A 72,089-nucleotide genomic window follows, 5' to 3' on the forward strand; every position below is an offset into this window, starting at 1 on the left:
AATCAAATTGATTGTCCTCTTGTGACCTAGTGTAATGTATAGACAGGTAGTTGCAGAATTCAATCATTCCTATTTGTGTTGGACACATTTAATTCAGTATGTTTGCAACAAAAAGAGAAAAAAAAGATCAGTTAAGGATGTACAAGCATTATATGGGTGTAATTTATCCTTTCCCATAGGTTTACATTGCAAATCTCTGGAAAAGCAGTTTCTATTGCCATTTTCATGAAAATTTGCACATTGCTAGTCAAAAGAAACATATAATAGTGATAAAATGATATTGAATGGTCACCATGCTTAAATATAATGTGGAGATAAATGGCATTGGAAGATTTCACCCATAGAAAAGGCATTGGTGAAAAAATGCTGACTTTGCAAGTTTTTCTCATAAATGAAATTTAAATGTTAAAATTCATGGTCTTGTATCTCACAAATGAGCGCAGTGACCCCCATATTTTATTACACATTTTGATATACAGTGAAGAATCCAAAAATCAACAATTTAGGGAAATGACAATACTATCAATTTTATCGCTTGTACATCCTTAATATGTCCTGTGTATGTACATCAAATTTTCATTATGCCATGTGACAAGGACTCGCTCAAAATTGTTTTATGAACAAAAAAGGATATCGTCGTGAACCATCAAATCTTCTTCGTATCCTTTGCACTTGTGGGAAGGTAGACATTATGCACCTGCCCAACTGATCTTTTGTGATGTTATGATTACTGCTGCAGCAGTAGACGTTGTATACCTCTGACACTGTGACCATTTGACCTGACAGGGATACTACTGCAAATGTTTGGTAAAATCTGAGATGAAAATAAAGTCAATACATGTAATTTGATATGGCAATATTTTGTTGTCTCAATAAACACTCACACCAACATATGGAAGCTATATTAAAAATTTCCATTTGGGAAAAATATCCTGTTCCTCAGATCCGCCCCTTCTCCCCTCTTATCTGATATAGAATTTTACAGTACATTTTCTTGGAATTAATGAGACAAAGATGCTCATTTCCAAGTTTTAGTTGAATTTTAAATATTGCTCTTCTTGTTCAGAACAATGAAATGGGCTCAATCACTGGTTGTCACTGCTCAACCCTGTACATTGAAATAATGCATGATTTCTTCCATCATTTATTTTTGATATCTAACAAAAATGTATTATAGAAGAAGAATTCATGTGTTATAACAATGTACAGGGTGTGAGTTTACTTGTATCATCTGGTGATTGGGCATCTTTCAGTCAAAGAATTGAAGAAATGATGTTTCAAGAGAAACTAAACTAAAATAATGTCAAAAATGAGTGACTTTGTCCCTTTAAAACTGGATATTGTTAAACTATTCTTCAGGTTTTCCTTCAAACTAAATATTTAAACTATTACTTAGTTTGCTTCAATGGTGGTTCAGTGGTTTTGCAATACCAAATTTATAAAGGCCTCAAAATATTGTGCTTGCCTATAGCTTGTTTTAAGAATTTTTATTCCTTTATAATAAAATTATTTTGGTATTCCAAGTATGTTGGAAGGAAAAAAATCAGTCCTCTTTGATTTCACAGCAAAAAAAAATCGGGATCAGTTACAATTTTTTTTTTGATAATTAAAAATTACTCTACATCAGCAGAACTTTATGCATGAACTGCTAGTGTTCCACATTTTTTTAGTCTAACAATGCACAAGGTGTATCCTAACTGTATTATAAACAAGACAATAAAAAACTAAAGGTGAATCATGTTTAGTAGTCTTGTTCTTGTGATGACATAAATGCAAATGAGTGTGCAATCGGATTTTTCATCTTTTCAATTTTTTCCTTGTTTGAGCTTACAGTGTTCAAAACATTGGTTAAATTAAAAAAATGGAGTTTTACTACCCTTTTGGTGACAATGACTGCCGTGGAAAAAAGTGTCCCCCCTGTCCCCCCTTTTTGGTAACGCACGTCCTGAGAACTCATATGAGCGGTTGCATACCCATCCTAATACATACAGTGTACAAACGCATCTTGGCCCTAGTAACAAGAGATTGTCTGCTGGTTCGCCGCGTGCCCGTCGCGTGCGGCGGCGTTGTATGGGTTCACTTGTGGTTAAAATTACGTAATTTCAGCTCGGGTGTAGTCGATCGACCCCGCCATGACGTACGTGGGCAATGCATGCTTGTGCGGATGTACACAAGCATGGATCGTGTTTACATACTGACTAAAGAAGAGATTATTATGCTAACTTTATTTTGGGTTTCTTTAGGAAAGGCGTCTGCACTAAGTTGATGTTCCGGAATCTTCCTTCTTGACGGGAGGTCAGAGTTCACGGCATAAAACAAATGTATAACGCAAATGTGGTCGGTGAGGGCGTACTGCTAAATTCGCTTCATTGTGCCATGAAGCCGATGATCCAAGGAGAGACAGGCTGTTTTAGTAATGGACTGGGTTAAGGCCATACTGGCGCAGTCTTGTCTTCCAAAAGATGTCGAACACATCTGCCAGGAGGAGGACTTCTGCGCTCTTGTAAATGTCATGGTAGTTCCCAGAGGTGTGGCAGCCAAAAGTCTCCCAGATTTCTTTTGTATGGGCGTAGTCGCTCTCTTCGATGCCTGAGTCAGAGAGCTTGCTGTGGAAGGCCTCATTTGGCGGGAGCTGGGGTCGCTTTGATGTATCTAAGTCGTCCATGTACTCGTAGGGGTAGATGCCTTTGTGACTTAAGGGGAGCTATCGCTCTTTGCAGGGCTCGAAATGCAGAAGGCCTCTGGTGAGTTTGCCACCACAAGCTTGTCTAAGAAGGTCGACAGAAACTGGGTACTGTCGACGGGAAGGAGATATAGTGGCGGAGTCCAGTTACTTTTGTATCCGCTAAGTGCCAACCACTTCAAGAAATAACCACCCTCAGTTGCTTTAGTTTAGAGTAGATTTATTCAAGAAGCGGTGAAAATTGGGTAAATAAAGAGATTAAAATACAAGGTCATTCATTGTATACATCGGAGAGTCGAGGTAAATCAAGTTCAAAGTAAACGGAATAAAAGAACTAAATTCTACTATAAATATCTAAGCACTGCATTCAAAATGGTCCTCTAAAAATTGGAAAGTCATAAAAGGAATCAACTTACATCGGTGCACCTACAGTTCTACTTTTGGCGAGTGAGATGCACGTGGCATGTCTACTTGCTTTTAAGACAGTGGAAGAAAAACGTGTCTGCATGGGTGTAATTTAATCTTTAGCCTTTTAATTGTTTTACCAAGATGTTTCTTGACCATTGTGTCAGAGGGCCTTTAAAAGAAAGATAGAGGGCGATCTTAAGAAAATCTAGTAGGGTCATGAAGGGTCTATTCACACACTCCCCCGTCTAAAAATGCGTGGTAAGCTGAATTTTTACTAATCATAAATTTCAATCAGAATAAATGCCTACTTAAAATTTAGGTCTAAATAAATTCTAAAAGCTGAGAGTGTATACGTAAGGGTTCATACTAATAAAGTCTGTATATAGTGTTCATTGAATTCAATCACAGAGTTCAATTTGTACTTTCAATCAAAACTAATTCACTATAGGTCTGAGGTAGGTTCGATGTTCGCCATCTTTGTAGATCATGACGTCTACTTTGCGTACTTCGTTGTCATTGCTGGGGTAGACCTTCACTATGCGAGCGAGGGGCCAGCTGTTTCTTGCGCATTCTTTCTCTCTCCACGTCTCCTTCTTTGACGTTGATTGTAGATTTGTTCCATTTTGGTCGTGGCTGACAGTTTGTAGATATTCTTTTCTCCATCGTATCCAGAATTGATCAGCTAGATACTGTACGCGTCGCCAAAGTTTTCTACTGTAGATGTCCTGTTGGACGAATGAGCCTGATGGTGGGGTCGGTGATTGAGTCTTCATGGTGAGTAGCATGTTAGGGGTGAGAGCTTGGGGATCGTTTGCATCTGATGATACCATTGTTATAGGTCTGGAGTTGACGATGGCGCTGGCTTCTGCAATGAGAATTGTCAGGAAGTCATGTGTGTATTGTTGCTTGCCTAGTTGATAGTGCATGGAGTCAAGAACGCGTCTGATGGTACCAATTTGTCGTTCCCATATACCGCCGAAGTGTGATGCATGAGGTGGGTTGAAATCCACTCGCAGTCTCTTGTTGTAAGGAATTTCTTGATGTGGTCTTGATCCAGTTCTTTGGCTGCTTCTTGAAGTTCGTTCTTTGCACCAATGAAGTTGGTGCCCTGGTCACGTCTGAGATTCTTGATGTTGCCGCGTATAGCTATGAAGCAATGTAGGGCGTTGATGAAGGCTGAAGTGTCCATGGAGTCTATTACTTCTATGTGTACTGCTGTAGTGTAGAGACAGACGAAGATAACTGCCCATCTCTTTGCTTCAGACGTACTGGCTCGGGTTTTGTGGAAAGCTATAGCCCAGGGGCCGAATACGTCCATTCGGACGTTGGTGAATAGTGGGTTTTCTCTGTTCTGTCCGACGGTCGGCCATTAGTTGAGTGAGTGGTTTTGCTCTCAGTCTTCTACATATCGCACATTTGTGTAGTATACTTCTTACCATGTCATGTACACCCATGACCCAATAGCATTAGCTCTGACGTTGACAGGGTGAGTTGTCTGCCTTGATGTTGTACTTATCGATGTACATGATCGATGATAAGTCGTGAAATGTGGTTGTCCTGTGGGAGGATGATGGAGTGTCGGCCATAGAGGTCGAGGTCCGACTGGCGAAGTCTTCCTCCAACGCGGATGAGTCCTTTTTCATCGATTAATGGGTTCATCCGGCTGATGGGATTTCGTTTCTGTAGTTTGTTGTTGTCAGTGCTTGCTGACTTTGTTGCAGATAATTCTCATATTCTTTATGAAACACACTTTTCTGTACTGAGCGTAAGATGATGGTTTCTGCTTGTGCCATCATCTCAATTTTCAGTTCTTCTGGAGACTTCTCTTACTCTTTTTCGTCTGCCTTTTCTGGTGATTTTCTTTGCCTGATTTTGCCTATTAACCCCTTGACTACCAAGGCCAATGTATTCTAAATACCAAGCCCCTTATGTAAATATTGATAAAATCCGGGGTGTGGTCATTGCATGAACACTGCTTAGAGTAAAAATTAAGTAAGTACCAATAAACCATATATTTTCTGAATCAGCATGAAATTTCCCACTTTTTCATACATAAATTTTGTATTTCAAGGTCACGTGACTGATCACATGACACGTCATGTGACCAGAGTTGGCAAAGAATATGAATATTTAAAGCATCAGGACTTGTTTTGAATCCATAAAATGATGCAAATTTGAATACAGTTGCAATTTTCATGGCATTGTCTTTACATATATGTATTAATAACTACCCTTTACTTTATTTATAGATGTACCTATTTAAGATTTTTCTCACAAAAGGCGGAGTAAATGAACCATAAACATCAGCATCTGACATGATTCTGTATTTGAAAATCAACACATTTTATATTTGTAAACACCTGCTTTAAGTCTTCCTTGCAGAAACATGCATCTAAAATGATTATGATTTATCAAAAAATATTTCACAATATTTAAAAATACATTTTAGGGAACAACATATCACATGACCAAACACATGGCCAGTCATGTGACCAGTCATATTAATAGTATGGCTGCTATAAAAATTTCACTGGCTTATACTAAACACTGTATTTCCTCTTGTTTCATTCACGAATATTGCTGTTAATAGAACATATTTACATATAAATCATTTGTTTTTAATAAATAAACGTTTCATTTCCATTAAAAAAACACCATAAACATCTTCGCGATCGTCCGTACTTCTGAAAACTGTAAACAATCAGCGCGACGCTTCAGTGATCAGCCTGACCTTTCAGGGTCGAGGTCATGGGTCACGACATTTGCTTCCGGATTTTGGCCATATTCGGACGTAGGGGGCGCAATCACATTCAGGCCAGATCGGAATACATCAATCTTAGTTGCGCTGCATGCAGGCGCCGAAATTACGGGATTTTTAGCGACAAAAACGAAGCAAATACGCCTATTTAACTGTGCCGGATATTTCCGGCACTCAAGGTATATGGTAATTCAATATGGCGCCGGAAATATCCGGCGCCATAGGTAGTCAAGGGTTAAGTTGGTGATGCTTCTCTTCAAGGATCTCCATGATGAGAAATCGTTGAAATCGGTGAGGCAGCTAAGTCATCTTGTTCTACTTCCTTCATTGATGTGTTGAGGACAGCAAGTTGTTTACGGACCTCCAGGTCTTCGTCACTTACTGTGTATTCATGTTTTGTTTCTTCATGGTTGTCTTTGTCTTGCTCGTCTCGCCACAGGAATGCTGGCCTAATAGCCGAATAGTTGAGTCGAGTTTGGGGCTGGACGCTGCGTGATGCGATGTCAGCTGGATTTTCGTGTGTAGACACATGTCGCCACTGGTGTGGTGATGAAAAGCTGTGTATCTTTTCTACCCTGTTTGCTACGTATACGTGGAAACGTTTTGAGCTGTCGTTTATATATCCAAGGACGATTTTCACTGTCTGTGTGATATATGACGTTGCCGATGTTCAGGCCGATTTTTGATACGATCTTCTGTGCGAGTTCTGTCGCTAGGACGGCTGCACACAGTTCTAGGCGAGGTATGGAGACTGTATGAGTCGGGTTTACCTTTGATTTGCCAAGTATGAATGATACGTTGACGTTGTCTTCATGGTTGATCAACCGCAAACGCTACAGCACCTATGGTTTCGTTGCTGGCGTCAGAGAAAATGTGACACTCAGTTTTCTTTATGGGTCCGAAGGTGGGTGGAGTGTAGCATCGCTGTAGCTGTATCTTTGTGATGTAGTTGCCCTTATCAAACCTGCAGATCTGCATTTAGCTGCTCCAGCTCTGATTTCATTCTGCACAGCTCTGTGCAGCTCAACTGCAGATCTGTTTTGGTTGTCTTGAGCTGTAGTTTGTTGCAGCAGACAAAACTGATAATTTGAGCTGTCTACTAAGTCAATGCAGACAACCGTCAGCTCTGTGCAGACCAAATTCAGCTCTCCCTAAGAACTTTGTTTACATTTGTATAAATGGATCATTCTGAAGACTGCTTGCAGCTCAAAGAAGGATGCCATGTCAAATTGTAATGTATATCACTGTTGGCCAACAATACATGCATAGCAGTCACGACCAATGTGATGTGCATGCCATCACAATGTTTTGGTGTGATACGGTGCTTGCTGATCTGATTCATATGCACTGTACAGTTCTACTAATGAAAATTCAACAGAAAACCATATATGCAGATATCCGAGATTCAATTTTAGACATTTACTTTCTGTTTGACATATCTGTACATAATTGAGACACGCTCAAGTATCATGGAGTATCTACAAATTTATTCAGATTTGGAAAGTGACGTACAAAACACTGACCTTGAACATGTGAAAACTGCATACCGGTACAAATGCACTTTCCTGCACTCAAAATTTAGTCTCTTTTTTGAGATTTGGAAAGTGATCTACAAAACACTGACCTTGAACATGTAAAACTGCCTACAAATGCACTTTCCAGCACTACATGTACGTCAAAAATTTGATCTCTGTCTTTCAGATTAGGAAAGTGACCTACATGACACTGACCTTGAACATCAAAAATGCATACAAATGCACTTTCCGGCACTTGAAAATTTAGTCTCTCTCTTTCAAATTTGGAAAGTGACCTACATAACACTGACCTTGAACATCTGAAAACTGCATACAAATGCACTTTGCAGCAATGCTACGTACACTTATGCAATCTACTTCATCAGAAATACTAACAACTGACACATGGAAACCAGATGCACTTGTGACATCATCTTTGACGAGTGATACCTCTTTGTTCACTGGCAATTTGTTCACAATTGCCAAATTTTGGACACAACAGTTACAAGTTGCAGCATTTACACAAAACAGTATGGTTTCAATTGGAAATAAAACTCAATCCAGCCATACTCAAAATGACCGTTATTATTGTAAATAACTGTATAAGAGTTACGTTTATATGATCTTTTGTATGCTACAGAGTGATAAATGGTTGAACCGATTTTAAGTCGTTGATATTTGTTTACTCTCCTACTGTCTGGAGCATGAGGTAATATTTTAAGCAGAGCACTGAATTATTTTCATCAAGATTATGTACTTCAGATGAACCCAAGGAGTATATTCTCCTTCCAAATGAACTGCATTGGCAGTTTTTTCAGCTTTTAACAATGTTTTGTAAAATTTCAAAGCTGACTGACTGCATTCTAAATGTTCTACTAAACTTGGCAGGCTCTGAATGAAAGAAACCGCACTGACAACCTGCAACGGAACATTCTGGGTTCCATGAATTAACTTCAGTAGAAACCATTTGTGTCTTCGTAGTGAAAGCAGCTGTGGGTCCATACGGGACCTAAGAGTTTTACACCATCCGTTAAATGCAAAAGGGAGTGCACATTATGTGTCATGTATCTTTCGCCATAAAGGCTTGCAAAAGAAGGCAGAAGTGTTGCAATAGATTGTCTGCCAGTTCCAGATGCTCAATGCTAATTGACTCCTGAAGGAGAATGAAGATGGCTTCTGACAGAAGAGCAAAATGCTGATAGTACACATCAGGTAAAATGCCGTGCATAAGTGGCAGTCCATAGTACAGTAGAAATGATCGTAATTCTGACGCTTTCCAGTATTTCCTGTGAGCTTCCAGTGACCTTGGACAGCGAGATATTTCACTCGGTGGGCGAATTTCCTCCAACCGTTAATCTATGAGATGCACCTTCTGTGAAACACTGAAGTCTTCAGAAGAATTTGTAGTATCAAACCACAATGAAAACAAGGTCTCCATAACTCCTTGTAAGATGCAATGCATGTAATCTATAGCCGTTCCTTTGACAAGATCATAGTACAGCAATCCCCCAAACCAACAAGGTCCCTTAATGCCATTTACCATTTTACCTGAAAAAGAAAATTAAATACCATTTAAATGACAATTGAATGATGATTATGACAGGTTCCTTGACCAATACCGCGCTATGACAAACTGCAATTGATTATCAGATTAGAATGGCTGCATATTCGCATAGGCGACCAAATTTTACCCAGTTGCTCCTAACTAATTTGGATCCCTCGCATTTTGCGAGCAAACTTGTTGCTAGAGGGATTCGTCATTTGTTTATCATACTATGAGAAGATATTGCCAAACTCCCTGTTTTCTGTCGACATCAGTTTTACTTCAGCTGTCAATAATTACAGATTCATCGGTCAACTGACAGTAACACAGAGCAGTATCAAATTCAAAGATTTCAATAATATTTATTCAAAGGTAAATGAATAGAAATTATATGCTGTGATTTGAGGTAATACATTTATTACTAGTTTTACTAGTAAAATGCCCCCAATTGTTTTCATTTTGCCCCTAATTTTTTTACATAGAGGCAAAATGCTACCAACCAAAAGAATTAACTTTGAGCCCTGTAGTATCAAGTCAGTTAAAAAATTACTTCCTGTGTGATTACCATAGTGTATAACAGTAATGCTTTGTAATATCTAAAGCAGAAATGTTGAAATGACAATGATGTATGCACATATTCTAAAATGCTATTAATTAAACCACAGAAATTACATTATTTAATAGCATTTAGATGCATAATGTAGGGACCTACCTTTGACACAGGCAGAGTATGCATCTTGACAATACTTTCATGATTCCTTGCTGGCCCTGTAGGATTGCCTTGTCAAACAGGAAAGCATGAACATGGCCTTTCTTAGTTTTGACAGTTGAACCTGGTTGCAAACATTTTAAGCACCCATAAAAACCATTGATTGAATTGAGTTGCACACCATACTCCTTGCTGGCAGATCACATGTGCCACTCATCAGTATTATTTTAGATGTAAATGTGTCCCCGGTGCAAGTTTCAACGTGAATCCCTTCATTTTCCAGTGAGCTGAAAGATTGGTGGAATGGTTTCAAGAATGTAAGCATTTCTGGTTTTGAATCTCCAAACCATAACCCAGCAAATATCATATTTTCCCTTTTACTCGCTCATGGAAGGGAAGTTCATTCACTGTCAAATACAATGGCCATAGGGAAAATGATGATGATTTAAAAACAGGCACACCATCTGTATTCCACATCAGTGAGATGTTGTGACTGTCTGAAAGGACACCGCCGTCTTGAAATAGGGTTTTATACAGTTCCCCATCATATATATCTTCTATGCTTGAAGGATGTTCTTTTTTACGCCTGAAACGGTGTCCAATGTTATGGCAAAAATCTTCCTTCAGAAACAATTTCTTAATTTGTTCATTGATTGGTACTTCTATAAAAAAATGTTTTGCCCCTCTCTTTGTGAAGTCAGCATTACAGATAACATTTGGACTTCTGTCCAAATGATCACCAAGTCCAAGATAAAATAAACATCGTGCACAGTAATAATGATATACTAGTGGATTATGAATGTTCTTAAAGTAGTTCTTGAAGGTGTGTAGAGATTGTAAACCTGGATGCTTCTCAGCACAATGCAGTCCTATTAGTGTCAAGAGATCTGACAGAGCTTCACCAGACAGATGATATGTCATTGCATACGTTATAATCAGAAGCATACTCATTCCCACTGTTATATCAGAGTTGGTAAAGATTGGTTTGTTATTATACATCTCACTCTTGGCTTCAGCAGTTGATGTGGCAAAGTTTTTCAAAATCTGATGGTGTTGGTCCACAAGCCTGTACTGGATCTTCTATCAACAGTGCAGAGCCTTCATTATTTTCATTCTCAACATCAAGAATGTATAGTAAATTGATGCATGTTCTGTCAAGATGTTTTCATAAGTTTCATGAGTACTTTTCAAATTCAGACTGCAACTATGTGTGATACTGATGTGCTGTCAATGTCTGGACATTCACTTTGATCAGCTCTGGGCTTGTCAGTTTCTGTTTCCAAACAGTTTCCATCACTACTGGTATCACTATCACCGATACACTCAGACACTGGACTAGGTGGTCCCTGCTCTCTGCCTGTTACTTGTTCACATCCAGGGTCTACTGTAGTCACTTGAGTTTCTTCCTGTTTGTCTTTGTTTGATAGATGCTCTAAAATTGCCCTGTTTTGTGAAGCAGGAACACCATGTCTTTGCGATCTGTTATTGAATTGTAAAGTCATGCCGTCAATTAAATTTGTGGGTCATAATATTGTAAACATAATTTAATTAATGGGGACATAAATGAAGAAGGAAAAAATAAGAACCTATAAATAATAATAAATGAATATCATACATGGCAAATAATACTCCAAACAGTGAGGTACATTGGCTTTGCAGCTCTATAGAGTTATCAGCAGAATAACTTTTTTGAAGATTTATGTGTTGCCCTCTTGTAGATATACATGTAGCTCCAATGAGGTTGCATACGGCAGATAAGGAGACAGAGGTTGAATTGTCAGAGCTACACGTGGTAAAAACTATGTTCAAAACACATGGTAATTTGGTTGGGAAGGTCTGTAACTTTCAAGGAATTTTTACATGACCATAATTGTAGTAAGCTTATTATGAACAACTTTTGCCCATACACAGACCAAGCAAACTGAAGAGAATAAGTTGGCTCGCTCTAAAATGCTCTAAATAAACATAGACCCTCGAGAAATACAAAGGAGTTGTGTTGGAATGCACTGGCCGTGTATGAAATCGCGAATAAATACATGTAGGAAAAATCCACGTCCGTAACACAAGGTAAATCCTGACAGAGGCAAATGGCAGTAGAATTTTCATAGCTGGAGACAGTCTAGAAGTTGTAATTCAAATTGTCTTAAAAGTGGGATGATGGCAGACCATAGGCACTCCTGGTGAATTCGAGTTTTGATCAGCTGGGCGTGCAGCGAAAATGGTGTACCGTCAAAATCAAATTCGAAGGAAGGTCGCGCATTGAACCAGGCAGAAGGGCATTATTAAAATACCTTTTTACCGATACGAATTTACGGATGTTTTTACCCACCTAAAAGATCCCTAACGGTAGTTCTTCTTCTTTTGGTACCATCTTCCTGACAGGAGTCGTTTCTTTTTGCCATTGTGGAGATCGGACACGTACGCGTACACTGAAATCACGCACAGCGCTGTTGTTTTTTTTTTCATTCAGTTCCGGTTCATGGTTACGGCACATGCACAAAGACATTATAGTGTCATGTGACACTTACTATCCAATAGCGCGTCTCCAAAAAGCGTGGTTACTAATGTTTATTCTTTTTAGTAACCGCCACGCCCCATTCATTCAGTCACGATTTCTTTGTTATTTATTTCGCAAATTTTGACCTTTATTCACATATTCATAGTTTACGGGCGATTATGGGTGAATGGGCATTAGTGTATTTTGCGGACGAGGATGCATATGCATCCGTACCCTGCGCAGACATAATCAACACAGTTTATAGAGAAAAGGACGTCATAAACGTGAAATGGAAGCATTTCGATGCCGTGGAAAATGAAACAATCGAGAAGGTATACGAAGCAACAGTGTAAAATTTGGTAAGTTTTTTTACCTCTTATTTATAGGCAACTCTGATCGGATTGGCGTGTAACTGTTCTCCTCAAAGCCCTGTTTAGCAATAGCCGTGATGACTGATCATTGCATATCGGCAATGTCGACTATAAACTCAGACGTTTACAATACATTTTGGGGAGGTCGTCAAGTGTCCGATTGAAAGAGAAGCCTGTCAAACGTTGCTGAAGGAGTCGCACGAGGGATATACGGCCCCAAGTCAGTTCGGATATACAAATCATGGCTCAGTAGTCCCGAATTCCACTGATATGATAATCCTTTACGGCACTTCAGGTAAGCTTACAATAATGACAGAGTTTAGTGGCTACAGCTCTTTTTCTTAAAGCTAGTCCGAAGTTGACGAAAAACAAGAAAACAAGTTTTGATTTTCTACTCGTACAGCGTGAACTCGCCACGCACCTGACACAAGATACAGCAGTTTGTAGCTCTGCGTGGCAGGGCTATGCCTCCAACCACACACATAGCCGTTAACAACACAGCCCTGCCATGCAGAGCTAACCATAGACAGTAAAGCTATGAGCTAACATGGCTAAGCAGTTTGCAACACTTCACGAACTTCCTGATAATGATCATCACGATAATGAGAACACAATACAATTAAATGCCTATGTCCAATTTGCAGTTGGCCGTCTGACGTTTGTTGTATGACTGAATTTGGCATGGTCATCAATTACAGCACTGTTGTCAATAATGTGTAAATATAACTTAAATAATGGCTTTGTATTTTCAAAGTTCAAATTTTTAATGGCTGCTCGTGTTTCAGTAAACATATAAGGTTCATAATTTTGTTTATTTAGGTAGATTGGATTGATAATATGCCTTACTTCTGACATGGTATATTAGGTTTATGAAAAAAAATCTTGATCTGTAGAGAATGCCCCCCGACAAATGCCTCATATATTATTATACAGAATTCTTGGCTGTGGGTTGAATAAGTGTCCAACTTGGCTCAAGTATTTTTTTCCACATCTATTTATCTTTAAGACTACAAAATGGAGTGCTGAATTGTTTATTTTTAGTGTCAGATGACTAAAGGAATACTGTGGGTGCACATGTAGATTACGTATTTCATCCATATTTGCTTGTATTTCCTGAACTTACATGTACATTATATTAATTATCTTACAGGAACCAAGAAGGTGGTGAATAAGGCAGAATTGGAATTTCCTGCTAAATTAAAAGAAGCCAGACAAAATGAAAAACTGAAAGGGCCAAGAGAAAGAAAAGCCACAGCACGAAAGCTGGCCTATGATGAATCTGAAGCAGCAAAATCCCCTGTAAAAGCAGCATCGAAGCACAGTCCAAATAGGAAAGGTGTGATAAAGGAGAGAAGTCAAACGAGGACAGAGTAAGTAAAAAGAACAGTCCTGCTAAAAGAAAGAGTCCGAATACACCAGACAGTTCCACAGAAAAAACCCAAAGAACAGTCATGAAGAATCTGAGGAAACACTTGCTGTAAAATCTGGTAATTCGAAAAAAAAGTAACTTCATCTAACAGTTCCCAGAAGAACAAAAACAACAAAAGCATTCAGGAAGAATCTCAGGAAGTACATAAGGAAAAATCAGCAAAGTCAAAGAAGGAAAAACAGCAAATAAAGGAAGCAAGAATCAAGACAGAAAAAGCTCACAAATACACAAATCGAAGTTACCTGCTAATGACAATGAAAGCAAGTCAATCCAACAGATTTCCACTCTGTGTGTATCACCAGTTCCAGCTACTCCTGTTTTTACTCCAGTAAACCGTCCATTGCTGCTCTCAAGGCAACTCAGGAAATACAAGTACATACTGAACATGTTTACACCAGTCACTGCTGCTGCTGCTACCTCCACTCCAGTATATGGTTCAGGAAATCCAAGGCAATTCACATCAGATCAGATTCAGCACACAGCTCATGTACCAAAAGCAATGATGATGAATCATCTGAACTTGAAACTGATTTTACACTACCTGAAACACCTGTGTCATTTAGGGAATTACTGTCCTCGGATATTGATGACAAAACATCAGCAGTGTACGGAATGGCTATGTCAGCTATAAATGATATTGATGGTAACTATGGAACTGAAATGCCTTGTTATGGTACTGTAAGTCCACAAAATACGCCAAGTTCTGCAACAACGTGTAAATCCCCTTACCCACAAGGGAAAACTACACAGATTATTGTTCCTGAACAGTCTACCTGCCCCAAAAAGATGTTGATGTGGCTGATGCCTTCAGACCAAATTTCATGATGATACCAGGTAAAAAAAAAAACAGTTTCTAGCAAACGCACTGTCTATATAATCCCCTGGAAGTATGGGGACAGTCTTGTAATTGTAAATCCTTGGGAATATCTTCACCTTGAGAATTTCTGCTGTATTTTCAGGAAAATAATGCCAATATCCACTGCATAAAAACGCTATAATACTTACTGTATTAGCATGAATTATTGCCTGTATTTTAGCTGAATAGTGCATATACAGGTGAATACAGTTAATAATCCATTGCTTGTATTCAGAAAGCCTGTATTCATGTGGATTCATGTGAATTCACATGTATTATTCTATAATACAGGCAACTCATTAATATGAATTTATCTGTATATTGCGTTTTCATGCAGTGATCGTCAATACTTACCATAGCACACCAAGAAGTTTATTGGACTTCCAAGAATGCAAGGAAATATTGATTTTATCCTTTTCACCGATGTAGGTTTTAGGAAAAGTATTTTATGTCTTGATTCATGTTTAATTTGGCATTATAGCTGACTGTCTGTTACAGAACTCCATGGTTGAAACATCAACCTAAACAGAAATTACATTCGTTGCCACCATTTTTTGATTGCGTTCATCAAGCTGTTCATTTAATTGGAAAGAGCTGATTGATTGTTAGGAACAGTTTTATTATTTAGATAATCAAGTTAACAAATTATCTATACAGGTATTACTATTTCTTTCAGTTCCTCCTCCATAATGTATGCTGTACTTGAGGAAACTGCTGTCAGTTCTTGTGGGTTTAAAAACAGAAGTGAGTCTTTTCTGTAATATACAAGTGTCTTTGAAAGTCACATACCACTTTTTTCAGACATGACATCTTCACCAATTTTTAATAACTTAAGATTAAGTAGCAAAGGGCCTATGTGGTATCACTGCATATATTAAACACCAGCACATTGTAGTTTCATCATGCTATGTGACTATATGAAGGGACTGTAGCTGTAACTGTTGATTTACGGTTCATGATTTTAACTTTTTTTAACTCACTCTGTTCTCAAAATATGTTTAAATTCCAGTTTTAAGCTCATCAGCACAGCCTGTATGTCTTAAGTACCATGGTACTGTGTATACGTGAATTTAGTAAAATCAGACTGAAATTCACTTGTAAACAGGAGCAGTGCTGACTACATGTATATGTACAAGATATGTTCACAAGATAGGCAATCATAATTTGACATGTCTTTAAAGGGACATAACAGTAGCTGTAACTTTTTGACTATTTTTTTATTATTTTTGTTCTGTGTACCAACTAGTTTCCTATCCTAATGTAGATACCGTAGCGAAGATTGTCCAGAGTTATGCTTGTCAACGCGGCTTGTACATGTGGAACAACTATTTGTTATTATTTACAAATAAATTCTAGTCTGGATTTGAATACAAATTTTCAACAGTAACAGTGCAGATTATACAGGTTTTGTTGATAACCTAAATACCTGGCATTTCATCATTTTTCAGGGGTTCAAACCAGAAACTGTAGTTGATACGTAGAACAAACAAAATAAGAAAATGATCAAAAGTTACAGCTAATGGATCTTTAATAGGCAATATAACAAGACGCTTCAGTTTATTGGCAAAATCGTCAAAATTAACGGTCACTGTCCCTTTACCAAATCAGAGTTCAAACATAACCTATGTTTTATTTTTTTCTTAGGAAAAAGCAGATAGTGATACACCATCATCTTCAAAGATGACACCAGCTTCAAGTGTTTCCACAGCAGTAAGTCATACCTGTCATAGTTTGGTTCACACACATACAATGAGTATTTCCATATACTTTCATGAATGCAGGTGTTAGTATGGTGATATTAAGATTATGTGAATAATGTGCTCTGCATTGATTTTGTAATTGTTGAAAAAAATGTTGATCTGAAGCAGTCTCGCAAGGCTGTTAGTGATTGGTCAATTGCATTACCAACCCACAATTGAAACAGGTGCACGCCAGGTGCATGAATGATGTATCCTATGAGAATAAATCTACTGAGGCGCTGCAAACCACCCCTGAAAAGATGGACGTGTACTGATATGACTATCATACTGGTGGAGAGTCTTCATGTAGACCTAGCTTTGTATCGTTTTGCAGATAAATTTATAAACAAAGCAAGGTCTACATGTATCATTCTCTCAATTGCCAAGTTGAATTATTTGAATATTTCATATCAATGATATTTTTTCAGGGAATGACAGAATTGGTGCCAGGAAGAGGTGTTTATATACCATGTACTTTTGAGCAGCCTTTTGTCTGAATGTCATCGTGATCCGAAGAAGCTGTTCCACAAGTTAATTGACCGTTTCTTTTCAATGGACGTCCTAGCAGTATCGACAGCATGTGATATAAGGAAGTCTGGACTTGGGAAGCAACCACTTGACCAAACCATTGTTAGTGCTATTAAAAGTAAGTAAATTGTTCAGATTAAAGAAACACTTTTCATTACAAAAAGTCAGTAATTAAATGAAAGCATAAAGTGATACTGACGAGAGAAAGAAGGAAATTCTACACCATGCCTTGTGCCAAAACAAGCATGAAGGTAGGGATATTGGCATACTCATCCCTGTGTGGCTTGGTGTGGTCAAATGTTTATTAAAATACAAATGTACATGTTGAGCATGCTGGCTTTCACAGTCATGATCTTGACTATTGTCTTTACATATTTACAAAATATCAGTGACAGAAATGAGTATGCGGCAACTACACTGTAGGTAAAATTTGGTTGTGTTCCACAGCACCACTTGAAAAGTATTTCTGACATGCTTTCATGCTGCATGTACATCCATTGAATGCAGTTTCAATAAAATACGTGATATTTCAGTCGTATAGGGCAATGTTGAATTTTTGCTATCTTGAAAATCGCATAGTGTTATGGGGCGACTGGAGGAGTAAACCCGGAAGCATGCTACTTGAGCCATAGCATTCTAGTGTAGATTTGGTGTCCAGAAACTCTGCCATTTCCAATCTTTCTTCTACAAAATTATAATTAAAATTTCAGAGTAAAGTTCTTTTAGTTGTTTTCTGTGGTGAAAATTATTACTATTATCATTGCGCTGTTTTAGATGATTTTTGAGTTGAGTATGCCAACATCATAGTGTGCCTGTAGTGTTGTTTATGTGTTTTGACTGTGTTTCAGCCGAATTTTTCAAAAAAAGAACGGTCTGCAAAAGACTAGACTGTTTGCACATGGTGCAGATCATTGCAATCATTTTGTAGTCTGGTTTGTTGGATTTTTGTAAGAGTTTGAAAAACAAACTTGTCAGAAGCACATGAACAACAAGTGGTAGCATTGGAGCAACACAAAAATGTCATGTGGGTCCTCATAAAACTAAAACAGCTCAATGATAATAATACTTTTCATGATAGAAAACAGTTGCATGTAAAAGAAATTTAATCTGAACTTTGAATGATAGTTCAGTAGAAGAGAACAGAAATAGCTAAGTGTCTTGATATGATGTCTACATTAGATGCTATGGCTTGAGTGGCATACTTCCGTGTTTAAACACACCCCCCCCCCTCTTCCAATAGTCCAGTAATGCTGTGCAATTTCCAAGATGGGCAAAACTGATCAAACCTTTCCGTCATGGAGATAGGTAGACGACACAATCCATTGCTTTTTTGGATTCAAAATTACCAACCCCGTTTATAATAAAGAGTGTCAAACTTATTGCTTGCATTTCAGCGTACGTGATGGCATCAGCAAGAAAGCTGGACATAGTATTAAATGATAAAGAGCTTACAAGAATACTGACTAATAGATGTTCTGGTGCCAGAAGAGCTGTCACTAAAAAGCTAGCACCAAGCACATTGACCAAGCCCATTGAGAATTGAGGAATCAAAGGTAAGTTTAAGAGGTTTAAAAAGATTGAAGCTCCATTTGCTGTTAAACTGCTGCTATTTTGTCAGTGCCTTTGTTCTGAATTTCAACAACAATTCCTAATTTGAATCTCTGAACCGTGGCGAAATACATGTACCCTGAATCATGATGAAATGCCTAGTTTTGACCAGCCTATCAACACACTCTCATGTGTCATCCAGACTGTTATTGCTGAAAGTTGTATACAAGTCTGTACCAGTGTATGTCAACAATTACTGGTCATTTCGCATAAATAGGCTATGTTGACAAGCACAATACAGGTCATGGCAGCATGAATAAAGAATTAGAATAAGAAACTAGTTTATGCACAGAGTCAGAATGACCTAAAAAGCCAAAAAACCACAGCTAATGTCTCTTAAAAACACCGTTGGCTGTGGCTTTTTCCTCAAGAGGCTTTTGTTGTGCACTGAGTGTTTCCTATTCTATCAACAAAGCCTAATGTGAAGAGTCAGTGTACTATCGAAAGTGAATTTCAGTCCGACCAGAATTCATTTCTCATCAATGATAGCTGCCAATATATAATAGAGGCTGTGTCAAAAACAATGGAACCAAATCGGTTGTGAATATCTTTGCAGGTTCCGCTGACCAAAAATTATGTTGTCCAAGTCAGTGCATAACTGATATTTTCATGTGTATCTTTCAACATAGGTGTCAACAAAGGAAAAAGAGATGCACAACAAGCTTTAGTCACAGAAGGATGAAAAGGTCTTTATAAGCCATGTTTTTATGCTGTAAGGTAACCAGGCAATTCAGCTTTTCCTGTGTTTACCCATGTTAGTCTTTACTATGCACATGTGGTCAAGGATTGTGAAGCCTGCATGCAGAATGTTACGACAGTTAAATCCTGCATGTTTCTTTTGTCAGTGGGTAGGTCTTTGACCACATCTCTATATGACAAATTAACATGACAAGTCTTTGAATACCTTTATGTGTTGGCTCACATAATGTAATGCAGTAATTGCTACACATAACCACTTTGTGAAAAGTATAACTTACAATTTGGTGCTGATGTACAGAACATCCTCTTGAGCCTTCAAGACACATAAATTTGACATGGGGATTGGCTTATAAAATCTATGTAGGCTGGAAGGTGCATGTGTAAGGATAGGAGCTATTGTCATATCAATTTTATTCCGTTCAGTTTCTCTAATCAGTACTTTTAAGCACATATCACTACCAACTTTGAAGGGGCATGACTGGCTTAAAAGCACATACATGTATTTGTTGACGATAGAACGTTGATATTTCTTATTCTATACATAGAATCAATAGACTTTTTATGAATTAAAAACATTGGAGGAGGACAAAAGTCATCTGTACATGCAACTTTTCTCCCTCAAAACTTGAACACTAAATATTTCCAAATTATTTTTAAGGTTTAGTTTTCTACTATAGTCAAATTTATAAACAAAAAAAAAAAAACTAAAACAAAATGGCAGAACTAATTATTCATAACAATGAGTCAGTGAAATGAATGCTGAATTATATAAAATCTTATTGAGAAAGAATTTTAATACATATTGCATTGTATCATGGCTTCACAGTGAACGGGCCACTTGCATGACCCCGTTATGACCTTTGTGTCACCATGAGAATGTGCAATAGTCAAGCTTTTGGTTGACTTAATGCTTGTTCAGAAACCAAGTCATTCAAAACAAAGCTTCAGAACAATAATTGCTATGGCCAATTTCATATCATTCAGCAATTCAAAAAAAAGAAATTTTGTTATGTACATCTGCATGAATATTGAGATAGATGCTTCCTTACTTCACTATAATAATTTTTGTCAAAAATTTTCCTGCAGTATAGCACCTCATGTAATTTTTCAATAGAAATTTTAATTCAGAGACGATGATTAAGTATACTGATAATTATTAACTAAACTTTAGATTTTTGCTCAGAACTATTGCAGTAGACTTTATTGTCCTTTAGGGAAACATGTTTTGATGTTTTGATATTAAATATAGTTTGTGTTCAAATGTGTTTAATCCCGTAGTAGCTTGTTGCTGAAAATATGCTAATTTTCTATAGATGAAATTTATACTGATTTTTCTACTTTTCAGTGATTTTCATACATGATAGGATTCATATAGTGAAAGGCATAGAAATTCAGTTCTCACCTTTGTGAGATTTATAGTTAAGATGCAACTGATTTGCATGCACCTACTTTGATATCGTTTAAAGGGGAAGGTTACCCAGCGATTATGTATTCAGCAATATAAAAAATCTATAACAAACTGGTGCGATATCTGTTTTTGTTATTAATTTTCACTTACTGATAGCACGATGGCATCCATTTGAAAACCTTTAGTTATAGGTGGAAGTGACGTAAGAGCCTACGACTGCACTGACACTTGTGGGGCTTCCTCGGCTGAATACTACTTCTACCTCTAACCTATGGTTTTCAAATGGGTGCCATCGCGCCATTGGTAAGTGAAAGTTGATAACAAAGACAGGTGTCGCACCATTTTTTCATAGATTTTTTATTGCTGAACATACAATGGCTTGGTAACGTTCACATAAGATAATAATAGTAAAGATGGTTACTGTTAGGATAATTAGTGTAACGTGTTATATAGACTTCAAAGTTACAAAGTTGCTTAAAAGGTCCACAGATTGTGTCTATTGCAAAGCCATTGGATGTTCTGATCACACCATAATTACACCCCTGTCGAAATTTGGTACTTCAATTTTAATATTTTTGAGGACATGGTCATGTTAAGAAAGAAGAAATGGTAATATTGAGTACACTCTAATGGATTACCACATCTTTCTGTCATAAAGTCTAAGTTACAAACCACATTACATTTTTTTGCAACATGGTACTTGACGAAATATTTACATTTTTCACCAGAGGAATTTCAACTACTGTCTTTCATTCATGTCAACAAAATCAAGAGATACATTGCATTATTTATGACATTTTCAACATTTTACCCAACTGTACCGTTTTCCTATTTATTATGCTAACTTGTTCTTTCAATTCTGCCATTCATATTGTCCACAGTACAGCATCATTAAATATTAATTGCTTTTAGGTACATTTAAGAAGGACTTCTCAGTTGAAAAATATATTTTTAAAATTATTTTATTCTTTAATCATAATGTAGTACTTGCATTTAATAATTTTGTACTGTAAAAGTTAATAGTAGTAACATATTTTTGTATTGAAATATTTCAAATGACGGTAATATTTTCCTTTCATGACTTTGCTACTATTGTTGTTCAGTTTGTCAACTGCACTTTCTTGCTCAGCTCCCTGAATTTTGTTGAAATATCCACTTGTCAGCCTATCAGCATGATCTGTATATTTAGCATATAGATCCAGACTTCATACAATGCATCTGTCAACTAGTACAATTTTGACTATAAAGGTAATAGACTGTTAACATGATAATAGTAGACATTTCAACTTGCTTTTGGCAATAGAACAAGAAAATGTAGTTAATACAAAGAACAGAAATAGGGCAGAAACCAGTTGTTACAGCTACTTTTAAAGTACATATCCTTATTTTACCAGAAGTAATTGGCCTTTAATGCAATATTTTTCATAAGTCAACTTGGCTCAGTTATCTCAGAAAGATACATTTTATGTAAACACTTTTTTTAAAAATATATGCTATTTTATTATTATATATATATACAAACTTTGTTTAAAATTTATATAGCTCTCAACTTGTTTTATTTGTGTATGAAGGTGTTGTCTGCTGATTTTACCACTCTTGTATTGCTTCTTTCTCCTCTGTAGAGGTCCAACTGTACCAGAGAGAATATGGACTTTGATCAAATCACTGGATAAAAAAGTTAAGGTACATTTTATCAAAGGCTGAATGCACTGGATTATTTTTTGTATGCTGAATCTTAAAAGTACAAATATGAAATCCATTGCATCAGCTTTATCAGTAAAGAAAATGGTCCACTAAAATTGCATTTCCCCATGCACCATTTTTGGAGCCTCTTTGTAGGGCATTATACATATGCCACCACACAAAGCCAACAAATTGTTGTTGGCTGCAGTGGGTGTACACTGATTTGCTGTATAGCTGTATAGCCATGTTTAATCCCATCTAGCTCACTGCTTGTGACCTCATTGTCATGAGCTTCCTTGACCTTTGATGTCTACCCTCTTCCCCCAAACTGCAGGTTGTCTGTGAGAGGTCTGTCTCAGAGCTGCAAGATGTCTGTAAGAGGTCTGTCTCGACAAGATGTCTGCAAGAGTCTGTCCCAGAGCTGTGGGTTGTCTGCAAGAGGTTTGTCCCAAAGCTGTGGTGATGTGCAGTGGTCTGTCTCAGAGCTGCAATAACTAATTATATATTCACAGAATCAGCTTACTGCAGCTCTGTCCAGAAAGCTGCAGTGAGTCTGTTTGTGCAGATCTGCCTCAGCTATTCATCAGCTCTTTGCAGATCTGCAGGATTGGTAAGGGTGAGGTTGATGCACCAGCGGGTCCATCTGGGCAAGTATTTCTCTGGTAGTGTTTATTCCCCTTCAAGGTTTCATGAGTTGCGTCCTTTAGTTTCTGTCATGTGGCCTTGTAGTATTAGTTTTCCTTCTATGGAAACTGGTGCGAGTATACCAAATGGATCGTATATTGAGTTGACGATCGCCAGTACTCCCACCGTGAGAATGGCTTCTCCTTCAAGTCTACTTCGAATGTAAATGCGTCCGCCTCTAGAGACCACTTGACCCCTAATGATCTCTGTGTCGATAAGGTGTCTTGGTTGAAATCCAAACTCTGTAGATCTTTGGCTCGTACTTCGTTTGGAAGTGCTATCATGACTTCTTCGTCATTAGAAACGATCTTGCGGAAGTTAACGTTTCTGGTCGCTAGTAAGTCTCTTGTTCTACTGATGAGACTGATAGCTATCTGTGCATCTGATGCTGAGTATAGTCCGTCGTCGACGTAAAAGTTCTTGTTGTTGAACTCTTTCACATCTTCTCCATACGTAGATACGCCGTCTTCAGCAATCTTTCTCAGTCTGAAGGTAGCAATGGCTGGTGAGGAGACATTGCCGAACAGGTGTACATTCATTCTGTACTGAATTTCTTGTTTCATTGGGTCGTTGTCTTTTAACCGAAAGAAGAGTAGATAGTCTCTGTGTTCTTTGTTGACGTGGAAGCTGTGAAACACTTGTTCTACGTCGCCCATTACTGCTGTCTGCTCGCATCGGAATCGTAGCAGGATACCGAGGGGGCTGTTCATTTGGTCAGGTCCATGAAGCAATGCGTCATTAAGGGAGACTCCGTTGTACTTTGCACTGGAGTCGAATACTATTCTGATCTGCTGTTTCTTGAGATGATAGACACCGAAGTGTGGTAGATACCATGCATTGTGGGCATCTATTTTGTCTTCTGGAATGGGACTTGTGTGGTCACGTTCCATTATTTTCTTCATAAACTGAAAGTATTCTTCCATCATTTGTGGTTTACGCTGAAACTGATTCTGTAGATTGTAGAATCAGTTCAGAGCTGACTCTCGGTTGTTCGGTAATTTCTTTAGGTCTTGCCTGAAGGGGAGAGAAAGTTCTAGATTACCTTCCTCATTTACATGGACTTCTCGTTACATGATGTCCAGGAATTGCCTGTCTTCAATGGAGGGTGCCTTTTGTTCGTCGTATGGTGTCCGCTTGAAGATGGTGTTGCCGATGTTGACAGGGTTTCAGGCTTATTATGTCTTTGATGTGGATGTGATGATTACATTCGAGTGCTGATTCGTCGTAGCCGTTGAGGTTGCAGCCGTACAGTGTACTGAAGTGCAGATTACACCTCTCGCTGTCTCTAGGCACAGTTCACCTGAAATTGTCCACCCTAGGTCGGTGGGTAGAGCCCAAGGTGAGTTTACAGGTCCGTTTCTTGTTTCTCTGACTTTCAGTGATTCTGGGTAGTTTCTGCCGATGAGGAGGTGAATTCCGACGTTCTTTTTTGGTTCTGGAATGTAATCGATGATGGGCTCCAGATGTTTGAAGGCCTTGCAGATGTCTGGTGTGGGTATTCGTTCTTGTCGCTCGGTATGTTGTCGTTTTCTAGCAGGACGGGAAGAGGAAATTTCTTCTTTCCATCAAATGATTCTATGATGACGTGGTTGCTACGTCGTCCCTTTCTGAGTTCTCCTTTGCCGCTGCATGTTGACAGTTCGTATTCAAGGTCTGGGCCGTGTATCTTCAGTGCATCGAAGAGGTGACTGTCATCAATACAGGCATTGGACTGGTCGTCTAGGACTACGTTTAGTTTTTACACTGCCCCCCATAGGCCCACAAGGCCCCCCATTTTGTTTCATATTAGCGTGTCACTTTTTCGCAGCACCTACGTCATGTACGTGTACAGTGAGTCAAATCACCTTTGACGCTATGTATTAAATTTCGCCAAATTTCCACGCTGCACAGCTTAATATTGATGGAAGAGTTGCAGATTCAATTTCCTCATATGTTGCCCTTTTCATTATGATGTTTTGGCAATAATTTCACGGGGGAATTCCGAAAATACCCAAGCGATAATAGTCATATTCAAAAATGGGTGAAAACACAGCAAACAGCCAAACGATCGTTAACTCGTCATTTCATAAAAATAAGAGGAAAAATTTGAAAAATAAAACGATAGAGATTTAGTTAACCTACATGAGATTTCTAATCTCAAATATTGTAAGAAATACCAGTGAAATGAAACAGTTAAACCGATGGGTTTTTCAGATATATTTTCATTTTACGACGCGGCGAATAAGCTTGATTTCCCGTAGAAAACAATGGCGGGTAATATACCGAACAGATTGCACACTTCTCGTCGGTTCAAATTCCTCAATTTTGAACGAATAATGATGAAAATTGACATGGTGATCCTTTGATTAATATACAAAATTCCTATCGTTTTAGATTTTTGAATTTCTTCACGAAAGTTGTTTTATTTGAATTTTATTTATTCCGATCACTGAAATATACTGTTGCCGTCAATGATTTGGCGAGCTGACGCCGTGTACATAGCAGAACACGGGCCTTAAATTGATGCATTTTTATCAGTATGCGTCTCGTAAGATGTACAGACCAACTGCATGTCATGTTGTTATAATTTATACCAAATTTGGCAAAAATGAACGATGAAAATTCCAGTAAATTTGAAAAATAACACAGAACGGAGGCGAACGGGCGCAGACTCTCCACTGTAATCGTGCAGTGAACGTTATCGATCGATATTCTTTTATCGGAAATTGATACATTGTTGTCGTGCTCACTCGCAGGTCATATTCAGCTCACAATAGCGCCAAACTTGCAAAGAGCGCCAAAATGTGAACGCATCGCCAAAACTGTAGAAAAGTGTCGACGATTCAATCTAAGTACAAGAAACCAACAGATACGTTGATTTTATGCTATGTAAGTCAATATATATAGGTTATGTGGACATATTCATGATTTGACCTCGACACATGAGCCCGTACGCCAGCAGATTTCGATCGATATTCTATTGAAAATATATTGATACAATGTTCAAATTGTTAGCTGTCGTCACTAGCAACCGGCCGAGAGCGCTGTCAGGTAGAATATATGCTTCGCGGAATACGAAACATTCAGGCATAGGTTCGTCCCGCAGTGTTATGTAGTCTGCTGGTCCGTCTTGTGTATACACCTTTGCGAGGACTATCTTCCACAAGAACGTCCAGCTGGGCATTTCGTGAGTCTGGTGCATTTTGTTGTAGCTTCTTGGGTTTCCTGTTCTTTATCTTCTGGTTTGGCTTCGATTGTTTTCTGCTAAGACCTGTCACCGGGTGTAAAGTGGAGACAGGTGATGTGTTTCTTGCTCTTGCATATGGCACATTCGATGGTCGAGGTGCAGTCCTTGGCGAGATGTTTCTTAGTGCATTTAAAGCACAAGCCTTTCTTCTTACACAGTTCAACTCTGTCAGCAACTGGTTGCTTTGCAAATGCTTTGCAATCTTTCAGGTCATTTCCTGTAGCGTCGTGAAAGAGACATTTTTTTTCTTCATTTGATGATTTCGTTGCGTATACACGCGCTCTAGTCTTCGTTGTTGACTGGATTTTGACTTACTTGTTCCAGGGGTTGTGTCGTCTGGTCTTGGAATATCAGGATCGCATGCTGCTTTCGCTGTGTCTTTCAGGAAGTCTGTGAAGAACTTGAATGGAGGAAATGTTCTGTGGCGTCGTTTGTATGATGCCACGTTATCTCTCCACTTTTTGAGGACGAATCTTGGTAACTTCTCCATGACGGGCTTGAGTCCCTGTGGTGTATAGAGGGACAAAAGGTCAGGAAATTTTCTCATGGTGTGCCTCTGTGTCAGAGCATAAGTCTGATCGTTCGAGTAGCCTTTTGCTTTCGTATGGTTTAATTTTCGGGAAGGACTTCAGTCTTTCCAGGATTACTGCGGTGATGACTGCAGGGTTGCCGAATCTGTCTTCTAGTTCAATCCAAGCCTCGCTATATGACTCGTCTGGGTCGTCTACATATCGCTGTAGATGGTCTTCGACGATTTTCTGCGGATCTCCCTGCGTGTATTTATGCAGGAAATCTAGTTTCTCAGATGTCTGTATGCAGGCCGTTGTTACAGTGGCCCCGAATGATCTTTTTCATGACATGTACTTGGTTGGGTCGCCTCCAAATGTTGTTGGTTGTTTTAGTGGTAAACGTTGACGGGCCATCATTTGGGCTATCTCTGTCAGAGGTTGCAAGTTGTTGTTGTTCTGGCTTGTTGTAGGTGTCTGTTGATTTGAACTAGGTGTAACTGTCTCACCTGATTCTGTTGGTGTTCCCTGTCCTGGTTGTATCAGTAGAGGGATGATTCTAAGTCTTTGTTTTGTGCTTTGGGTGCGAACTCGGTAAAGTTCAGTACTGGTAATGGATCTCGCTCCATTACTCTTTTCATTGCAATGTAACTTGATACATGGTCGTTTGAGGACTGGTCTGGTGTAGTAAGTGTCTATACTGCCGTGAACCTTTCTTCTGCTACTTTCTGGAGGGTTTCTGCATCTATCCGTGCCTTTTCTGCTTTCATTTCAGCTACGATAACTTTGATTTTCGCTTGATGGTGAGCTATCAGGGTGCTCTGGAGTGTTTCACTTTTGTCAAAATTTCATCTTGTAGACACATATCTAAATTTACTAAATTCACAAAGCTTAAGGTTTGGTACATATTTGCTTGAAAAGTTGTGAACCTAACTTTCTCAATATTTCCATGGCAGTTCTTTTTTGTGTTGACACACCGTCACGGACACTACTAAATATTATGAGTTGATGGAGAAATAACATAGTCGACTATACAACATTTGTACAAATATTCTTTTGAAAGTTTAACCAAAAAATATATACATCTGTTGTAGAAAACAAGGTGAATGTATAAGGATTTACCCAGCTTTGCATGATTTCCTGCAAAATGATTTGTTACGGAAAAAAAAGAATTTTTCATTTATTTTCCCCATGAGCTTATGATTCCTCTAGTTAACAGATTTGCCCTTTAGTACATTTAAGTTATTTTTACTGCAATTGTTGAAGTCTTTAGAAAACATTAATAGTATCTGCACCAAAATTTTGCTTATTTTTGTTAGTTTTCTAGTCATTTTTGTAGTATGGTAAAAGCGTCACGGACACTAGACATTCAGGAATATGTGTGTGAAACAAACTATTGTTTATTATAACAAGTAAACCTGTAAAATAGTAAAATTATGACAAGAATCGATTAAAAACAAATCTAACATATATTATTAAGGACGTTTGACATAAATGAATATTTGTAGTACTGGTATTTTTCAATAACCAGAAAATTTTATCAGAAATACAACACTGAATGCGAAAATTCTTTAGATAACTGGTATGTAGACAATGATAGCTGGTATGTACAAAATGCTATACAATACAAAACTGTCCTAGTAACACTATAAAGTGAGCAATAAATGATTTACTGAACATTCGGTTTCCAACATATTATTGTGATCTGTATTTCAGTAGCGTCACGGACACTACATATTTGAATACTTAAAGCGGCAACTTCTTTATCAGTTTTAACAGGCAATATTAAACACAAATTCTCTATATCAAAAGTCTAATTAAAGTCATAAAGAGTATAATATAATACTCTCTTGCCACTCATACTAGTCATAGTGATATTTGTAGGTGACTGGAGTATTTTAAGTATTTGGTCAGCATCTATTGTGTATAAGGGGGAAAGAGGTTGCACATCTGACTATTTATGGTGGTACTGCAGTCGTATGGGCTCCATTATGGATCTTTGTAAATAGTTATGTATATAAGGGGAGGATTTATGTCCCGTAATGTTATTTTTCTGTTTTATCCCCTTGTTTGCATTATAAGGTTGTATTATTTGTGTTTGATAAAATTTCAGTCGTGTGTTGTTTGTGTAGGGAAAGCTATGGCAAGACATAGTCGGATATAGCATGTGGTGTCTTTTGAATGCTTGATCCTGAAATCAATGTTTTAAAACCAAAGTGTGTGGTTTCTCCTCAGTCGCAAAGTCTTGTCTTTCCTAAGTTGTTGTGTCAGATATTTTGATTTTTATATGTTTGTTCTTGTTGTCATTTTCATGTGTTATTGGCTTCAAAAATAAAGCCAATATTTCCATATTTTTATCTTATGTTGAGATTTGTTTGTAAATTTTGTTTTTGACAAGTGTGTTTTTATGTTTTTGTTTCTTTTGTAGGTTGTTGTCGGGATTCATGGAAAAGGGTTTTTAATGGTTCGTCCTTTTCAAGTTCCTCCCAATATTGTGCAAGACTTTCTTTCAAGTCTTTTGTTTTAATGTATGGCCTATATGTTGTTGTGAAGAATAGATTATTTGTTGTTTCCTTCTTTATTTTTCTTGTACTTTCTGTTGAGTTCAATTCCTGTGTTTGATTTCTGTTATAATTCTAGTTATTTTTTTTTCCATGTATTCTCTGTAAATTAATTTGCTTGTGAAGAAATAACTATCTCCTTGAATTATTTGGGTCATCGCATGTACAGAAGTGTCTGAGAATTTCCCCTTCAATTAGTCCTTTAAAATTTGATTTGGGTAACATGATTCTCTATGCAGGTATTGGAATGTTCAAATTAGTTTTGTGTGGGTTTTAATATCCAAAATATTTTCTTGGTTGTGCCTTGGGCCTTCCCTTCAAAATTTTGACGTCGAGAAATGTTATTATTTTTAGTGATTTCTTAACTGTAAATTTAAATGTTGGGTGCAATTTGTTTATTCTATGGTTGAACTCTGCCAGTTGGTTTTGTGTTCCAGTAAAAAATATGAAAATGTCATTTCTGAATCTTTTCCAAAATTGAATCATATTTTGTTATTCAGAGATGATTTCCATTTCCAGTTTATGAAATGCAATCATGGCAATCTCCAGCAATGCATTTCAGCCCATTAAACAGCCACATATTTGGCAGTAGAATTCATTGTTGAATAGCCTAAAGACTTGAAAAAAAGTCTTGCAAAATTCTGGCAGGAATTTGAAAAGGACGAAACATTTAAAATCCTTTTTCCAAACCACTCAATAATAACCCACAAAAAGAAACAAGAACATAAAAGACACACTTGTCAAAACAAAGTTCACAAAAAGAGATAAAACGTCAACAATAATCTCAACACAAGATGAAAATATAGAAATATTGTTGTCATTATTTGAAGCCAATAACACGGGAAAACATTAACATCAACAAGTATAACAAAAACAACAAAATATCTGACACAACAACTTAGGAAAGATAGAACTTTGCGATTGAGGAAAAACACACACTAGGGTTTCGAAACAGATTTCAGGATCACAGCATTCAATAGACACCACATAATAGACCCGACTATGTCTCACCATAGCTTTCCCTTAACAACCAACATTTAAACACTTTCATTTAACACTTACAATATAGCATTAAAATGCAAACAAAGGCTTAAAACAGAAAAATAATTTTAAGCGATATAAACCCTCCCGTTATATACATCACTGTTTATATAGAACCGTAACGAAGCCAACTCTACTGCAGCACCATGATAAATAGTCAAATGTGCAACCACTTACTCCCCTTATATCGCTATAACTTTCCCTTAACAAACAACACACGATTGAAATTTCATCAAACACTAATAATAAAGCCTTATAATGCAAACAAAGGGTTAAAACAGAAAAATAATTTGAAGGGACATAAAACCCTCCCCTTATATGCATCACTGTTGACAGAGATCTGTACTGGAGCCACTACTGCAGCATCATCATAAATAGTCAGATTTGCAACCAATTTCCACCCTTATATAATTCAAAAATACATTTTCTTTTGTTTTTAAAAGGATTTATTATGGTCCATGAAGTTTACTTCAGATGTCAGGTGAATTTAACTGTAAATGCAGTAAAATGGTTAACCACTTGTTAGGTGTAGTGTCCATGACATGAAGCCAGTTGCAAAAGAAAGTGGTTTAATGTGAAAGTAAATTAGTTTGTTAATGTTATACCTTAGTTTCACCATAAATAACATTTCTATCTTAAAGTTATATTGGGAAATACCAGATAACACTATTTCTGTTCCTTTTTCTAAGCCCCTATACCGTTATTTCATAGGACAGTTTTTTAACATTACAATCTTAAAAGGCAGAAAAAACATCTTTCACTGGTTTAATATATTTCATTTGATGTCTTACTCAAATACTAAGTTACTCTTTTATAAAAATGTAACTTCAGCTGAGAAACAATAGAATTACCAGCTTAAATCACTGTAACAAGTAATGAATGGATTTTGTGTCACGGACACTACGGCTGTCACGGACACTACATTTGGCCCCTTTTTGATATACTGAAACAATACAAGTGGTAAATGGATTATATTTTTATAACACATAAGGAAAGCAAACAGGGCCACTTTGGCTAATGACATCAGATCTCTACTATCTGAATATGGCTGAAAGTTATTAGGGTGTCACGGACACAACAAAATTTTGGGACAAAAAATGTGGGCAACTTTCATGATTTGTCATTCATAATTAATACATTGATCCTATCGACATTTAGTACCAACTAAACATAGTTGGTCTTCCAATCAAAGAGACGTTTCAGGAAACATTCAAGGGTAATGTTTTCAAAGTGATAATAGAGAGATAAATCAATTCTGTTGTCAAAATATAAAAAGCATAACGACACACTAATTTCACTTGTTATCACTCCATTTCCATTCAAATTCATGTATTAAGATGAATAACTTGCAAAAGAAAAAAGAAATGCTATATGATACTTAAAATATTCTGAATAATTGAAAAAAAATAATCTAACAGTTTCAAAATGTCAGATAAAAAATGTGCTTTTTGAGATGAAACAGCGTAACGCCCATTTTGACCGATTTTTAGGGTACTTTTTCACTACTCAGCTCAAAATCATCAAAAAACTCCATTTTTGCGATGGGGCCTGTTTAGTTCTACTGGTTGTTTCATATTAAGAACAATATTTCATTAAATTTTGCTCAACATTTCTTTATATTAGAGCGTAACATGTTGTAATCTGTCTAGAGCACCCTGATTGTGACTGACCCGTATTGTCTTCATATACTCTGCCTCTCTTGCTGCAGAGCTTGCCTTGCCGTGTGCCTTTAATGCGTTTGCCCTGGATGATGTTGATGATCTAGTTCTGTTTGAACTACGTAAGCTGCCTTGTGTAGATCCTCGTTCGGCTGGTGATTTGAAGTTGAGGGCTCTGTTTTCAGCTTTCCTTGTCTTTGCATCGTCACTGTATTCATTTGCCTGTCAAATGTTCCTGCTGAAGTTTATTTCCGTTGATTTTGCCTGCTCCTTACCTTCTGGGGTTTGTCTTGTTGATAAAGTCTCTGAAGTTTGTTCTAAGTTTGTTCATTTTCCTTGAAAAGTGCCTCTGCTGTACAATTTTGCTTTCCGTTGGGTCCTGCATTCCCCTAGGTCGATGAGAACTACCCTTGTTTTGTTTCAAATGCTTGACAGGACTTTTTGAGTGTTCAAGGTAGCATAGGACAGTCGTCTTTCGTTTTTTCTACTGTCCTTTAGAGGGTGCCCTTCAGTTCGGGCACAAGATCCACCTTCAGCAGTGGCCGTCTCACTGGGAACCGCCCCGTCCATTTTCTGTTCTGAGGTATTTTCTGCCTTAGTAATTAAATCTCCTTGATTTTCATTTGGAGATTCTGTTTGGGCTGGTTGTTCAGCACCTTCGACTTTTATCCATTATAGTTTCTTTGAGTCAGTTTTAGCTGGCTGTACATGTGTATACAGTTGGCCTACCTTGCATAGCCTATATGCCAGTGTCAGCTGTGCACTCGAGCCAGTGTCTTGTCCAATGGCTCGCTGGTTTTCTGAGGACATGCTCTGCCAGGCTTGGCCCTCTCTACTCCTCAGGTGTGTGTGTGTGGGGGGGGGGTTGTCATGCTGTCACAGTGCACGACCACATTGCAGAAGCTGGGGGCTCATGTTGGCCGCGGGGTAACATTCAGGCCCTCCATCTTAGAGATCAGGGCCTCAAAGTCAGCGTGGATCACAAAGGGAAGCTTTTTGTGTCATCTTATGGCATCTCGACACTCACGGCCATCTTCCCGATCCCCTGGCACTCACAGTCGTGGGCCTTCAGCAGGACCTGCCTTGTATACCGATTGAGACAGTGTACACAGTTGTGATTGAGCTCCATTTGCTATGTTCGGTCGTACAGCAGCGGGTTGAGGTCTTTTACCCAGGTGTAGTGTGATGTTCTTGCTGCCTTAATCAACATCACGTCAATGGAGGTCATTCCTCTGGCTGCTTGCTGATGTGGAAGATAATGACACTTGACCAGGTACATCGATGGCCTGTCCTCATAATGCTTTGCAGGTAACAAAGCTTGGCGGAGAGCCCAGTGGAGGCAGTTGTCATCTTTGTTTTTCATGTTAATGATTGCCTTCTTGTTTCTGAGAGCTGCTGGTAGTGGGATGTAAGAGCCGCCTCTCAGGGGCTGGTATTGAGCGATGTCTAACCAGAGGCTAGTAACTCTATCAATCACCCAGTCTGAGCCCCTCTGTGTCCACTTATCTAATGTCTCCAGGAGAGTGGGGAAGACCACGTCTAGTGCCTCATCACCCTACTAGCGTTTAGGAGTATCTCTTGCCTGTTGTGGAACATGGGCTCTGAGAGATCTGGGTTACCATCGTGTTTGTCTAGTCTAAGATGGGCTCTCAGCGCCAATTGGAACATAAGACTCCCCAGGTCCCGAAACCTCCTCGGTGAGTCTCTGGCTGATCTTGGTCATACTTCATCTGCTGAGCTTATTTTTTAACATTACCTGGCTAGTTGGTACCATCAGAAAGATGATATATGCTACTTTAATCTGAAGTTTTGTAATATTGAATGTACGGCTAGTTTTCAATTGGGTTCGAACCCACAACATACAGCATCAGTCGCCTAGCGGAGACGCAACAGAGATAACCGCTCCGCTAAATCTCCACTCCCCAAAAAGTTGTTCAATAGCCGGCTAAGATGTTACATTATTCTGACTGAGACCGCTCCCCACGTTGTAGAGTTCATGAAGCACTCAAGCACGCACGCTCACTATTACACATCGCACATACAAACTTTATCTTCTTTAAAGTTCCATTAGCTGTATCTTCTGGAGATTTTTCCGTTAGTTTTGATTGAAATGATCACTGGCTCATGTTGAATAGCCTGTCAAATAACATAGAATCGCATATTGTTCGGAAACATTACAGCCCTACAACTAAATAACATGTGATTTTACAACGAAAATTTCAATTTTTGTCCGGACAGAAATACAAACTCTGTTGACACCGGATTGCAACGTAGGCATTCTTCTGCACCTGCGCGAGCCATTTACAGTAATTTCAAAATAAATATTCATTACTTATGCCCGGTACTTACGTCGTAGTCCATTGTCCGAGCACGTTGCGTAGCCACAACGCAATGTTGTTTTGATCCCGCAATAAACGTGAACTTGTACATATCGCGTGATCGCGGCGTCAGCATTATCTTTGTTCTCCCAGCACGCTGAGCATGCCAGACATCAACAAACGAGCTCGGAAGGGCAACACGTTTGAACAAAATTAGCAGTGTTATGTGGCTATAACTTCACTAACCATGTTTGTTTCTTCGTAAAACAACATTTTGCAACAAATATGAGCCTCCAACATGGAATTTCCGAGGTAAAAAATGGTCAAAAGTTACAAATAATGGCCCTCTAATGTTCAGGAAATAGAACCTGTCATTGCCAATCCCAAATTCAACTTAAGTTTTACCTAGACAGTTTTATTTGCTATAGGGACATGTCGCATATATAATATAGACTTTAAACAAACAAAACAAAATATTGGGATTGAATGGCTGTTACTGTCATGTTTTGAAGGGTACCGTAAAGTCACAGTATTGCCGACTCGCATGTGTTTGTTTTAAATGTTATTGTAAAATGCAACATCTTTTATTTTCATGAAATAGGAACAAACCTTACCCCATTCAATCAAACCGCAAAGTACATCTATGGTAAGTTTTCGAAGAGATGTAGTTTGCAAATAAAACTTAGGACTGGAGTATTTTGCTATATCACAACAACTTGTGATGACAATGTACTGTATGATATGCAAAAATAAAGAGTGATAAAATTCTTTGTGTCATACCCTACAATCTAGGTTAGGCCAAAGTAAGTAAATTCTTTGTTTTGCGTCCACTCAAAATCCTAAAAGGTACGCGGGTAAGCGGCTAAAAAACACACAGAAAATTTAACACAAAATCTGTTTGCCTTTATTGGACGATTTTTCTCAAACCACATGAATACTCCTGTCACAGTGTGTCACACTGTATGATCACTGTATGCATTTTCATAACAAATGGATCAAAATAAACAGTCATTCTTTGATGTTTGCTTTTCTCTTATTAGTTTTAGATTTCTTTCTTGTGCATTCAAAGTGTCCACATGTCAATACCATTGCACAGCAACTTGACAGCCTCATCAAATTACTTAAATCTGGACAGTTTGAGGAATTGGTACACTATAACAGTATACAGTAGCGGTCTTTTGTCCTCAAGTTCTTGTACGTTTCTTTCAAGTTTCTTGTAATGTCTATGCTCTGATGGAATGTCATAGTTTTGCTGAAAGGTGTCTGTTTTGAAAGAAAACACCAAACAGAAATGGTAACTTGTAGCCTCTGCATTTAATTTTAGAAAGATGGGCATCAGAGAGAAGAAGAAATTGGTGATATACTTGACAAAAGTATTCCCTGTAGCTTCCTCGGGACCATCTGTAAAACCAGCACCTTTCCTTTCCATCAAATAAAAGAAAGCATTTCGCAATTGTCAGTCTCCTCACACAGACTCATCAGACCCGAATATATTCCTTGCACTTTCAAAGTACCACGCCCCCGATTGATTGAAAAGATGAAGTATCATGGCATGGAAATAATCTACAGTAGGTAAAAGCTTGATTGACAAATACAAAACAGCGAGTAGTGATAGATGGAGCATCATCTGAATGGACAAAACGTCACAAGTGGTGTCCCAAAGGGTTCAGTTCTTGGACCAATACTCTTTCTAATCTACATCAATCATACTGGTGGTGAAATTAGTTCTGAACTCAAAAATTTACTGACAATACCAAGACAAATCATCACCTTGCGAAATTGTAGTGATCTTGAAATTCTACAAACTGATTTGGACAAGCTACAAAAAATTAGTGAACACTGGCAGACGCATATTGGCTACAATAACCCCTTCAATAAATACTCAATGAACAATATTTCACTGCGACAAACAACTGAAGAAAATGACTTGGGCGATCTATTTCATCTACCTTAAAACCTCAAGCAAATGTTATATAAGTTTGCAAAAAAGCAAACAGAATGTTGATCTCATAAAATGATAATTGTCGATCAAATAAAAAAAATGTCATTCTTCGTCTTTACAAGCAACTTGTGAGACCACAGCTCAAACATGCAGTACAAGCTTGGTCACCATGGCTACAAAAAGACATAAAAATCTTAGCACGGCAAGTAATACCTAAACACCAAAACTACAATTATCAAAATAGACTTAAACAGCTTGGTTTAATAACACTTGAACAGAGAAGAATTCGCGGCGATATGATTCAACTCTAGAATTAATCATCAAAGGCCATGACCACTGTAACCTTTCACTTGAGTTAGCAGCCGACTTGAGAACTTGAGCACACTGTCCCAAACTTCATGAACTAACCGTTTGACTTACCAGCCGATGTCATTAATGCAGAAAGTGTGACCTCCTTCAAGAGCAGCTACAACTGCCTACTACAAGTTATCACTTCTTGGTCTTTTGGCCAGAGGTCCATATATCTTTCTTTCATGAATTTGACTTTGTTTGTGTACCGTCTATTTACTGTCTGTTCTGTGCTGTTTGTGTCTATGTTTACAACTATTGTCTTACAAATTCTGACCTAGTGTTATTGGATTATGGATTGGTATGATTGCGATTATTTTTGAACTTTCACAGAGGGATTCTAATATACTTTTTCCACACCCAAACTGAACAAAAAAGTACGTAAAGGCCTTTCGTTTACAGGACTGATTACTGGTTTATTGTTTGTTTCAAGTTAAAATGGACGAATTAACCAAATTTTGGCAAACCTAAAAGACCAATTAATAGGAAAGGCCTCAACACTTTCCGATTTTCCATCTGCCATACTCTCTGAGTCGTGGTACCCAAGTCCAATCGGCCGGCTGAATCTCAGGCTCTCTCTGTTCAAGTCCCGATTGCTCGCAGTGACCATGCCTTCAAGTTGCCGTGCAAAGATTTCCTGTTTTTCAACTTCGATTATTTTCTGCTTACATCCATTTTTCATCGTGAGAGTCGACAGGGGTAAATATGTACTGAGTACTGTTTTACGTCACAGCGTGGTCCATTAGTGAAATCTGACTGCCGTAAAGGAGTATTTCGTCGCAAAGTTAAAAGCCACTACTTGTTTTTGCGACAAAATAGCGCCACCAACGGCGAAATTTTGAAAGGAAAGTTTGTGTTTGTTTTTTGAAAAATCTCCAAAAACCTAGGCGCGCGCGGACGCAAAACAAAGAATTTACTACTTTGGCCTTACGTATAAAAACAGTTTGGTACAAAACTTTCATGGACGCTTGTTAAATAAAGTCTCATGGGTTTCAGCAAATATATCCTGCTGCCTTTCAAAACATGATCCTAATTGCTAATAAATCATAATGAGTACCCCTTTAAACGTATCTTTCATAGCTTAGATATGTCTTATTAACAAATAATATAGGCTAGATATCGTACAAAGTTTGTCTTTTTTACAGATTCTATCTAAATTAATGTTAAAACTATATATTGGAGAACAGCTGTACTTTGCAAATGAAACTTGGGGGTAGACGTAGGTTCTCATTATATTGCATGAAAACTGTAGATGTTCTTGCACTTTATAATATACCAAATGAAGAGTAAAAATGTTTTTTCCAGTGCTATACTAATGTATCATATTCAGGTCAACTGACAACTTTCATAAAGACTTGTTTGATAAATATGTATGCGTTTCAACATATTTGCCATATCCTAGTACCCCTCAAAATATGCTCAAAATGTATTATATTAAGGTGAAAATTAGATATAGAGGAAAATGAGGGCAACTCCACACATCGGATCTACCAAGATTGTTTAGTATTATGATATGGTGAATAAAAGGATTATTGCATTTATTTTGTGTGGAATACGTGGCGAGACACCGGTGAATCGATAGTGCTTTGACCCTAGTCATGTGATCTGAATCCCCGGTAAACCGGTTTGTTGATTGAGTGATTCGTCTTAACGGTGTGTCGGAACAAAAAATGGGGTTCCTTCATCAGTCGCTGTCTTGTTTTGTATCCCATCCGCTTGGTTGTGTAATGAAGTCATCTTCGTCCTGGAGGAGGAGAAGCCAGATTCGTTAATGAGAGAGTTAGCCACTATTAACTGACTCTATAGTGAGCGATCCGGTGTGTGGTGTCACATTATAATGAACATGACCCAGCATCGACCGGAGTTTCTGGACGCTTATAAGGATTTTTGTTTTAGGGCATATTTTGAGCGTTGCAAGTGCTCGTTATGTTAACAATAAATGTTGTACTAATCTGTCAACGATTAGTTTGTTAGTATCCGAACTTTTAGTTTTGTGTCAATTTTTTGTGGACTTTGTAATAGATTTCGGGTCGATATTGGTGCCTGCTTTCCGGTGTTTGAAAATCATATTGTGAAGGGCTGTTTTGAGAAATAAATCTTGTTTCTCTGTGTTTAGCCATTCCCAGGTTTCATGGTTTCATTAACAATATTTGCTGTAAACGGCCTTTGAAATCGGTTCGGTCTGAGGAGAGTATTGGTTTATTTAATTCATGCCGCCAACTTTGATTACTTCTATGGCAGCTTTCTCGGATTTTGATTTTCTTTGCCAGATGATATTTCCTGGATAATCGATTTAAATGCCCAAAACAAACTAATCGTTGACAGATTAGTACAACATTTACTGTTAACATAACGAGCACTAGCAACGCTCAAAATATGCCCTAAAACAAAAATCCTTATAAGCGTCCAGAAACTCCGGTCGATGCTGGGTCATGTTAATTATAATATGACACCACACACCGGATCGCTCACTATAGAGTCAGTCAATAGTGGCTAACTCTCTCATTAACGAATCTGGCTTCTCCTCCTCGAGGACGAAGATGACTTCATTACACAACCAAGCGGATGGGATACAAAACAAGAGAGCAACTGATGAAGGAACCCCATTTTTGGTTCCGAAACACCGTTAAGACGAATCACTCAATCAACAAACCGGTTTACCGGGGACCCAGATCACATGACTAGGGTCAAAGCACTATCGATTCACCGGTGTCTCGCCATGTATTCCACACAAAATAAATGCAATGATCCTTTTATTCACCATATCGTAATACTAAACAATCTTGGTAGAGCCGATGTGTGGAGTTGCCCTCGTTTTCCTTTACATCTGTGCTTTTTCTTAGGTCACTTTACAAGCACTAACACTCCATTTTATGAAAAGACTGTGTGTGATCTAGGTCGAGGGCGAGCAAACACGAGAATATCCTCCGGGGTATCCATCGACTACCTCATATGTAACGCAGTAAAAAAACAAGCAAAAACATGGATCACTTCAACCATTATCTTTGTGTAAAAAATATAGACATATTTTAACCATGCCTCTTACATGGAAACCATTGGGACAAAATAAACTTCATCAAAGTTTTGTGCCTTAAACCAATTAACCTATCAGATAATGGTCCCATTTGACGTTGACGTAATGTAAATATACTCAAACCAGTAAACCTTGCTACAAATAAAACAAGCTCAAAGTCTCATCAAACCAGTCTGAGACGAGCACAGATAGCGATGTCTCGGTATCTACGGCCTGCTCGCTTAAACTGAGCGCATAAGGGAGGACTCTATCAACACAGGAGAGTGAACTGAATATTACTGCAGCTGAGCTTACTTCGGGGATCAACCCTAGAGTAGTTTCTAACGACATTCCTCATGGTCTATAAAATGAGCATCTAAAACAAATCCTTCTTACAAAATCATACTTCGTTATATAACTTTGACCAGAATGTAAAGGAGTAAGCATTCCGTCGATATCCGAAACGACAACCGAAAAAGTCCAGTGAATTAATTCAAACACACTTTGCCCATATCGCTCAAACAGTTAAAAGGTTTCAAGATAGCAGTTTTAACAACGGGGGAAACAATTTTTTTGGGTCACCATTTTATGCCACTTTATCGTATAAAACCAAGATGCAATCTGTCACCGAATTGGTACTACAATCAACCAGACTGAAAAGATTGCTGAGCAATACAGGAAACATCATCTGGCAAAGAAAACAAAATATTAGAAAGCTGCCATATAAGTAATCAAAGTTGGCGGCATGAATTAAATAAACCAATACTCTCCTCAGACCGAACCGATTCCAAAGGCCGTTTACAGCAAATATTGTTAACGAAACCATGAAACCTGGGAATGGTTAAACACAGAGAAACAAGATTTATTTCTCGAAACAGCCCTTCACAATATGCTTTTCAAACACCGGAAAGCAGGCACCAATATCGACCCGAAATCTATTACAAAGTCCCCAAAAAATTGACACAAAACTAAAAGTTCGGATAATCGATTCAAATGCCTAAAACAAACTAATCGTTGACAGATTAGTACAACATTTACTGTTAACATAACGAGCACTAGCAACGCTCAAAATATGCCCTAAAACAAAAATCCTTATAAGCGTCCAGAAACTCCGATCGATGCTGGGTCATGTTAATTATAATATGACACCACACACCGGATCGCTCACTATAGAGTCAGTCAATAGTGGCTAACTCTCTCATTAACGAATCTGGCTTATCCTCCTCCAGGACGAAGATGACTTCATTACACAACCAAGCGGATGGAATGCAAAACAAGAGAGCGACTGATGAAGGAACCCTATTTTTGGTTCCGAAACACCGTTAAGACGAATCACTCAATCAACAAACCGGTTTACCGGGGACCCAGATCACATGACTAGGGTCAAAGCACTATCGATTCACCGATGTCTCGCAATGTATTCCACCCAAAATGAATGCAATGATACTTTATTCACCATATCGTAATACTAAACAATTTTGGTAGAGCCGATGTGTGGAGTTGCCCTCATTTTCCTTTATATCGAGCCTACAAACCACTCAAAGTTCAGACCATAACATATCCATACTACCATCTCTATTTGATGAACAATCTCTACTATCAAATGAACATGCGGGATAACAAAACAATTCGAGCGGATAACAAAACAATTCGAGCGACTGATGAAGGAACCGCACTCTGGTTCCGAAACACCGTTAAGATGAATCACTCTAACACATAGCTGGTTCTTTTCCGGGGACCCAAATCACATGACCAGGGTCAAAGCACTATCGATTCACCGGTGTCTCGCCATGTTTTCCTGTATCATTAAACCACATTGATCGATTCAATATACCGCATCACTATCAAAGGTAGAAAACGATGTGTAAAGTTGCTCTCATTTTCCTATATATTTATGTAATTTGAGACTAGTTTGACAGTTATTTACGATGTAAACTTTGGCTTTGGGCTAAGATTTGGCCATATTTTATGACAAGTCATCGTTGATGACACAGTCCCCGCTTGTCCATTTTGTTATAATCTTTGGTGTCTAGGTAGCTGTGATCTAGGTAGCTGTGGAATGACATTGATGCAATGGGTGCATTAGGCCTGTGACTTGCATAATAAAGTAATCTGAGGAACGTTCAATAAATGACTCATCTCTGCCGGTAATGACCACTCAAGGAACTTTTGATTACATCACCCAATGATGCCCTTACTGCCTCCAGTGTCATGATGGCATACTATACACATGGTTTGGTGGAATTTTCGAAATGGTATGGGATCGGGTATGTTGCTGTAATCAGCCATTTCGAATCATATAATGAAACAAATTAATGTACACAAAAATGCAGCCATAGTATTTTATCTTCGTATCACGTTTGAACAAAATCAGTCCATCGAGGGATAGTGACCTATGTTTATGTTTCAAAGACATAAAAAAATCACACCAAATTTAAATCAAATGGCTGTCTATTGACCATATGGATCATAGTACAAAATTAGTAGACATGCATATGTATGCCATAGTACTTTATCTTGTACCAAGTCTCAACAACATTGGTTAAAGAATATTTGCATATGATTAAGCCTCAAAGACATGAAAAAATCCAAAAATGACCATCTGACAGCAATATTGGAAAAAAATGACAATCTGGCAGCCATATTGGAACATGTCACAAAGTAAATTGACATGTATATGTATGCCATAGTGCTTGATCTTGTGCCAAGTTTGGACAAAATGGGTGTAATGACCTTTGAATTACGATTCAAAGACATGCAAAATTCCAACAAAATGGCAGTTCTGCAGCCATATTTGATCCTATCGCGAGCTTAATTGATACATGCATATGTATGCGATAGTGCTTTGCCTTTGTGCCAAGTTTGAACCAAATCGGATCAAAAAATGTTTGAGTTATATGGTTCAAAGACATGAAAAAATCGCAAAAAAAATGGCCGCCTGTCAGCCATATTGGATCATATCACGAAATAAATTGGTGTTCATATGAAGGGCATAACGTTTTGCTTTTGAGCCAAATTTGAACAGAATCGGTTCAAGGATGTCTGAGTTATGGTTCAAAGACATGAAAAATTGCAACAAAATGGCCGCCTCACGCCCATATTGGATCGTATTGCAATATAATTCAACGTGCATCTGTAGGACATAGTGTTATGCCTTTGTGTCAAGTTTGAACAGAAACGGTTCAAGGATCTTTGAGTTGTTCAAAGACACGAAAAATCGCAAACAAAATGGCCGCCTCGTGGCCATATTGGATTGTATCACAAAATAATTTGACATGGATATGTAAGCCATAGTGTTATACCTTTGTGGCAAGTTTGATAAGAATCTGTTCAAGGATGTCTGAGTTATGGTCCAAAGACATGAAAAATCGCAACAAAATGGCCGCCACGCACCCATATTGAAACACATCGCAAAATAATTGGACATGGATATTTAAGCCATAGTGTTATGCTTTTTTGCCAAGTTTGAGCAGAATGTGCTCAAGGATGTCTGAGTTATGGTCCAAAGACATGAAAAATCGCAACAAAATGGCCGCCACGCGCCCATATTGAAACATATCGCAATAAAATTTGACATGGATATGAAAGCCATAATGTTATGCCTTTGTGCCAAGTTTGAGCAGAATGTGCTCAAGGATGTCTGAGTTATGGTCCAAAGACATGAAAAATCGCAATAAAATGGCCGCCTCGCGCCCATATTGGATCGTATCACAAAATAAATCGACGTGCATCTGTAGGTCATAGTCCTATGCCTTTGTGCCAAGTTTGAACAAAATCAGTTTAGCAGTGTCTGAGAAACTGTTGATGACGGACGGACGGACGGACGGACGGACGGACGGACGGACGGACACACGGACGGGACCCAATCTATAAGTCCCCGCCGGACTTCGTCCGCGGGGACTAAAAACCATAGAAGATATAGCATATTACAATATGTCTCCTTAAAGACAATACATTTCCTTTTTAACGGTACCCTACAAACCAGATTGTTACGTGTGAGAAAATCATCAAAACGGTGAACTTAGCAATTTCCTTTACAACGATATTTATTACAAAAAAAAAAACTGATCTCGAAGTCAAGGGATAGAACATAAACTTTAAAAATTTACTTATTTCAGGCTACTTATTTCAGCTGTGACAGCACAAAACTCCGGTGTCAGAGTTGTGTCAGTCAGTTGGATGAATGAACAGTCCTTTGACTTGCGAGCTTGAAGTTTCACAAAGTCCACAGTGTAAATCCAGCGTGGCAGTAGAGATCTTTAAAATCTTGATATTAATTCAGCTGGAGTTACAGAAGTATTGAAGTAACAGGCAAGTGACAAAATCCAAAATGTCTGACTGAAACTATATGCCCTTCCCTATTTATTCTCAAATGGTTATGTAACAGATACGGATAGTTTTCAATCGGATTCGAACCCACAACATACTGCATCAGTCGCCTAGCTGAGAGGCCTGAGACAGAACCAGTCGGCTAAATCTCCACTCCCAAAAAAGAGTGGTTCAATAGCCGGCTAAGTTGTTACATTTTTCTGACTGAGACCTTTCAACACGTTGTAGAGTTCGTGAAGCACTCACGCACGCATGCTCACTATCATACATCGCACATACACACTTTATCGAAGCGAAGAAACGAATTTCATCGCTTTAACTGGGTGAACGATAACCTCGGGGACAATTCTGTACACCAGCAATGTTACCGACCCAGGATAGAAAATACGGATAGTTTTCAATCGGATTCGAACCCACAACATACGGCATCAGTCGCCTAGCTGAGAGGCCTGAGACAGAACCAGTCGGCTAAATCTCCACTCCCAAAAAAGAGTGGTTCAATAGCCGGCTAAGTTGTTACATTTTTCTGACTGAGACCTTTCAACACGTTGTAGAGTTTGTGAAGCACTCACGCACGCATGCTCACTATCATACATCGCACATACACACACTTTATCGAAGCGAAGAAACGAATTTCATCGCTTTAACTGGGCGAACGATAACCTCGGGGACAATTCTGTCCACCAGCAGTGTTACCGACCCAGGATAGAAAATACGGATAGTTTTCAATCGGATTCGAACCCACAACATACGGCATCAGTCGCCTAGCTGAGAGGCCTGAGACAGAACCAGTCGGCTAAATCTCCACTCCCAAAAAAGAGTGGTTCAATAGCCGGCTAAGTTGTTACATTTTTCTGACTGAGACCTTTCAACACGTTGTAGAGTTCGTGAAGCACTCACGCACGCATGCTCACTATCATACATCGCACATACACACACTTTATCGAAGCGAAGAAACGAATTTCATCGCTTTAACTGGGCGAACGATAACCTCGGGGACAATTCTGTCCACCAGCAGTGTTACCGACCCAGGATAGAAAATACGGATAGTTTTCAATCGGATTCGAACCCACAACATACGGCATCAGTCGCCTAGCTGAGAGGCCTGAGACAGAACCTGTCGGCTTAATCTCCACTCCCATTAAAGAGTATAAGAACAATCTAGAACTTCTATAGATATGCTAATCATTGTTGTAAAATTATCTCCACTTGTGACTTAATGAATTTCTAGTATGTCGTAAACACGACTCACTGACTCCAAGGACGGTGATCTTAAGAATTTTCTAGATTAATTAAACTCAGGTCATGAGTATGGGGGAATTGACCTGCATAACAAGATTACGTTAAAATGTTGTTCATGAACCTTTAGTTTTTACTTTTCAACGACCTTCTTTATTGCAAAATACGAAGCCAGATTAAAAATTACTCCGTCCTCTCCAGATGGTTTCCATGCCCTCCCCAAGATTTATTATTTTGGTATGAGATCATCAGAGCCTTCCATCTTTGTAGAGGAACCTATAGGTTGTACAAATCTTTGTGAGAAGAGATGAAAACCAAAGAGAACACTAAAGGACAATGAATGACTACGAAAGACTATTTCTGATATAGAGAAGGAAGGACAAGAACAGTATTCTCAGTTCAAAATTGAGTGAAGGACAACGTACCCTTCAAAGAGTAGATTGAAGGCATGCATTTTCAGGACACAAGGGGGTGACAGACATATTATCACTGCTAAATATGGCAAAAGACAACGTTAGTTGTGCAGAATATGTTAAGGGCAGTAGTTTCATAACGGTGTACATTGAAGGACCCCGTTTCCTAAGATTAGGGCCAAGGACAATTAAGTTTCATTAAAACTAGGGTGAATGACGGGGCGTAAGATGATTAATGTTTACAATCGCTCTAATAACGCGTGTTTATGGTCATTATAAAAATTGTGGACACATAATTAAATGCAATTTGTCATAGCTTTTTTATTATGCATATTGTGTTTTTGTCGAAATATGTCTGTTTGTCAACGTTATACAGATGACCCTAACAGCTCTTTTGGTACTCCTTAAATCCACATCATATGCCGTTATTTTCCTCCTTTTTCATATAAAGGAAGTAAGTGTCAAATAGAATGTCTGAAATTAAACAATACGCTTGAAATAATTCAGCTTTCTTTGTAAAAAATGTTACTAAGTCATGATTTGAATATGGGTAGATATAAATCCTACAAATGCACAATATCAATTGCCAAATGGTAATTTTGAAAATACTAAAAGTGATTTTGCATGATGACTTCTTTTAAGTGAAGTTTAATATCTTCAGATACATCTACGATCATTTTTGTGGACGAGTCTTTTGATTAGGGCACGAGGAGAATACTTTTCTGACAATAATGAAATAAGCGAGATGTTCCTCAAGACAAGCGACCTAACGGCCGATACAGCTCTGCTGTGTTTATGTAGAGAATAACTATTTTTTTACACATGTGACGAAGAAGATGGAAATCTTTGAGAGCTCATTTCAATTTCCAGAAAAAAGTGGCTAAAATAGGTGCAAAAATACACCATTAAAGATTCATTATAATTTGAATATAGCACATTTGATCTTACCTAAGAACATGTCAACCAAAGCTATCTGATGAAAAGTTTTCTGAGAATAAAATTTTCTGATAAAAATGGCAAAAATTGCCCCCCAAAATTATAATTGCTGATTTCACCACTAGTTCAATATATCATATATTAAAATGATCCCTTGGAAACTCTATACCAAATATCAAAGCTGTCGACTTGCAGTTTTTGAGAAACAAATTTTTTGACCAAATAAAGGCAATAATTACCTCTACAATACAAAATTGCAGATTTCACCATTATTTCAATATATCACATGAAGTTCATATGTAGAAACCTGCATATTAAATTTCAAAGCTATCAGATCAGTAGTTTTTGAGAAACACGTTTTTCACCAAAAATGGCAAAAAATGCACCAAAAACACAAAATTACAGATTCATCGTAACTTCAATAAATATCATTAAGATCATCTGTAGGAAACCGTGTAACAAATTTGAGCTATCAGATGATTATTTTCGAAATACACATTTTTTGACTAAAAATGGCACAAATTGCACTAAAAATACAAAATTACAGATATCATCAGAAATTCAATATATTACTTAGTTCATCTGTGAAAACCTGTATACCAAATTGTAAAGCTATCAGACCAGTACTTTTTGAGAAACACATTTTTTGACCAAATATGGCAAAACTTGCCCCAAAAAATACAAAATTGCAGATTTCATCATAATATCAATAAATATCATTTAGTTCATCTACAGGAGCCTGTATACCAAATTTCGAAGCTATCAGATGAGTACTTATAGAAATACACATTTTTGACCAAAAATGGCAAAAAATGCCCAAAAAATACAAAATTACAGATATCGTCAGAAATTCAATATATATTACTCAGTTTTTTCTGTAGAAACCTGTTTACAAATTTCAAAGCTATCAGATCACTACTTTTTCAGAAAGACGTTTTTGACCGAAAATGGCAAAATTGCATTAAAAATGCAAATTTGCATATCTCTGCACAATCTTAACAAATCTGAAATAGATCATCCCTAGGGACCTAACTATGTACTAAATATCAAAGCGATCTGACTGTTAGTTTTGAAAAAGAAGATTTTAAAAGAGTGTTTTACCAAAAAAGACAAAAAGTTGCCTTTAAAATACACATATGCAAACTTCACCAATATTTGAACAAATCCAACTAAGGTCACCCTAAGTAAATTACATATCAAATTTCAAGCAATCAGACAAGCGATTTCAGAGAAGAAGATTTTTGCACAAAACAGTAAAAAATGCTCCCAAAATACAAATATGCAAATTTCACCACGATTTGAACAAACTTAAATGAGGCTACCGAAAGTGACCTGCAAATAAATTTCAAAGCAATCAGATTTGCGGTTTCAGAGGAGAAGGCAATTGTTGATGGATGACAGACGATGACGGACGATGACGGACGACGATGACGGACAATGGAAAACGACGGAAAATCTACCTATTTGATAAGCTCCGCGTCGCTGACAGCAGAGCTAAAAATTTTGGCACACAAAGGTTCTATAAATGGAAGTCAGAAGATACACGTGTGTTGTTATTATTTTGGTCTTCGAAATGATACTAATAGAGGGATACCTTTTTTGCTTGAATCTCTGACTAGATAGGATCTGGTCCATTTGTATGTTTTACACTTCCCATATTTTCTTGCTAACAAAATAATCGCAATCATACCAATCCATAATCTAATAACACTTGGTCAAAATTTGTAAGACAATAGTTGTAAACGTAGACACAAAACAGCACAGAACAGACAGTAAATAGACGGTACACAAACAAAGTCAAATTCATGAAAGAAAGATTTATGGACCTCTGGCCAAAAGACCAAGAAGTGATGTCAGGTGTTTCGAAAATAGTGAGCGCATCCTGTCCCACATGTGGCACCCGCCATATATCAGTCTGTAAGTCAGATAGGTAGTGGCCACTAACTAAGGCCCCATGTCACCGATGCCATCAGTGATCATTTGTTGAAGAGAGATATTAACACAATTGGAACTATTTTGTGATTATAAGATGAACAGTAAAAGTCACAGAATATGCTCTCTGAGAGAGGGTTTACTCAAAGCATTTAGTAATTATCGATTTTTCTAGTGAAAATATCAAAACTGTAATTATCGAACTAAATGTTAAAGTAGTATAAAAAAATTGTAGTATTTAAACCAATCTGCTATTCAAAAGTTGTAAATTTATCCTTTTTGACAAATTTTTAAGGATATTTTATCTCATTGATACACATTCTTGAAAATGTCAAGATTAAAGGTCAAAACTTGATGATTGCTGTATTGTTTAGAGGACCTGGATGCATTTGAAGGTTTCGGGATCATATCTGATTGGTTCTTTACTATTTCATACAATGTTTAGGGGTCATATCTAAGTGGTCCTTTAAAAAGATTGAGGGACACATCAGGGTGGTCCCCGAAAGTTTCAAGGACTCATGTGGGTGGTCCCTCAAAGTTTCAAAGTCACATTAGAATAGTCCTTGAAAGATTCGGGGACACCTCAGGTTGGTCCCTGAAAGTTTCAAGGACTCATCCGGGTGGTCCCTGAATGTTTCAAGGACTCATCCGGGTGGTCCCTGAATGTTTCAAGGACTCATCCGGGTGGTCCTTGAAAGTTTCAAGGTCACTTTAGAGTGGTCTCTAAAAGATCCATTGACATATCAGGGTGGTCCCTGAATGCTTCAAGTACTCGAGGTCTTTGAAAGTTTCACGGTCACATTAGGATAGTCCTCGAAAGATTCAGGGACACCTCAATTGGTCCCTGAAAGATTCAAGGACATAGAGACGTAGTCATGTTCACGCTACGATCACAGTTGCTGACATCAGTTGCTGACATCATTGTCGAGATCGGGAACAGCACTGTCACTCCACAAAGGACCTTGGTAACATACATCAAATTCATCGGCGATATCCGGTATTCCGTTGCTTTCCATGTAGTCCTGTCATTAAATAATTGAGGTAATGGACGTCCTACATTCAGAATCAGTAACCTTTCCTGACGAAGGAATTAGTTCAGTGGACAAAATGCATTTGAACGTCGCGTCGTTTACACAATCGACTTGAAACAATGCAGATTCTAACAACAATGTAACCCGTGACCTTTATTATGTTAATTAGCAAGGACCATATTATTTGGGGTACGATTCGGTGTCTAGCTTAACGAGAAAAGCACTACATCTCCAAATTAATCATGAAGACTGTAACATACAACCACAGTATTTAAACGGTAGGAAAACTTTACAGCATAAAAGAGCAATATGTACCTTACCTGGGACCTTACACAATCGCGCGATGCGCCCTAGGTGTCCCTGTGGATTAAAATGGAATATGCCATCATGCAAATTGTTTACCAGTGTCGCGTCAGCTCGGACAGCATACTTCAACAAACAAGTACATTGCCATTAATCGTCAAGACGCTCGTTTAAATCGACTGAAGGTTCAGCCTCTGCCCAGTTCATCACATTTATTCCAGGGAGAACATGCCTTGTAGATCTCGTCGCGTGATTAGTATGCAATGACGCGTTTCAGTGCCGGCCACCCAGTCACACATCAGAGCCATGAGGACGCCGGGTTAAGCCATTGCATAATCTTAACTTCAAGGTGCAGAATATTGACGCTTATGTGCAGGAAGTTGGACCAAATCTTTCCAGTGATTCCTCTGCCTGTCAGCTCTACCAAGTAATGCTTGTGAATGCACAAGCTGATGAGCGAAGGTCACATCAGGATAGTCCTTGAAAGATTCAGGGTCTCATCTGGGTGGTCCCTGAAAGTTTCAAGGACTCATCCGGGTGGTCCCTGAAAGTTTCAAGGTCACACCAGGATAGTCCTTGAAAGATTCAGGGTCACATCTGGGTGGTCCCTGAAAGTTTCAAGGACTCATCCGGGTGGTCCCTGAAAGTTTCAAGGTCACACCAGGATAGTCCTTGAAAGATTCAGGGTCACATCTGGGTGGTCCCTGAAAGTTTCAAGGACTCATCTGGGTGGTCCCTGAAAGTTTCAAGGACTCATCTGGGTGGTCCCTGAAAGTTTCAAGGACTCATCTGGGTGGTCCCTGAAAGTTTCAAGGTCAAGTCAGTGTGGTCTCTAAAAGATTTAGGGTCTCCTCGGAGTGGTCCCTAAAAGCTGCAAAGACATCTCTGCACAGTCCCTAAAAATTCCAGACAAAAACTGTTGGTTTCCGCCGTTAATATTTTAAGGTTTCAACAGACAGATGATATTGATTACATTTCTTTGCATCTACCAAAAATATTTCTTTTTAATAGAAAGGCTGAAATTATTCAGTGATTTTCTAAAATTTTCCAACATTAATTAGCACACTCACAAGAAAAGGGTAGTTTAATCAAATTTACCAGGTCTCATTTCCTTGTATATGAAATAAATAAATGTACAAGACATTTTTTAACATCTACCGAATCATTTGAAAGAGAGATCATCAAAAAAACATACACTACAGCAGAAGTAATTTGGGTAGAGGTAGAAGGCCATTTTCCAATCGAAAATTTAAAATTTTATCATGCATAGTTTGGTGAGAACAGTAAATGCCTATAAATCAACCTTGGAGAGGGAATTTGTATTTTGACTTAAACTAAACAAAATTGAAGAATCAGTTACGTTTAATGGGTTCTCCTTTCCTAAGCGAGCGAAAAGCTAGACAAAATGTAAATTTTGTTCGAGATGTATTTGATGATTGTGCAATCATCAATAATTCATGAAATTTGCCCCCGCCTTCACACAAAAACACTGTTAGATTGATGATTTTTATATAGATTATAACAAAGTGCTCAAGATCTTATAATCACAAAATAGTTCCAATTGTGTTTATTGTATTTATCTACCAGCTTGCGATACCTGCCAAAAAAGCGTTTGAATGTAGAGACAAGTCTTGCTCTGGTGTAACCTTGATTTAACAGTTTGTAAGAGAGATGGCCATGTCTCTCTACAAAATCACCATATGAACTGCATGCTCTTGCATATCGAATAAGCTGGGAAATGTATACCCCATAAGCAGGTGAGAGTGGAATATTACTGATGAGGTGTGAAAAATTGATTATACTAAAGTTGAAATCATCTCTCTTGTCATATAGCCTAGTAGAAAGGTGACCATTAGAGTCAAATTCAAGTAAAATGTCCAGATATGAAGCAGAAGAGGCCTTTTCTGTAGTTTCTTTAATCTCCAATTCTGGAGGATAAATCATAGCGAGATATTTACTGAATTTAGAGTTATTCAATGAAATAACATCATCTATGTATCTTTGATGTATATAGCAAGTTTCGACAACTACAATCAAGTTAATTCAGATATATATCCCTAATTTGGAAGTATATCGAATATGCAAATTGGGATTTGGCTGAAGTAAAAATGTTTAATGACTTTCCAAAATGTTGTATCATAGAAGCTTCAATACATGTAACTAGTTTCATCAACTTTGGTCCAGTCAATTTAAAGATATATCTCTAATTAGTAATGTTCATTAAATATGTAAATTAGGAATTGGCTGCAGTTTAAACGCTTAATGACTTTCAAATATGTTAAATCATAGTATCTTTAATATACATACCAAGATTTGTCGATTTTGATCGAGTCAAATCAAACATATATCCCTAATTAGGAAAGTTCATTAAATATGCAAATTAGCCACTCTCTTTCATGTCACCCCTTAATGGTTCCCACTGCTGATATATCTTGGTGTGATCAACATTTGTAGCCAATCTCATCAAATTGTGTGTAGTCGTTTTTAATGTGTAGCCGTTTTTTCTAAAATCACTAATTATGCAAATGAGCAAAAAGTATGCAAACCAGACCCACCAAAAACTAATCAGTTTTGCCATTTGCTAACTGAATATATGTACCAGATTTGATTCTGATCTGACCAGCCGTTTTTGAGATATCAGACCAACAAACAGACATCGCTACGACATATGCTAACGTGTGTAAACACGTGAGCAAATAAAATGAAGTGAAAATGAAACAAGCGCCCTTAACCGCCCCTGCAAAAGCTATAGACATCTTGAAACCCCACAGAACAAATAAATTCATCCTGATCCCTGAGTCTTCAATAGCCGTTTACTAGTGCTAAGATTTTCCAGCATATACTTCATAAATATACTGTTCCGCATTTGAGCCTGTACCTAGATCTGAGGTTACTGACTTTGTTTTCACAATACTTACACCACTATTGTCAAGATGAGAGTCAAGAGAGAGGGCGCATGTCACTAGCTGCAGTCAGCAATCTGAAAGTGCTGTCCAAAGATTGAAAAGTTTTGCAGTTTCCAGCAACCACCTATTCTTCACTTTTGGCCTGAACCTCACATGATGTTGTTCTCCGTCAACTTATGCAAGTTTTATCCTACCATTTCATCGAGAACCTGAGATTTCAGTGATGGTTACGTTTCCTGTGATTGTATTGCTATTGCATCTAGTTGTGTGCCTGCAAATTTTAGTGACCCATTGTGAAGATGACACTCGAATTTGCATATCAATTGATGCTACCAAGACAGATGCATCAGAGTTATGCCATTTAAAAGGAAACAACTCTACACCTGTTTTACCAGTTATGCAAATACAGTTTACAAGGTCACGTTTACTAAATCTGAAACATTCTGCTTGTAAGAAAACTCCCCATCGATGTTTTTAATTGCTTCAAGGAATATAAGATCTTAAAACGTACCAGAGGGCGTCAGGCTGGTAAATGTACTCGTCGTAGATCTTCTACAGGTAAAACAAGGGAACTAACTACTGTAGAAGCTACTGTACAAGCTCCCCGGAAGAATGATCTTCTAACACTAGCCACATGGAATGTCAAGTCATTGGGTAACAAATCTGCGGAAGTTGCTGATTATATTGTACAGAAAAGTATTGACATTTTCTGTATTACAAAATCATGGCTGAAGTAATCCGGAGATGAACCTATTATCAATGACTGTACACCAAATGGATATTCTTTCCAACACCTGTCCCGTAAAAAGAAGTCAACCACTGGTGTTACCCATGGAGGCATATCTCTTATTTACAAATCGACCTTGAAATTAACTTCTTGGAAACCTGAACATAACATCAGTATATTTGAAGGCCTCGGAAGCAACCTTTCAATACAATGGCATCTCACTCAAAGGTGTCATTGTTTATCGTCCCCCTCCAAGTGTTAAAAACAAGCTGACAGTCACTCAGTTTCCTTGGTGAGTTTGGATCAACAATTGAAAAGTATGCTACATGTACATCGAATATAGTTCTTATTGATGACTTCAACATCCATGTGGACAATATCAATGATACCAATGCCATGAAATTTATAGATCTTCTGTTTCCATATAACATCACTCAGTTTGTTGATCAGCCTACCCATAAACACGGACATACATTGGATTTGGTAATATGCAACTCTGACTCACTCGTATCATCCTCTATGTAGATGGCTTCCGCTCCTCTGATCACAATCCGGTTGTTGCCAAGTCATCTCTCCCAATACCACATAGTTTCAAAAAAGAATTCACATATCGTTAACTGAGTAAACTTTCAACTAAGGATTTGTTGAAAGACCTTGACAGCATTGCAGTATTCTCTGATCCACCAAGTGATCTGAAGGATGCCGTTCATACCTATACTTCAAAACTCTGTGAACTTCTTGACAAGCATGCACCCATAAAAAAGCGTATCGTCAATGTAAGACCAAATTGTAAATGGTATACACCCGAAATTGCAGTTGCCAAGAAAACTAGAGGCTGTACTGAGAAACAATGGCTTAGGTCCAAACTTGAAATTCACCGACGAAATTACCAGCAAAAATACCAATGCACTCATCCGAAACGCCAAAGTAAACTATTACAAAGATCTCGTCGAAAAGAATGCTCATGACCAGAAGTCTCTCTTCAAAATTGTATCATCAATTTCATCGTCACCAAATAATAATTTGCTTCCGTCCCACACATCTGCATTGGAATTAAGTAACCGTTTCAGTGACCTTTTTCACTAAAAAGATCACAGACATCTACTCAAGTCTAGATGCTCAAAGCTCATCTGATGATATGGAAGTCATTTCGCCAGTATCCTTTGATCATTTGCAACCAGTATCAGAGGAGAAAATCTCTGCGCTCATCAAGGATTCGCCGAATAAAACATGCAGTTTGGATCCATTTCCAACATCATTTGTCAAGCTGTGTCTTGATAAGCTACTCCTGATTATCACATGGATTGTTAATCTGTCACTGGAATCTGGCTTTTTACCCCATTCTTTGAAGTCTGCAGTCGTCAGGCCGCTCATAAAGAAACAATCCTGGATCCAGAAATTCTCAAAAACTTCCGTTCAATCTCCAATCTACCTTTTTTTTGAAGGTAATTGGAAATGTCGTTGCTGCTCAGCTGAAAGACTTCTTGAACCAAAACAATCTACTCGATCCACTTCAATCTGCCCACAGACAATATCATAGTACAGAAACAGCACTCCTCCTTGCTCATAACGACATCCTCACTGCTCTTGACTCTGGACAAATTGTTTTACTCATTTTATTGGATCTGTCTGCAGCTTTTGATACAATTGATCATGACATATTTTTGCAGCGTTTATTAAATTTTGGAATCAAATCTACTCCTCTTCAATGGCTCCGTTCATATCTAAAAGACAGATCCCAGTCAGTTACATTAAATGGACAAATATCACTGCATCAAATGCTGCAATGCAGAGTTCCTCAGGGTCTGTTCTTTGACCTCCCTTGTTTCTAATCTACATATTACCACTCGGACAGCTCATCCACCGCCATAAAATCCAGTTCCATCAATTCGCTGATGACATTCAGCTGTACCTTTCTTTCAAGAAATCCAATACTACATCTGCCTTATCTTCTGTTGAAGAAACTGTCAATGATATTATGAGCTGGATGACACAAAATAAGCTGAAGTTAAACAACTCTAAAACGGAGGTCATTTTAATTCCATCTAAATTTGACCATTCGCCAGCGCCTTTCACTGACATCAACATCTGTTCCAGTTTATTGAAACCACTTCATTTGCGAGGAACATCGGTGTAATATTTGATGACAACCATACATTCCAACAACATATTGATGCCACTTGCAGTGCTATTCACTTCTTCTTCGCAAAATTGGTCGTATCAGAAAATACTTGTCCAGAGATTCCTGTGCCACCTTCGTCCACGCCGTTATATCTTCAGAGGCTTGACTACTGCAATGCTGTACTACATGGCTTGCCCGATACACAATTACAGCGGTTACAATATGCCCAAAACACAGCAGCTAGAATTGTTACAAAGACCAGGAAATCCGACCACATTACCTCCATACTTATGCAACCTCAGTGGCTTCCAGTACATCATCGCATTGTACACAAACTTCTTCTGATTACTTACAAAGCCCTAAATAGACAAGCTCCACAATATGTCAGGAATTTAATGACACCTTGTGCCTCATCACGTGTTCTTCGTTTATCTGATAAATGCCTTCTGCACACACCTGGATGGAATCTGACTACCTATGGTCGCCGCTCCTTCTCTGTAGCAGCTCCTGTCCTTTGGAACTCTTTGTCTCTGGACATAAAAACCTCTCCTAATGTCAGCATTTTCAAAAGACGCTTTTATATAAAAACATACATCTTCCAGAGAGCATTTTCATTGTAACTCTAAGCGCCACTGAGCATTGTTTAACTTTGGATATTAGGCGCTATATTTTGTGGTGAGTACATTTTCCATTGAATGTCTGCAGTTGTGTTACTTGTTGCAGAAGTGCTTACCATGAGATTCTCGTTGATTTGTCAACAAAACATTTATCATTCGATTTTCCATTCCCGTTTTAAGGGAAGTAAATAAATGTTGGTGATTTTAGTCTCTCTCTTTAGTCTTAGAGTTCATTGGGAGCAGTTATTTCCATCATGGCACAGAATAGATTTCTGGCAGTAAGACATCTTATTGTTTTGCTGCTGTTGCATAAAATCCTTCCAGTATCGTACTGAGTTTTGTACTTGAGACTGACTGCTTGAATAAAAGTGACTTTTGTGAAAGATGAGTGTAGCATTTGAAGCGAAAAGGGCTTATAATGCCATACAAATCATAACAATGAGAATAGATTATTCTGAACAGACACCACTGGCCGATTTTCATTTGTACCTTTAACTTTCCTTAAATTAGGCAATGAAATAACTCAATTTGTAGAGAAGTTGACATTGACCGAGCACTTGTGTAGAAAATTTGTGCCACTGAGTATTCAAATGTATGTAAACGAGGACTAGAGCTCCTGTGGTGACCCATTGAAGATAATGACTGTTCTCTGCGAACGGCGTTGGTGCCCGCAAGTACTCGAAACTGCCGGGTAGCAAATGTTTATGTCGTAGCATTATCCCTGTACAGACTGTACATAAAAATCTCCCTATTTTACCTGGCTGTCACATTCACGTGGCCGCCTATTGGAAGGAATGGGATTCATAACTCCACAATGGGTGCGTAGACATCATCCTGCAACTGTAACTTTGTGTGCTTTCTGTATATATAAGCAATATTTTTTCTTATGGTAGTTCATGGAACTACTCATTGAAACACATTCGTAGCATAACAGCCTTTGTTACTTCAATATATTTATCGTTGGAGGATCAAAATGCCTCGAAGGGTTGATTTGGCCAACCGTCTATTAGTGTTAATGAATGGTGCTGAACGTGTTTGAATAGAGAGATTGCAGGATAATTTCGTAAATAAAAGGATCAATGAGAGAAATAGTTGTAGATAATGAGTCTCAAATGTAAAGGATCAGCAAATTTGAACTTATCAAGATGTTTTGTTGCGGAGACACTCAAATGCGAAGTATCGAGAAGAAATATACTATTCTTCACACGTATCAAAACTGTTAACTGTGTCATCGTTCGAAAACAAAAGCGTGGCAGTTAAGTAGGAAATCTAAAAAGCCGACTTTGCACCTTCCTGTTGGATATCATGCCTTGGGAATAGTAAGGCTCTATTTGCAGAGGTTTCTGCAGTTTGATATTTTCGAGATGACAAATATTATTATTCATTATTTAATGATAAATATTCACAATCACTCTAATAACTGCGTGTTTATGGTCATTATAACAATTGCGCAACACAAAATTAAATGCAATTTGTAAACGTTATTTACATAGCTAATTCATTATGCGTATTGTATTTTTGTCGAAATATGTCTGTTTGTCAACGTCAAACGGATGACCCTAACAGCTCGTTTGGTACTTCTTAAATCCACATCATATGCTTTTGTTTTCCTTGCTTTTTCATATTAGCTAATTCAGTGCCTATTTGATAAACAATATCTGAAATTAAACAATAATGTTTAAAATAGCTCAGCTTTCTTTGTAAAAAGATGTGACTAAGTCATGGATTTGAATAGGAGTAGATATAAATCCTATAAATGCAAAATTCATTTACAATTCACAGCTTTACTAATAACTGCATGTTGACATCACACGTTCGAGATATTAGATTGCCGAATGGTAATATTTTGCTCACGTGTTTACACACGTAAGCATATGTTGCAGCGATGTCTCTCTGTCTTTCTCACAGTACTAGAGATTTCCCACAATACATCACGATTTGTACCAACGTAGATTCCCCTGTGAAGTCTACCATGTCTCCCATGTGTAGACAAATTCCTGGACCACTTGTAAAAATTCTGAGAACGTACTTTTAAAAACACCTTTCTTCTCAATTCCCATTTTAAAGGATTAAGAAAATTGTGCTTGATTGAGAGAAGAGAAAGGATTTTTGTAAATTTTCCACTGATCGTGTCCTCAGCCATACAGAATAAAGTGATGGAAAGTAGGGAGACTAGTTGCACCTGTTTTATGAAACAAAAGGATATTGATTTTTTCCAAATAGAAAAGACAAAAGAAATTTACATGCTAACTATTTTCAGAGAATGACCCCTTCAGTTGGTAATAACTTGCTTCCCAAAACTGTGACATTTGTAGTACCTGAAGAATGTGACTTTTATGGTTATGGTTTCTTTAAATTTATACTACAATATTTCAACGTACTTTTAATAAATATAATTAATCAATCATCGTGAGACTTCACATTATTGCTTTTATACAGAACTGAAAAAGTTATAAGAAAACTAACGTCGTTGGTACAAATCGAACAGCATTGTGGGTAATTTATTGTACTGTGTGTCTGTCTGTCTGTCTCTCTGTCTGTCTCTCTGTCTGTCGATCCGATATCTCAAAACGGCTAGTCAGATCAGAATCAAATCTCGTACATATATTCAGTTAGCAAATGGCAAGACCTGATTATTTTTGGTTGGTGTGGCTTGTATACTTTTTACTCATTTGCATAATTAATGATTTAGAAAAAAAGGATATACATTAAAACGACTAGACACAATTTGACGAGATTTGTTAAAAATGTTGATCACATCGAGATATATCAGTAGTGGGAACCATTGAGGGGTTACATGAAAGATAGTTGCTAATTTGTATATTTAATGAACTTTCCTAATTAGGGATATATGTCTGATTTGACTCGATCAAATTGACCAAATTGGTATGTATATTAAAGATACTATTCCATATCCCAAAACCTCCTTAAGATATAACAGTGCATTTCCCCAGAAATGGCAAGAGCGCCCTCAAGTGTCAGCCATTCAAAGAAGCAAAAGGGCCTGAGCATGCGCTTATCTTCCTTCTCCTAAATGGCTGCAGCCCGTGCGGCTGTGCGCAAATTGGGCTCCGCGAATTTAACGGTATTTTCAGAAAAATTATGGCGGACTCGAATGTTTCTGGTGCAAATGAGTTGAGAGAAACCTCTAGCACGTATAACGAAAGCTCTCAAGCCCGGCCTCACACGGGTAGAGGGATCGGATCGGATGCGATCATAGAGGTATCGACGGTCGACCCGAAAACAGTACGTAACAAGCCATCTTCTGAAAAACCTCACAGAAAGGTTACAGGTAACAAGCATAAACATGATAAGACCGGTGAGTCTAACAATAAATCCGAGGATTCGGATAGTGAAGCGTCAAGTACAGACTCTAGTAGTCATGACTCTGAGAGTAGCTCTACATCCAGCTCAGACAGCTCTGATGACGTCACAGATAGCCATGCTGCAAGGCAACGGCGGTTTAGCGAGCGTGAGCCCGCCAAAACTGAATCTTACGCCATGTTCGATCTGGAGAAGGACACGAGTACATGGCAGTTACCGCCAACTTACAATCGTATGTTGATAAGAATTTCAGGAAATATGTGAAAGACAAAACCCTGAAAGAAACTGTTATGGATTTCCATCCAATTCCTGAGTCTGTGTCACTCGAGGTACCTAAAGTTGATGGTTATATTGATAACTTCTTCCAAGCGAAAGGTTACAGTATTGAAAAAGGTATCGATAACTCAATGTGTAAAATCCAACAAAAGCTGTTAAACACTACATGTATGGGTCCTCTATCCCAATTGTGGAATACTATGCATCCATTAAAAGTGGCAAGGCAAATGAATCACTGGATTTTTGAAGACACTGTAAATTTAATTGATAAAACAGTGATGCTCGTTGGACAAACAAACGTTGCAATCAACTATCACAGGCAAACATCAATGCTGGTCAAGCTTACCAAGGATATTAAACGAGCCAAGGACATCATGAAAAAATATGGTGATTTGCTACAGAAACCTTGCAGTGGTTTGTTTGGTGAAAAATTTGAAAAAGTCATCACCAAATGGCAAAATCAAAGAAAAGAGCAAGAGAACTTGCAGATGAATTGGAGACCAATCAATCCAAATGAAAACATGTAGTATTCACCAAAAGAAGCCGTGGTAAGGGCACCACAAATGGAAACCAACCCTTTCGAGGTGGGCCCCCAAAGGGTAAATGGTCCTCTGGGGGCCAATCCAGTCACAAGAAATCACACAACTATAAGAACCAACACAACAACAGGTGGGTCACAACCACTTGTAAAACAATCACCTTCAAAAGAAAGTTGTCTGAATGCCTCGCAGTTGCCCATACAAAACAGCCAAGAGGGCACAAAAAGCATAATACAACCCAATTATCACGACAATGTTCATCCAACAGTAAGACAATTACATTTGTCGAGGCAAACATAAGTCAAACCATGCCACCGGCAGGTCGGTTACAGGCATATGTTCAAAATTGGCAAAAACTGACAAACGATCCAAACATCCTATCAATGGTAAAAGGATACCATATAGAGTTTTTCTCCATCCCATTTCAGGCAAAACCTCCACAACAGCCAAAATTCCCACAAAGAGAGTCCCTTCTGATCAACGAAGAAGTGGAAAAGATGTTGAAAAAGGGGGCCATCGAGACAACTTTCTCTCAGGAAGGAGATTTTCAAAGTCAGATATTCATAGTACCAAAGAACGATGGGAATAATCGCCCAGTGATCAACTGAAACTGCTGAACCAGTTCATACCATACAAACACTTCAAAATGGAAGGCTTGCACATGTTAAAAGACCTCCTGAGGGAAGGAGACTCAGGTTGTGCAAAATAGACCTGAAAGATGCATATTTCAGCATACCAGTGAGTCAGAAATCTCAGAAATACCTCAAATTTCGATGGGAAAGAATTTGTATCAATTTCGATGCCTACCATTCGGGCTAGCATCAGCACCACGAATCTTCACCAAATTAATGAAACCAGTTGTAGGTATATTGAGGTGTATGGGTATCAGGTTGATCATTTACCTGGACGATATTCTCCTGATGAATCAATCCAAAGATCAATTAATACGGGACAGGGACACCCTACTGTTCCTACTTCAACACCTTGGGTTTGGCATAAACTGGGAGAAATCCTACCTAGTCCCAACACAGGAAATAGAGTTTCTGGGTTTCCTTATCAACTCGGTGACAATGAGAATGTTTCTCCCGGAGTCCAAGATTTTACAAATTTTCAATCAGTGTGCAAACCTAGCTCACAAAACTCTGGTATCTGTAAGAGAACTAGCACAGATAATTGGCAGAATGACTGCATCAGTTGCAGCAATAATACCAGCACCATTGCAGTGCAGATATCTCCAAATGACCAGAACACGATCACTGATTCACAACAAGTCATACGAAACCCTAGTAACTCTATCTCCAGAGTGCAAGACAGAACTGCAGTGGTGGTGCCACCACCTGAGAGACTTCAATGGCAAGGCAATCATTTGCCCTTGCCCGGATCTCATGATAACCTCAGATGCGTCGAAAAAAGGGTGGGGGCACACTCCCAGGGAATTCAGACAGGAGGAGCGTGGACACAGAGGAAGCCATGATGCATATCAATGCACTGGAACTTCTAGCTGCCTTCCTCGCTCTGAAAACCTTTACAAAGGGCAAACAAAATTTGACGGTGCTTCTGAAAATAGACAATCGGACAGCAGTAGCTTACATCAACAAAATGGGAGGGACGAAATCCACAGTACTGGTGACACTAGCAAAGAAATGTGGAATTATTGCCTGACAAACACAATTACAATAATAGCAGAGCACATACCCGGAGTGCAGAACGTCCTGGCAGATTGGGAATCCAGGAATGTGGAAGACTCCAGCAGCTGGCGTCTGGACCCCATGATATTCAAACAAATTCAGAAAATGTGGGGACCATTGAATGTAGACCTATTCGCTTCGAGACTGAACTATCAGATAGACAGGTACATTTCTTGGAAACCAGACTCAGAAGCAATAGCATTCGATGCAATGCAGACGTCCTGGGTGGGTATGAACGGGTATGCATTCCCTCCATTTGCACTGATAGGGAGATGTCTGGCCAAAGTAAGGAAGGAGGAAAACAACCATTGTCATAGTGACACCAATATGGCAAGCACAGCCATGGTTTCCAGTGATAATGGAAATGTCTGTGGAGTTTCTGATCCTCCTTCCAACATACCAGACACTTCTGCTATCACCAACACAACAACCACTCCCGTTGTTAACAATGGGAGACGGACTGAAATTAGCGGCATGGCAGGTTTCAGGCATTCCCTCATTACAGAAGGAATTTCAGATGAAACTGCCAGGCTTATGTCAAATGCCTGGAGAAAGGGAACATCAGCATCTTACAACTCCTCCTGGCGAAAGTGGAGTTGTTGGTGTGATAGGAGACAAACTGATCCATTTTCAGCATCTTTGGCAAATATCCTAGATTTTATTACTAACCTGTTTAATACAGGGTACCAATACAGATCAATTAACACATACAGATCCACGCTTTCTCTGCCTTCCATCCTCCTATTGATGGACATAGGTTAGGTGAACACCCCAAGGTCATGATGTTATTGAGGGCAGTGTTTAATGAAAGACCACCACAACCGAGATACACAGATACCTGGGATGTAGATCAGGTTGTGAACTATATCAAAGGTATGGGTGATAACAAAGAAATGAAACCAAAAGACTTGTCTCTGAAACTTTGCATGTTATTGACTCTGGCTAGTGCCGGACGCCAGTCTGAGATCCAAACTCTAAACATAAAAAGTATGTGTGATAATGGAAGTGACATTACTTTCAAATATTCTTCATTGACTAAGTCGAGTAAAGCAAAATTTGCTTCATCACAACAATCCTCAGATCACAGTCCTTTGGGTAGTGTAACCTTCCATATGTTTCCATCCAAACCACGGCTATGTGTTGTTTCATGCTTACGTGAATACCTAATATTATCAGAGCCTTGGCGTGGTAAAGTTTATGGATCATCAGTAAATAAGCTGTTATTGAGCTATGTCAAGCCTCACAAACCAGTATCCACTAGTACACTTGCCAGATGGTTGAAAACAATGATGAAATTAGCAGGAATAAATATTGACATCTTTAAGGCACACTCCACCAGATCAGCATGTACATCTAAAGCAAAAGAACAAAGTGTGTCAGTAAAAGACATACTGACACAAGCTAACTGGTCTAAAACATCAACATTTGCAAGGTTTTACCTACGAGATGTTCCATCTAATGATAATAATAGCCAGAGCTTGACATTCCAGACAAAAATTCTTAAGGGACAACCTCAATAACTAGAAGTTAGGCTTTGAACATGCACTGTTATATCTTAAGGTTGTTTTTGGGATATGGAATTGGAGATTTCATAAGCAACTGAAAGTGTGTGAAATGGAATCCTAATTCCAATAACCAAAACCGAATTAAGATATAACAATCCCACCACATGGAACACCCAACCCACTCTAAGTAGTCTCCATGCTACTTTTCTGATCTTGCAGGAAGCAGCAGTAGTATTACCTGACCACTGAAAGACTACCAGAGAGGTACTGTAGCTGTCCATGGACATGTCATGTTACCTGTTATCGGACAAGCTGAGGAAATGAGGACTGTTGATTTTATCGTTTGCTATCCTGTCCCTTCGGATCAAATAAGGGTTGAAGTTATTGTGTTTTATTCATGTTGTGGCGAGACCACTGTTCAGGAGATTTGTTAAACAGTTAAAGTTGCATGTTTGTTCATTCTACTGAGTTGAAACTGTTGGCACATTATTAATTGTGATTACATATGCTGTTTGTAACAAAGAATTGACACTTGTTGTGTATATTTCAAATACTGAAATAAAGCTTTTGAGTTATTCGTTAATCAGTTGTGAAAAGGTGTCCTTTTTGCACATAAACGTGCAGAAATGATTGAAATTGTCTGCACCAATTTAGTCGAAGGAAGATAAGCGCATGCTCAGGCCCTTTTGCTTTCTTTGAATGGCTGACACTTGAGGGCGCTCTTGCCATTTCTGGGGAAATGCACTGTTATAATTCGGTTTTTGGTTAATGGAATTGGGATTCCATTTCACACACTTTCAGTGTGCTTATGAAATCTCCAATTATTTAACATCATTGACAGACATTAAGCGTTTTAACTTTAGACAATTCCTAATTTGCACATTTAATGAACTTTGCTAATTAGGGATATATATTTGAATTGACTGGACCGACGTTGATGAAACTTGCTACATGTATTTGGAGCTACTATGATACAACATTTTTGAAAGTCTTTAAGCATTTTTACTTCAGCCAATTCCGAATTTGCATATTTAATAAACTTTCCCAATTAGGGATATATATCTGAATTAACTTGATTGTAGTTGTTGAAACTTGCTATATACATCAAAGATACTGTTATATAACATTATTGAAAGTCAAAAGACATTTTTACTTCAGTCAATTCCTAATTTGCATATTAAATGAATTTTCATAATTAGGGATATTTATCTGAATTGACTCGATCAAAATTGATGAAACTTGCTTTGTACATTAAAGACACTATAATACAATGTTATTGAAAGTCATTAAGCATTTTCTCTTCAGCTAATTCCTAATTTGCATATTTAATGAACTTTGCTTATTAGGGATATATACTGGGATTTACTTTATCAAAGTTGACAAAACTTGCTACATATATTGCAGATGGCATTATACAACATTATTGACAATCATTAAGCATTTTTACTTAAGTCAATTCCTAATTTACATATTTAATGAACTTTGCTTATTAGGGATATATACTGGGATTTACTTGATCAAAGTTGGCAAAACATGCTATGTACATTGATGATTATACCTGGTTAAAACAATATCGAAAGTCATTTCACATTTTCATGTCAGCTAATTTATAATTTGCATATCTAATGAGCTTTCACAGCTCAGCATATATGGCTTGAAGGACTTGGCCAACGGTAATTACACTTGCTATATAAATGGTGATACAACGACACCAGTCAAAGAACTTTAATATTTTTATTTCAGCTAATTACATATTTGTATACTTCATGACCTTTTAGAATTAATCGGCGGTGATTATTGTTCATTATGTTGACCATAACACTTTCAATGAAGTTGCAAACATGTGGCAAAGGTTCAAATTTACACATAACCGGTATATAATGAAACACGTGAGCATTTGCAGTTATATCTGGTGAAAATACTGAAAACGATTTTTATGATGACGTCTTTTAGGTGGAGTTTGATATCTTCAGATACATTTACGATATTTTTACGGACGAATCTTTTGATTAGGGCTAGAGTAGAATACTTTTCTGATAATAATGAATCAAGCGAGATTTTCCTCAAGAAAAGCTGACACACAAAAGTTCTATAAATGGAGGTCAGGAGATACACGTGTGTTATTATTATTTTGGTCTTGGAAATGTCACTAACAGAGGGATACCTTGTTTGCTCGAATCTCAGACTAGATTGGATCTTGTCCTTATGTATGTTTTACACTTCCCTTATTTTCTTGTTAACAATTTACCTAATATGACTTTGCATAGTATAAAAAAGATGTCATAAGCTTGGCTAACAAATAAAGGAATAAATGAAGTGATAATGAAACAAGCGCCCTCAACCGCCCCTGCAAATGCTATAGACATCAGGAAACCCCACAGAACAGTTAAATTCATCCTGCTCCACGAGTCTTCAATAGACGTTGTACTAGTGCTAAGATTTTCCAGGACATACTTCAAAAATATACTGTTCCGTATTTGAGCCTGTCCCTAGATCTGAGGTTACTTTCTTTGTTTTCATAATACTTACACCACTATTGGTCTCTGGAGAAACAGAGTCGTTTGATATTTCTGGTGAGTACATTTTCCATTGAATGTCTGCAGTTGTATTACTTGTAGCGGAAGTGCTTATCATGAAATTTTCAGTTGATTTGTCGACAAAACATTTATCATTGAATTTTTCATACCCATTTTAAGGGAAGTAAATAAATGTTAGGTGATTTTAGTCTCATCAAATTTAGAGTTATTAGGAGCAGTTATTTCCATCGTGGCGCAGAATAGATATCTGGCAGTAAGACATCTTATTGTTTTGCTGCTGTTGCGTATAATCCTTCTAGCATGGTATTGAGTTTTGTACAGGAGACTGGCTGCTTGGCTAAAAATAACTTTTTGTGACACATGAGTGTAGCATTCTAAGCTAAAAGGGTTTTATTATGCCATGCAAATCATAAAAATGAGAATATATTTTTCTGAACAGACACTACTGGCCGATTTTTCCTTCGTTGCCTTTAAATTTCCTTAGACTAGGCAATAAAATAACTCAATTGTAGAGAAGCTGACATTGACCGAACTATTGTGCAGAAAATTTGTGCCACTGAGTATTCAAATGTATGTAAACGAGGACTAGAGCTCCTGTGGTGACCAATTGAAGATTAATGACTGTTCTCTGCGAACGGCGTTGGTGCCCGCAAGTACTCGAAACTGCCGGGCAGCAAATGTTTATGTCGTAGCATTATCCCTGTACAGACTGTACATAAAAATCTCCCTATTTTACCTGGCTGTCACATTCACGTGACCGCCTATTGGAAGGAGTGGGATTCATAACTCGGTCCACAATAGGTGCGTAGACATCATCCTGCAACTGTAACTTTGTGTGCTTTCTGTATATATAAGCAATATTTTTCTTATGGTAGTTCATGGAACTACTCATTGAAACACATTCGTAGCATAACAGCCTTTGTTACTTCAATATATTTATCGTTGGAGGATCAAAATGCCTCGAAGGGTTGATTTGGCCAACCGTCTATTAGTGTTAATGAATGGTGCTGAACGTGTTTGAATAGAGAGATTGCAGGATAATTTCGTAAATAAAAGGATCAATGAGAAAATAGTTGTAGATAATGAGTCTCAAATGTAAAGGATCAGCAAATTTGAACTTATCAAAATTTTTGTTGCCGAGACACTCAAATGCGAAGTATCGAGAAGAAATGTACTATTCTTCACACGTATCGAAACTGTTAACTGTGTCATCGTTCGAAAACAAAAGCGTGGCAGTTCAATAGGAAATCTAAAAAGTGGACTTTGCACCTTCCTGTTGGATAACATGCCTTGTGAATAGTAAGGCTCTATTTGCAGAGGTTTCTGCAGTTTGATATTTTCGAGATGACAAATATTATTATTAGTTATTTAATGATAAATATTCACAATTACTCTAATAACTGTGTGTTTATGGTCATTATAACAATTGCGCAACACAAAATTAAATGCAATTTGTAAACGTTATTTACATAGCTAATTCATTATGCGTATTGTATTTTTGTCGAAATATGTCTGTTTGTCAACGTCAAACGGATGACCCTAACAGCTCGTTTGGTACTTCTTAAATCCACATCATATGTTTTTGTTTTCCTTGCTTTTTCAAATTGGCTAATTCGGTGCCTATTTGATAAACAATATCTGAAATTAAACAGTAATGTTTAAAATAGCTCAGCTTTCTTTGTAAAAAGATGTGACTAAGCCATGGATTTGAATAGGAGTAGATATAAATCCTATAAATGCAAAATTCATTTGCAATTCACAGCTTTACTAATAACTGCATGTTGACATCACACGTTCGAGATATTAGATTGCCGAATGGTAATTTTGAAAATACTGAAAACGATTTTATGATGACGTCTTTTAGGTGCACTTTAATATCTTCAGATACATATACGCTTAGTTTTACGGACGAATCTTTTGATTAGGGCTAGCGTAGAATACTTTTCTGATAATAATGAATCAAGCGAGATTTTCCTCAAGAAAAGCTGACACATAAAAGTTGTATAAATGGAGGTCAGGAGATACACGTGTGTTATTATTATTTTGGTCTTGGAAATGACACTAACAGAGGGATACCTTGTTTGCTCGAATCTCTGACTAGATTGGATCTTGTCCTTATGTATGTTTTACACTTCCCTTATTTTCTTGTTAACAATTTACCTAATATGACTTTGCATAGTATAAAAAAGATGTCATAAGCTTGGCTAACAAATAAAGGAATAAATGAAGTGATAATGAAACAAGCGCCCTCAACCGCCCTGCAAATGCTATAGACATCAGGAAACCCCACAGAACAGTTAAATTCATCCTGCTCCACGAGTCTTCAATAGACGTTGTACTAGTGCTAAGATTTTCCAGGACATACTTCAAAATATACTGTTCCGTATTTGAGCCTGTCCCTAGATCTGAGGTTACTTTCTTTGTTTTCATAATACTTACACCACTATTGGTCTCTGGAAACAGAGTCTTTTGATATTTCTGGTGAGTACATTTTCCATTGAATGTCTGCAGTTGTATTACTTGTAGCGGAAGTGCTTATCATGAAATTTTCAGTTGATTTGTCGACAAAACATTTATCATTGGATTTTTCATACCCATTTTAAGGGAAGTAAATAATGTTAGGTGATTTTAGTCTCATCAAATTTAGAGTTTATTAGGAGCAGTTATTTCCATCGTGGCGCAGAATAGATTTCTGGCAGTAAGACATCTTATTGTTTTGCTGCTGTTGCGTATAATCCTTCTAGCATGGTATTGAGTTTTGTACAGGAGACTGGCTGCTTGGCTAAAAATAACTTTTTGTGACACATGAGTGTAGCATTCTAAGCTAAAAGGGTTTTATTATGCCATGCAAATCATAAAAATGAGAATATATTTTTCTGAACAGACACTACTGGCCGATTTTTCCTTCGTTACCTTTAAATTTCCTTAGACTAGGCAATAAAATAACTCAATTTGTAGAGAAGCTGACATTGACCGAGCACTTGTGCAGAAAATTTGTGCCACTGAGTATTCAAATGTATGTAAACGAGGACTAGAGCTCCTGTGGTGACCCATTGAAGATTAATGACTGTTCTCTGCGAACGGCGTTGGTGCCCGCAAGTACTCGAAACTGCCTGGCAGCAAATGTTTATGTCGTAGCATTACCCCTGTACAGACTGTACATAAAAATCTCCCTATTTTACCTGGCTGTCACATTCACGTGACCGCCTATTGGAAGGAATGGGATTCATAACTCGGTCCACAATAGGTGCGTAGACATCATCCTGCAACTGTAACTTTGTGTGCTTTCTGTATATATAAGCAATATTTTTTCTTATGGTAGTTCATGGAACTACTCATTGAAACACATTCGTAGCATAACAGCCTTTGTTACTTCATATATTTATCGTTGGAGGATCAAAATGCCTCGAAGGGTTGATTTGGCCAACCGTCTATTAGTGTTAATGAATGGTGCTGAACGTGTTTGAATAGAGAGATTGCAGGATAATTTCGTAAATAAAAGGATCAATGAGAAAATAGTTGTAGATAATGAGTCTCAAATGTAAAGGATCAGCAAATTTGAACTTATCAAAATTTTTGTTGCCGAGACACTCATATGCGAAGTATCGAGAAGAAATGTACTATTCTTCACACGTATCGAAACTGTTAACTGTGTCATCGTTCGAAAACAAAAGCGTGGCAGTTCAATAGGAAATCTAAAAAGTGGATTTTGCACCTTCCTGTTGGATAACATGCCTTGTGAATAGTAAGGCTCTATTTGCAGAGGTTTCTGCAGTTTGATTTTTCGAGATGACAAATATTATTATAAGTTATTTAATGATAAATATTCACAATTACTATAATAACTGTGTGTTTATGGTCATTATAACAATTGCGCAACACAAAATTAAATGCAATTTGTAAACGTTATTTACATAGCTAATTCATTATGCGTATTGTATTTTTGTCGAAATATGTCTGTTTGTCAACGTCAAACGGATGACCCTAACAGCTCGTTTGGTACTTCTTAAATCCACATCATATGTTTTTGTTTTCCTTGCTTTTTCAAATTGGCTAATTCGGTGCCTATTTGATAAACAATATCTGAAATTAAACAGTAATGTTTAAAATAGCTCAGCTTTCTTTGTAAAAAGATGTGACTAAGTCATGGATTTGAATAGGAGTAGATATAAATCCTATAAATGCAAAATTCATTTGCAATTCACAGCTTTACTAATAACTGCATGTTGACATCACACGTTCGAGATATTAGATTGCCGAAGGGTAATTTTGAAAATACTGAAAACGATTTTTATGATGACGTCTTTTAGGTGCACTTTAATATCTTCAGATACATTTACGCTTAGTTTTACGGACGAATCTTTTGATTAGGGCTAGCGTAGAATACTTTTCTGATAATAATGAATCAAGCGAGATTTTCCTCAAGAAAAGCTGACACATAAAAGTTCTATAATTGGAGGTCAGGATTTACACGTGTGTTATTATTATTTTGGTCTTGGAAATGACACTAACAGAGGGATACCTTGTTTGCTCGAATCTCTGACTAGATTGGATCTTGTCCTTATGTATGTTTTACACTTCCTTATTTTCTTGTTAACAATTTACCTAATATGACTTTGCATAGTATAAAAAAGATGTCATAAGCTTGGCTAACAAATAAAGGAATAAATGAAGTGATAATGAAACAAGCGCCCTCAACCGCCCCTGCAAATGCTATAGACATCAGGAAACCCCACAGAACAGTTAAATTCATCCTGCTCCACGAGTCTTCAATAGACGTTGTACTAGTGCTAAGATTTTCCAGGACATACTTCAAAAATATACTGTTCCGTATTTGAGCCTGTCCCTAGATCTGAGGTTACTTTCTTTGTTTTCATAATACTTACACCACTATTGGTCTCTGGAGAAACAGAGTCTTTTGATATTTCTGGTGAGTACATTTTCCATTGAATGTCTGCAGTTGTATTACTTGTAGCGGAAGTGCTTATCATGAAATTTTCAGTTGATTTGTCGACAAAACATTTATCATTGGATTTTTTCATACCCATTTTAAGGGAAGTAAATAAATGTTAGGTGATTTTAGTCTCATCAAATTTAGAGTTTATTAGGAGCAGTTATTTCCATCGTGGCGCAGAATAGATTTCTGGCAGTAAGACATCTTATTGTTTTGCTGCTGTTGCGTATAATCCTTCTAGCATGGTATTGAGTTTTGTACAGGAGACTGGCTGCTTGGCTAAAAATAACTTTTGTGACACATGAGTGTAGCATTCTAAGCTAAAAGGGTTTTATTATGCATGCAAATCATAAAAATGAGAATATATTTTTCTGAACAGACACTACTGGCCGATTTTTCCTTCGTTACCTTTAATTTCCTTAGACTAGGCAATAAAATAACTCAATTTGTAGAGAAGCTGACATTGACCGAGCACTTGTGCAGAAAATTTGTGCCACTGAGTATTCAAATGTATGTAAACGAGGACTAGAGCTCCTGTGGTGACCCATTGAAGATTAATGACTGTTCTCTGCGAACGGCGTTGGTGCCCGCAAGTACTCGAAACTGCCGGGCAGCAAATGTTTATGTCGTAGCATTACCCCTGTACAGACTGTACATAAAAATCTCCCTATTTTACCTGGCTGTCACATTCACGTGACCGCCTATTGGAAGGAATGGGATTCATAACTCGGTCCACAATAGGTGCGTAGACATCATCCTGCAACTGTAACTTTGTGTGCTTTCTGTATATATAAGCAATATTTTTTCTTATGGTAGTTCATGGAACTACTCATTGAAACACATTCGTAGCATAACAGCCTTTGTTACTTCAATATATTTATCGTTGGAGGATCAAAATGCCTCGAAGGGTTGATTTGGCCAACCGTCTATTAGTGTTAATGAATGGTGCTGAACGTGTTTGAATAGAGAGATTGCAGGATA

At 37.9% G+C, this 72,089-nt stretch overlaps 3 protein-coding genes and 1 long non-coding RNA gene across 4 annotated transcripts; 3 read left to right on the plus strand and 1 right to left on the minus strand.

Moving 5' to 3' along the window:
* Positions 1-12,753: 12,753 nt before the first annotated feature.
* LOC139127141 (uncharacterized) lies at positions 12,754-14,244 on the plus strand. Its single transcript, XM_070693061.1, has 3 exons — positions 12,754-12,778; positions 13,634-13,853; positions 14,004-14,244. Exons 1-3 carry the CDS (start codon positions 12,754-12,756, stop codon positions 14,242-14,244), a joined length of 486 nt encoding a protein of 161 aa, XP_070549162.1.
* A 2,168-nt stretch (positions 14,245-16,412) lies between these two features.
* On the plus strand, positions 16,413-19,320 carry LOC139127164 (uncharacterized). The gene is made up of 4 exons (XR_011550934.1): positions 16,413-16,478; positions 16,936-17,153; positions 18,430-18,588; positions 19,273-19,320. It is a non-coding gene; the product is annotated as an uncharacterized lncRNA (long non-coding RNA).
* Positions 19,321-23,176: 3,856 nt separating this feature from the next.
* LOC139127142 (uncharacterized) lies at positions 23,177-24,040 on the minus strand. The gene has a single exon (XM_070693062.1). The coding sequence runs from the start codon at positions 24,038-24,040 to the stop codon at positions 23,177-23,179; it is 864 nt and encodes a 287-aa protein (XP_070549163.1).
* Positions 24,041-61,302: 37,262 nt separating this feature from the next.
* On the plus strand, positions 61,303-62,874 carry LOC139127143 (uncharacterized). The gene has a single exon (XM_070693063.1). The coding sequence runs from the start codon at positions 61,303-61,305 to the stop codon at positions 62,872-62,874; it is 1,572 nt and encodes a 523-aa protein (XP_070549164.1).
* The last annotated feature ends 9,215 nt before the right edge of the window (positions 62,875-72,089 follow it).

Source organism: Ptychodera flava, unplaced genomic scaffold (genome assembly GCF_041260155.1).
Source record: "Ptychodera flava strain L36383 unplaced genomic scaffold, AS_Pfla_20210202 Scaffold_29__1_contigs__length_4469600_pilon, whole genome shotgun sequence".
In the NCBI taxonomy this organism is placed as follows: Eukaryota; Metazoa; Hemichordata; class Enteropneusta; family Ptychoderidae; genus Ptychodera; species Ptychodera flava.

Excerpts from the sequence above, each read along its gene's own strand:
- LOC139127142 (XM_070693062.1), bottom strand. The coding sequence starts at position 24,040 with ATGGAAGAATACTTTCAGTTTATGAAGAAAATAATGGAACGTGACCAC.
- LOC139127141 (XM_070693061.1), top strand. The coding sequence starts at position 12,754 with ATGATAATCCTTTACGGCACTTCAG. Across the intron at positions 12,779-13,633 it reads AATCCTTTACGGCACTTCAG|GAACCAAGAAGGTGGTGAAT; the intron begins GTAAGCTTACAA and ends ATTATCTTACAG. Across the intron at positions 13,854-14,003 it reads AGAAGTCAAACGAGGACAGA|TTCCCAGAAGAACAAAAACA; the intron begins GTAAGTAAAAAG and ends TTCATCTAACAG.
- LOC139127143 (XM_070693063.1), top strand. The coding sequence starts at position 61,303 with ATGGGTATCAGGTTGATCATTTACCTGGACGATATTCTCCTGATGAAT.